Source organism: Poecilia latipinna, unplaced genomic scaffold, assembly GCF_001443285.1.
Source record: "Poecilia latipinna isolate Pla-1442-1.1 unplaced genomic scaffold, P_latipinna-1.0 Scaffold2346, whole genome shotgun sequence".
Classification (NCBI taxonomy): Eukaryota; Metazoa; Chordata; class Actinopteri; order Cyprinodontiformes; family Poeciliidae; genus Poecilia; species Poecilia latipinna.
Genome location: NW_015114962.1, coordinates 30652 through 86293, shown reverse-complemented (window position 1 = coordinate 86293; position 55642 = coordinate 30652). Strand labels below are relative to the sequence as shown.

Genomic DNA, 55642 nt, shown 5'->3' with positions numbered 1-55642 from the left:
AAAAATGGTACATACATGGATATACCAAAAAATTAAGGTTTTTTGTTATTTTAAATTTTTTGAAAAAAAAAAAAAAAAAAAAAAAGCTAACTGTACAACAAGCGTTTGCAAGCCAAAATTGTTGGGTCAAAAGTACTAGCGGGTCGAGAAAAAAAAACTAAATTAAGTGAATAAAGTACAATGTTTTTTATTGGGGCGTATAGGAAATAGGTTTTATTTGTTTAGATCCAAAAATTTAAAGGATTTGGCACATTTGTGTTGAAAGAATGAAACTTTTCAAAAACTTTTGGGCTCAATTGAACAAATTTATTATCAGCATAAGATCAAGATTTGAGTCTCTTTCTTTCAAAGCTTTTTTTTATATCTAGCTAAGGTTAATAAATTAGATAAAAGCTCACTAGAGTGCAGCAAAGTTTGTTTTTCAGTAAAAGTCTACTTATTATAAAAGCATTATTATAAAAAGATGAATACTTTGCATTGTACTTAACATTTTCCATTGTAAGAAAATGATTATTTTTCCCTGATTTAACATAAAAAGTCAACATCTAGTAATAATCAGTATAATCAGAATGGGCAAACTAAACTTAAAGTCCTTCAGATCATGACAGTTTGAGGTTAAACTGAAAACTTGCTTACTTGTTTTTTTTTCTTTCTTGTAAACAATCTGTTTTTATACACAAATATACATGCTTGTTTGTATACTTTTTTAAATTTACCCTACAGTTGCACTTTTCTTTTAATCATAGTATACTATTTTTAATAACTTTCAAAGTCCTTAAAACAGAAGTAAGTTTTAACTTTTGCTAAAAGCCGAAGGTGGTAGAAACTCGATTTAACGACAGATCTAACTTGTTTATCTAGCTTTAAAGAGCTGTCAAAAANGAAACAAANATTCCTGGAGNAGGTCTGATAAGACCGAGCCAAGGAACCAAGAATCTGATCTGGATTTGTAGTCTGAAGTTTTTGACCAAATAGAATTTGAGTTTTGCTTTCATTGAGGTGAAGAAAGTTTTTTCCATCCATAATTTAACTTCAGCTAAACAGTTTATCAACAGCTGAAGATAATCATGTATACCATTTTGCATTTTAAGAGGCAAATAAATCTGGATGTCATCTGCAAAGCAATGAAAGGAAATATTAAATTTTTGGAAGATCTTACCAAGAGGCAGTAAATACATTGCACATTGAAACATTGGTTCAAATAAACAATATTATTGCTTATTTGAAGCAATAACATTGTCAAGAGCTGAAAACAAAATCATACAAACTAATAATGACTTTGATGACCCATTCATCCCAGTTCTTAATATTCAAAATGCATTTTTAAGCTAAGTTTTATTGACGTTTAGTTTGGGAATTCATAGAATTTCAACACATTGATATTTGCTTGGAAAGCAGGTAAGTAACAATTCAGTTAATAACTAAAACATTTAAAGTTCAGCTAACTCCACTGCTTTTTCCTGATGGACTTCACAGTTTGGGGATTTTGGGTCAAAAGTGAGTGAAAGTTGGCTGTGGATGAAGAGGCTGGCGTTCCTCATGAGGGCCGTTTATGATGGATGCTCCTGGCTGCGCGTCCTCTGCCTCCCCACACCCCTCTCCATTGGCACCACACTCACCTCTCCAACCTCTTGCCACCATCCCTCCATCCCCTCTTATCCTCTGACCAGATGTGTTCATTGAACTCTGTCAAAAATAATAAAACGCTAGCTGCAAGGGCCATGTGTGCCGAGCCGACAGCTCAGGGCAGCGAGGCCATAACACAGTTAGTTTATTCCCAGGTCTTTGCTTTTTTGTAAATTCATAAAATAAAAGAACAATTCAAAGATTAGTACACTGTAACTTTAGTGTAAGAACTCAATTAGTTGGAAAGAAAAGTCAATCTATGACCGATAATATGCACGACACTGCAAAAACACAAAATTTTACAAAGTATTTTTGATTTAGTTTCTACTGTAAATATCTTAGTACACCTGAAATAAGATGAAACTGACTTACAAGTGACGTTTTATCAAGATAAAGGAGCAGAGTTCAGGGTTTCCCCCAGTGTATTGTAAGCCTGGCGGGCCACCAGGCTTTACTTGAGCCCCCACCAGGCTAAGAATTGCTTATTTATTTAAGTCTTTTTAAATGTTTGCATATTTTAAGACTTTGTAGTTGGTGTTCAGGTATTAATCTTTTAATAACATATAATTATCAAGTGATAGTTTCAAATTTCCTGTCAACTTTGACCATTTTTAACTCAAAAACACGGCAGTGGGCTGGATGAATGACTGCACTGGCATCCAACCACCAGGCTTAGCAAGTTTTCTGGGGGAAACCTTGGAGTTGAGTAGCAACTAGCTACATGTACCTCAGTAAATTAGGTACATGTAGCTATTTTTACTAATCTGTACTTTGAGTAATTTTATTATGAAGTATTTCTACTCTTACTTGAGTCAAATTTATGGATTTTATCCCCATTGAATGAAAAACAAACACATTTTAACTAAAAACTCACCATAAACAGACACACAGCTGCAGGTTTTGTTAACATTTCTGAAGTTTTTTATTGAAAGAAACTGATTTGGAAAAATTTATTTTGTCTGATTTTGCTTTGTGTTACTTATATGAATCATTATCATTTTGGTTGTTAAAATACCAAAATTCCCACTTACCTCTATATTTTGGTCAGTCTGATGATGTGATTTCTAAATATTAAATGATTGATAATTTGATCAGTTACTCGGTAGTTGAGTAGACTTTTTACCAAATACTTTGTTCCTCTTATCTGAGTAATTTCTTGGACAGCTACTTTTTACTTTTAATACAAGCTTGTTTTCAGTTTATACTTAATATTGATGAGAAAGTTCTAGCTCTACTGTCAGATTATGACTCTCATAAGTGAAATTATCACTGGAATGGAACGTTTTCATCAATATTAAGGAATTATTGACTTAAAACAAGCTCCTGTATCTTGCTGAAATGTTACTTATAAGTTAGTTTTGACTCATTTAAACTATAAACTTGACAAAAATATTTGGGAAGATTTTGTGTTTTTGCAGTGTATTTTTTCAATATCTCCCATAAAAATTACAAATATCCTAGCACACTTGAAGAGAGACAAAGCTAACTTATAAGTAGCTTTTCATAATACATTGAAGCTTGTTTTTAGTTGCACTAGAAACTGTTTAAGGTTTTGTGTTTTTGCAGTGAACTGCAAATCCGAGTTAATCTGCTGTTTGGAAATCAGATTCCCAATCATGTCTGGAAAAGTTTCTAATGGTTTCCACTCCGATTTTTAATCTACAGCTGACAGGCGAGCTCAGGAAATGTCCAACTCTGCTAAAATATGGAGCCCGACGCGGTTCCAGATGATGAAGAGGAGGAGGAAGGAGGCCTTCAAGGAGAAGGTGGGTCTGTGTTTTCTGTGATGCGGCTGCTCACCGAGGCCTCCCGGGACAGAATCAAACCCTGCCTCGCTTCAGTCCCTCTTAGCAGGGTGACCAGTCGGCCTCCGGGGAGCCGCCAGATGAGAGCCGGCACGCCGAGTGATGGCAAAGATGGCGGCATGCCGTCCACGCTGATGGCTGGACTGATGATTTCCTTCACGAACACAGACACGAACGCCTCCCCCCCTATCCTCCCCGTGGCCCCGGCCCTGCAGGCAACACACACTCCCTCCGCCACACACACACACATCGTGGTTAGGCCTCCAATTAAATCAAAAGTGGTTTGTTTTTATTGGTCTTTTGCGCTGACAAGTGGGCTATCATTCTGACGGCTCTACCTGTCAGCGAGCAGCTGAAAATCCTCCGTTGACAATGCCCAATGCTTCCAATTAGAGGAGAATCAGACTCCTGGCGCGCTAGCCATCCTTCCTCCCTCCTCTTCCTCTCCCTCCCTCTTTTCTTCTGCTCTCACTCCACCTCCCCTCCCATCCGCTCCTTCCTCTCTCCAGGAGAAGGGGGTCTGTCTCCGCTGCAAATTACCGACACAAAACGAAGGTGGTGGCGGCGCTGGCGCAGGGAGCTGCCGGTCCAGGGGCCCTGTCAGCATTAATGAGACGATGAAGGTTTATTTTGCCCGCATGCATGTGCTAAATTCTTTCTTGTGTGACAGCTGACTGGGAAATGTGAGTGTTAACCTTATAAAAGATTCAGCGGGTTCTCATTATTTTCTGTCAACTCCAGTACCTGATGGCGTTAAGGTGCATCATTTGCATCCCTGACTGGTCCGAGCTGCGGCACCAGCTCCACTATCCTATCCCGCCATGTTTTTCAATGCTGTTTGTTTGTTGTGAGGAGTCATCTTTTCTTTTTTGTGTTTTTTTTTTCCTTACACGAAAGACACGCTTTTTCTCCATGCAAAAACGATAGAGATGCCAAAGTTTATTCAAAGGCGACACAGATTTTTACAAAACATACCCAGATACGCGTTTAACACGTCTGCTCGGTGACGCAAGTAAATAAAAATGTAGCTTTGTGTGTTTTTTTTCTTTACCCAACCACAAAGAAGGGAAGCTGAGGAGGCCCAGCAGGCATTATTACAGGCCACTCTGATGCGACTGAGAAACGGGGATAAAGCGCAGGAATGTAGACAGATTATTGGCACTGACAGGTCAGTTACAGAGGCGCAACTTTGTACTTTCTGTTATAGATCACATCCTGAAAACACCCGCAAACAGCTGCTAAGTATAGAAAAGGCTGACTAGAAATAATTTTTACCCCACTTCTGGCGCCCCCTGTAGTGCAGCGCCCTTATGCGTAACAGTTCATATTGTTTTTTTGGGGGTTTTTTTTTGCACCACTGGTCAGTAAAATGATGAAACATGCTCCTTGTTCTAGTTTATAAGATTTTCTCACTTTGAAAGGGAATCAAAATCTTAACGATATTTAAAATTATGGAGTTTGTTTCCACATTTTGTAAATTTACAACTACAAACTAACTCAAGCTTATTTTGTTTGACAGCATGGTATTTTTGAATATATATATATATATATAAATATATATATATATATATATATATATATATATATATATATATATATATATATATTTGATCTAGATCTGTACTTTGACTAGGCCATAATGATTCATCTGTAGCTTTGGATGTATGTTTAGGGCTTTTTGCCCCTCTGAAAGGAAAATATTTTGACAGGTTTTCCTTCAAAATCTCTGCTAAAAACAAACCCACAGTATGATTGTGCCACCACCATGTTTCATGGTAAAAATGGTGATTAATGGTGTTTTTTCACAGTTATGTTGGACAAATTGTCAAATTTTGGCCTCCTTTGACCGTCTTGTCATGTCCACCGCTCCATTTTGTTCAATACTTTGTTATTTTTCACAAAACCAAACAAATAAATAAACAATATTTAAATTCCTGTTATGTTTATGGCAGAGACAACTTTAGATTTATTTCACCAATTGCTTTCCATAAACGGCAGATTTGTGGAGTGAAAAACTAAAAGTTTTGATGTTGACAGATTCTTTCTGGCCTCTTTTTCATTTTCTGATCAAAAAATTATTCCTTGTCTACAGTTAGTTTTGTTGGATGCCTCTGTTTTTGCACGTTTACAGCTTGCCATACTCAGATCCTCCCATTTAACATACTGGAGTAAAATGGGCTGAACACAAATTCACAGTGTTCATTTTTTTTTTACATTTTAAAACAATTTTTTAATATAATCCATGTAAAACACGTTGAGGTTTGAGGTTGTAATGTGAGACAATGTGTAAAAACTCCAAGTTGAGTGAATATTTACAGTATGAAACTGAAACTGGGAGCCAATTTGTCCCAAAACGAGTCGAAGGTTCAGTTGATGTGCAGCAGTTTGGAGGGACTGCTGTCCACTCATTCCCTGAAAGTATCCCAGTTTCCTCTCTTTAACGCGGATCAATAACAAAGTGTGTGTGTGTGTGTGTGTGTGTGGTGTTGAGTGTGAACTGGCTCCCACACTCTGAAAACACTTCCTGGAAGAAGAAGAAATAAATAAATAAGTAAAAATTGGGCTTCACTTGACAAGAGGGACACTTGTTTAAAAGCAGCAGCAGTATGAGCCAAATCATTACACACAAACAAAACTCACACACATCCGCCCCCTCACACACTGCTACAGGTTTGGCTGCCTGGCTGCTACTACAAATAAATCCACAATCCAGGGGATTTGTAAAGTTTTCCACAAGCATATAATTTTAAATTGATTTTCAAACAACACATTTTGTTCACACAGGATCTAAAAATATACAAATTACAATGGTTTTATTTTGATTACGGTGTTTAATTTTTTTTATTTTCTGAATTTTTTTTCTTGGTTTTGAGTTTTAAAACCAGAATTACAAACTAAAGCAAAATTTTAAATAAGATCATATTTATGTACTTATCAATAAAAGTGTGAAATTTGCTTTTATCTTTTTCTATTTCTGGAAAAATATGGAAAAAATAAATAAAGTTCATAAACATGTTTGTGTTTGCAAAGTATATTATATTGGATTATCTGATTCATGCATGACAGATAAACCAAATTTGTACTTCCTACAGTTAATTTTTAAGAACATTGGTTGATTATCCCAATATTATTGTAAATAAAATGTTTCCTTAGACGCAAGAGAGACACAAATAATTAATATTTGTTGTTTTCATTGTGTTTAATGATGGGATAACGAGAGGAAAAATATTTTCTCGACATAATCAGATAAAAACAAGACAACAAAACTGTAATCATAACAAATAAACTCATATTATCTCTACATTATGACATATATGAATAATTTGGGGAAAAATTGAACTAAAGATTATATTTCAAGCAAACTAAAGAGTTTAATTGTTACCACAAAACATGAGATTGTGACTGAAATCAATCTAAATTAGACAATAAGCTAAATATGAGATCACACTATGACGAAATATTAATTACCATTACTGCACTGACTATTGTAATCTCAAAATAATGAGATTTTATTACAAAATGAAGAGATAATGGAACTGAAATCAAACAAGAAGAACCTATCAGACATTATCTCAAAATGCTGCTATTAAAAAAATTTCATTTTATCTCAAAATAATGAAATAATAACATTCGTTTTCACAATGAAATGAGTTGCAAATAAGCAAAATCAAGTGTTAGATATCAAAACATTGACACAATGAACTGAAATAATAAACTGTTGTTATGACTGAAATGTTTGTAACAAAGTGTGGTAAGATATCAAATGGTTTATATCACTGCACAGGCTTCAGGTTTCTGTATCCCAACATTATATAGTTAAAAATAACTTTAATATTCATTATCTCAACATAATGATGAACAAAAGCCTTCAGATTTTTATCATTTTGTCAATTATAATATAATGAAACATAGAGCTAGCTTCAGATCCTGTTAAACTAATGAAATAACATAATGAACCTTCATTTTTAACTTCTAACTCACATTATGTTATAATGTAACAGTTTACGTGACAAAATCAGCTTCAAGTAATATTTATGTCGAGATAGTGAGATGAAGAAAATGCTTTTATTATGAAACAAAATGAGATCATTTGAATTTTTTAGCCCAGAAACATGTTTGAAATCTTATTTTCTCAAGATAATGACAAAGTTACAGTTTAATAAAGACAAAACATGACTGTGGTTCTGCTATAAGACAATAAAGCTGCTTTCAGTTATCTCAAATAAAAAACACTAAATAAAAACCATCTAGTGATGCTACTTGAGATTTTATCTCAAGATAAAACTCAACAAAACAGAATTATGAAACGATTAAACCGTGTTTTAACAACCTTGAGAATATTTTTACTCTCAAATCAAAACACAGATGTTGTCTCATATTTCTTTACTGGAAATAACCAAAAAGCCTCTAAAACATATTTTTATGTATTTTGCCTCTCAAAAAATATGTTTGAGGGTTTCTAATACTAAAAAATATATTTTTTTTAAATCTTAATTGTTATATATGTTTAAAACTATTTCTGATACAGAAAACCAGTTAATTTTATTAAATCTGTGTATTGCACTGCCGGCCTGATGCAGGTTTAAAACTAAAATAAAATCCAATTAGGGAGCGTCTCCAGGAAGTTTGATGATCACAAAGAGGAGGAAGAAGAAGAAGAAGTCAGTTGAACCGCCTTATGATTAATTCAGCAGGACTTTAACTGGAGCTTGCGGACGCAGGACAGAGAGGATGAAAAGAGGAAGACAAAAAAAAACAGTGAGAGGAAGCATCAAACCACTGCTCCTTTTTTCTGCCCCAGCAGAGGAGAAAGAAACAGCCACGTCAGGGTGGGTGTGTGCAGCCTCATATCTGCGTTGTCCCCGCCTCGCATGTGACAGCTTGCAGCCGTGATGGGACCCCATGGGAGCGGGGAGCGGATTCACTAACCTGCCGGTGTCTGCGAGGCCGACGCGCGCCTCCAATCTGGTGGTCACATGGGGCGGAGGAGGAGGAAGAGGAGGAGGAGGAAGAGGAGGAGGAGGTGTGTTTGTGTTGGTGATGATGGTGGGGGTGTCGGTCATAATGGGAGGGGGTCGTTAGATTATTAGGGGCTGTCGAGGCCAAGGCGCGGGGCAAACTGTTGTGTTGGATGGAGCGCAAAGTGCGCACAATGGCATTTAACGCATGTTAAGGGGAACAATTGTGCAAAAAAAAAAAAAAAAAAAATGGCGCAGTGGAGTTTTTGAATCCCGCTGCTTGGACTTTTTGTTCGCGATTTCCAAGGACTATTAGAAAGTAATTCTTTTCCAACTATCACCATTCAGTTAAAAATGGAGTTAAATATATTTAACTTTCTCTAAAAGTTAAATATCTGGACATGTGGCGATAAAATCAAACTGACTGGATTAAAATACGAGAACAAAAGAAGGAAAAACACAATAAAGTTACTTTTGGAAGCAAGTTAAAGTGGGGAAAAAATGACTGAAATATAAATAAAATAGCATAGAAATAAATGAATATATCAAATAAAACATGTTTTTTCATGTTTATTTTAATAAAACATAAAAAACGTAATTATTTTAAGATTTAATCCACAATTAAAAGTGTTTGTTTTAATTAATTCTTTATTCTAAAAGCTTCAAATTTCAGCAAGTACAACAGCAATAAATGATTAAATATTTAAATAAATAAACAAATAAATTCAAAGTCGAATCAAAATGTTTTTGTTTTTAGTGACTATTATTATCTGTAAACATTTATTTTTAATTAATAAATGCAACTCTAAAGTTTTACTTTTTTTTCTTTTACAAAATTTTAAGAAAAGAAAAATATATATATATATATATATATATATATATATGATAAAATGTTTAAATTACTTAACTAAAATGATAATAATAAATCTGCACTAACCAAACTGGATTCAACATAAATAAAATGTGGACTTTTCAGTTGATTAACAACACAGAATAAAACTCAGCAGATGGTGAATGTCAAAATGTAAAACACCAAAGAAGAAGAAGATGATGATGATGATGATGATGATGATGATGATGAAGAAGGAAAGAGATCCGGAGAAAGAAGAAGAGAGTCGAGCAGGAACCAGCGAGCCGCTGCTCATAATAACCCCATTATGAGCCTCATCAATGATGTAATGAAAGCAAACAGTGTGAAAATTGCCTGTAAACAGTTGGATCTGAGTCTCCTGATGAATCCACTGTCTCCTATCAAAGCGAGGATGAGCAGAGAGGAGCGGAGGACGGAGGGAGGAAGGAGGGGAGGTCCACTCCGGCTCCCCTCAGCCAATCAAGGCTTGTCACAGGGGACTCACGTGGACGAGGCGCTCTTAAAACCTCGCTCCTGACTTTTCCTCAAGTTCAATTTTTTGGGATTCCCTCCCACCCCAGCCGCATCAAGTCGCTTTTACTTCCCCAGTTGTCACTATTTAACCTACTTTATCTCTCCTTTTTTTCCGCTTCCTCTTCCTCCTCTCTGTCCTTCTTTCTTTCTCTCCACAGCGGCTCCGGACCCTCCTGTCGCTCCGCTTCCAGCTCTTTAAAACCCGTTTTTAAAACCCGCTTTAGCTGCTCACAGGAATGCCGCTGAACAGAGTCCAGCGGGAGGACGGTTCCTGTCCATGGTGCTGAAAACTGGGGAACATTTCCTCTTCCTCAAGCCGAATCGATTGCTGCACCAGCTGCGCTATTGATCGCCGACAACAAGAAAATCGGATAAGCGAACTGTTTTCATTTGAATTTTTATCTGGAACTATTTCCGTCGACCGATCCGGCAGGAGGACTGGAAGTAAAGCGGATGAAAATAAGCAACAGCGGCGCGTTTTGCGGAGAAGTCCGAACATAATCCAGCTTTCTTAGAGTAAAACTTGCACCTGAAACCAAATGGTCATTTAAAAGAGAGATTAAGGAAAAAAAGGCCTCATCGGAACAATGGAGGCGTCCACCAATGGGTCCAGTTTCGGCATCGACTCGCTGCTGTCCCACCGGCCGGGGAGCCCGCTGTCCAAGGCGGACGGCCTGCTGCCGGGGGAGTGCCGCTCGCCGCTGGAGTTTAGCCCCAGATCGGACGTGGAGAGCGGCTGCTCGTCGCCTCCGTCGCCCCGCAGGGAGTGCGTGGAGGAGGCAGCCCAGAGGCAGGTGCACAGCGCGGGGCTGCCGCCGCACCTGCAGCACGCACAGATCTCTGCAGGCGCGCAGCAGCGGACCGTCACCTCCTCCTTCCTCATCAGGGACATCCTGGCGGACTGCAAGCCGCTGGCCGCCTGCGCGCCCTACTCCAGCAACGGCCAGCCGACGCAGGAGGCCGGGCGGCTGGCCGCCAAGATAGCGGACGATTTCATCGAAAAGATCCACAGCAACTCCTCATCGGACAGCGAGTACAAAGGTAGCAACTTCTCCCGTTTCCCCAAATATTTCCTCCCCTCCCCCCCAACTTTTTATTTAGGAAACAGAAAAAACAAACAACAAAAATAACTTTCTATAAGTCATCCAGATATGTGCTGTGTTAATCATGCTCCATCTCTGGCTGGAAAGATACATTAATAGTTTATTTTTGTGATTCACATTTTCTAATTCACAGTTATATATTTTTTGGCAATTAACTGAATTAGTTCTTTTTAAAATTTTAGATTTTTCCATCTAGACTCAATATTCCATTTTAATAATCCACGTGAAATTAAAACGAGACACTGCAATAAAGCGAAAAAAAATCAATTAAATTGAATTTAACAGTTTGAAAAACTGCAAAATTTCCAATTTAATCAATTGAAAAACTATATATTAATCACTTAATTTTAATTCCGTTCATTTATTATTTTTAATTTAATTTGCAGGTATTTATTTATTAAGTTTGTTCGCGTTGCAGCGGCGGCAGAAAACATCCAGTGTCTGTTTATAATCCTGTCAGCTGAGGCAAAACAACTCATTTCATTTCAACCATATTTCATATCATAATTAACATTTTTCACATTTTTGTTTGAAAATTTAAACTCACACTCTCTCTTTTTTTTTTCCCGCGTGTGCGCCCCAGCTCCTGATCGATTCATTGATTTATTTCAATGACCGATTGATAAAAAGCAGCCACGCGCACCTTTACTTTAATGTGGCCGCCCGGATTGTCTCGCGGATTTGATCCAATTTGTCCAATTTCGGCGCTTTAATCAGACGTGTGAGCGCGCGCGGCTCGTGGTTTCTTCCCCGTCCTGTGAAGTTGCGGCGGACGCGCGTGGAAGGCTGCAGCCCCGTCCCCTCGTGGCTCAATTAGGGGGATTATTATCGCGTTGCTTCCTGTGATGCCTCCGCTATTCAAGCTCTCTCTCTGTTCGCGTTTCTCTCCTTCAGAATGGATTATAAGAACTCATGTATGTGATTTCTTTGCACTCCACGCGTGAAAAGAACAAAGACTACGCGGCTCTGCTGACGGGGAAAACATCAGATCTGAAATATGAATATTGAAGGAGCTTCTCATAACAATTTAAGGCCAAAAATCAAACAGCCCCGCAGCGAGGAAAGTCGCTTTGCGCGCTTAAAATCACGTTTTGGAAAAACTTTAAGGTATATTCTTTACTCTAAACACAAGCGCTTTTGTAATTTGCAAGAAAAAGAAGTGAAATTTTGGGCGATATTTGAAGCTGGAATTGCGTTTTAAGCAAAAAAAAAAAGAAAAAAAAAAAAAAAAAATATAAAATCAGTGATATACCATCAATTTTCAACGACTGTCATTTTAAGACACTTTATGGACCCAAATACGCAAATTAAACTAATATTGTTCATTAAATCGCCTTTATTTTTCAGCGCATATTTAAAATGTCAATAAAAAATATTTTGAAGACTTCATAATTTATTCTCTTTGAAAATCAGAAAATGTCAGATTAATCAGTGACATGTTCTTTCGATAAATCCAATTTAAAATATATTTTTATTTGTTTCAGAACTTTAAAAATGAGCTGCACAGACATTTCCACATTTTTACCTCCGTTTCCTTCCTCTCAACATTCTTCCTTGTTTGTTTTTGATCGGCAGTGAAAGAGGAGGGGGACCGGGAGATCTCCAGCAGCAGGGACAGCCCGCAGGTCCGGCTGAAGAAGCCCCGGAAGGCCCGGACGGCCTTCACCGACCACCAGCTGGCGCAGCTGGAGCGCAGCTTTGAGCGCCAGAAGTACCTGAGCGTCCAGGACCGGATGGAGCTGGCGGCCTCCCTCAACCTCACCGACACGCAGGTCAAGACCTGGTACCAGAACCGGAGGTGAGAACCGAGCCGCCGCCGCCGGTTCTGCTGCTGCGCTGCTGGTTTTGCTGGGACGGGTTGGAGGAGAGACTCTGGTTTCCCACTGAGGAGAAAGTTCACTTCCACGGCTGAGTCACGTTTTCCCTCCATCCATTTAAACATAATTACAGCTGCATTTAATTTATTTTATACTTTAAGATGAATCTTTGAAAACCTCAAAACACTTTCTCTGTTTATTCTGTCAGCTCTTATTTAGCTGATAAAATGTGTCAAAGCTGGACTTTTCCATCCAAGAATCTTCTCTAGACCAATGCTTTGGTTAGACTTTATTTATTTATTTTAAGCCTCATTCAGATGAATTTCTATCAACATGAAAGGAAATGTGTTTGTTTTATTTAATTCTAATGAAAGGAGCAAAGAGTTGATTGTTTCTTCAATGTTCAACCGTTTTATATCGGTTCTGTAATGGAGAACCGATAAACTACAAACGTGTCAAAAAGCCTGAAAGTGCTAAAAGTTTGTAATTTTCCCTAAAACATAACCTTGTGTGTTTAGTTTCAATTTAACCTGAAGGGAAACAGTTAGTTTAACTGCTCCACGCATGGGGCCCATGTTCGGAGGATGTGAGTTGGAAACTTGGGTCCAGAACCAAATGGGTTGATGAAAGTCAACTTGGGTCAAAACGTAGAACCCAGATGTTTTCCACAATTTGAAAATATTCTCTTAATATCCATCCCAGACATCCAATCAGTCCAGCTGTGAGGATTAAAGCAGAATCCAACATACATAATGCAATTTTATACTGTTTTATTTTTAGTTGTCTCTTTTAATATTTTTTAATATGGAAAAAGAGAAGAAAACACTTTTTCCACTTTTTTCAGTTTTGAATGTCAGTAACATGGAAAACCGACCAAACAGACCAATCGCACCAATTATATTTGTATTTTTTCAGTTTTTATCAACCATCTATTCACAGCTTAATAACAAACTGCTGGTCAGAAACAATTATTTTACTTATTTAGGCCAGAAAATGCATCAAAAATTAAAAGTAGGTGTTAACGATTTTCACATTGTTTTGATGGAGGCAATGTTTTCTTTTGCGTTTGGGGAATAATTGACTTAAGGAAGAACCAACTTCAGCGCCATGTTTATTATTTAATGTCTTATTTCAGTTTTTGACGAAACTGTTGGTTGGATCTACTGGTGATTCAATAGCCCAGTTTCCAGTTGAGCAAAACCAAAGACTGGATTCATTTTTTAAGGTTTTTGTGGTTTTTGTTGACGTTAGTCAGACAGGAAGTGGGTGGAGGGAAGAAGGGAAGACATGCAGCGAAGGTCACAAGGTCAGGGATCGAACGGGAATAATCGTCCAAGTCCCAGAAAAAACTTTTTTGTAGCTTTTCTTATTCAGATATTAATAGTCAACCAACATTTACAGAACATATTGGACTTCCATGGGTAGCTCCATGCTAACCACTGCTCTGATTTAGATCAAAACGTGGATCCTAGATGTGATGCCCAGGTGAGAGGGGACCCATTTGGTTTTGCTAATGTGTGTTGTATTTAGTCAACCCAATGGGTCTCATATTAGAAGCCTAGCATGATTTCAGGGCAAGTTAATGCTGATATGAACCCACATGACGTCTTTTTAAAATTTTAACCAGGAAGAACAATTTACATGTTAAATGGCCGACTGTCGTAACCCTGAAATTAATTTTGTATATTTAATTTAATCTATTTTTAGTTTTTAAAATAATTTTGTGTTTTTTTGTGTGTGACTTTAAGACAACCTCTGACAATCCTAAACCATAAAAACTTCTGCTTGTCATCAGTTCCCAAATGAGTTAACCCAACTCTCTGAAACGTTGATGTTCATGAATGTCTTACGTTTATTTATGGGACCCATAAGGGACTGGATGAAGAATAAAACTCCAACAGTGATTGCCTTTGTTTTCATAATCGCCCCATATTGACTCCCTATATTAGTTTGATGTTGGCCATCTCTGGGCAATTTGTGGGACCCATCCGTTCCTGGTTGTATTGTCCAATTTGAACAGATTTTCTTAATACCCATTTGAGGCCCACTATAATCCTACATTGGGTCCCCAACCTTTTAGTTAAGCCAAGTGGGTCCCTCCAAGAAGCCAATTGCGAGTGCAGGATCACTTAGAACCCATCCAGCCTGAGCTAACACCCATATGGGGCCTATATCCACTTTGACGTCCATGGACAGGGAGGCAGCTAAGTACTTTCGGAGGGGTGTGCAGACACATTACAGGCCCCCCCTGCGGGGTTTCAATACACAAACAGCTGTCAAATACAGAAAATGACGACTAAAAATAATTAGTCCACCATCGTTTGGCGCCCCTACGAGTCGCACCCACTTTTTGCACCACTGTCAATAGATTTATAATAATGTGTATTTTCGGTCGGTCAGAAACATTTTTTATTTGGGATGTTTGACTTTATTATGGCCCATTTGATCCATCCTGATGAATTTCTAGCCACATTTTGAAATCAACAGACTTCTCTATTTTCACTCACTTTGTCTTTTTTTTTTCCAACGTCCTTCCAATGAAATTGTGCTTGGAGAGATAATTTATAGAAAGAACATCCCCGTGAATTGTTGCTGTAAATTTTTTTATTTTGAATGCTCAGGAAATTATTTCTTATTTATTTTCCACATTTACGGCAGAAGCCATGCTGGTCATCACTGTCTGTGACTGAATTAACCTGAGTGCGTCTGATTATTTATTTATCTTTCATTTTATTTCTAACTCTCATGCAGCTAAATGACATAAATAAATATAAAAAAACACAATTTGAGTCGGAGTTGCTTATGAATAATGCATCGTTGCATGTGTGCATATTAATAATTCAAACAAACTACTATATCTACTCAATTATCTTTATTATGAATTATTCACCTGCGCGGAGTGCACGCTGGCAATCTGAAAGACGTGTTTGGGTGTGAACACAAAGTGGCAGGCTGGAGATTTGGGTGATTTTAAAAACAGAGCGGGGGGTAAGAGAGGCTGGGAAAAAAGAGGAAAACATTCCCTACTTCTAATTGGATCCCAGGTTAACAGATGGGAGATATTTTGGCGTGTCAAACACAATCGCTGCCGGCTGCAGGAAGACTAAAAACAGCCTGTTTTATTTCTCTCCAGGACAAAGTGGAAGCGGCAGACTGCGGTCGGGCTGGAGCTGCTGGCGGAAGCTGGGAACTACTCCGCCCTGCAGAGGATGTTCCCGTCCCCGTATTTCTACCCGCAGAGCCTGGTGTCCAACCTGGACCCCGGGGCGGCCTTGTACCTGTACAGGGGCCCCTCGGCGCCCCCGCCGGCCCTACAGAGACCGCTGGTCCCGCGGATCCTCCTGCACGGGCTGCAGGGGGGCGGAGAGCCGCCGCCGCCCCCGCCGCCTCCACTACCCCCCATGTCCGGAGTGCTTCCCCGGCCTGCGCAGCAGCGGTGAGCCGGGCCCCCCTGCTGAGTTTTTATAGAACAAACTGGACCCGCTTTGAACGAACAGGACAAAATAAAGAGAAAACGATGAACAGTTCGGGCCTTTATGGGACAAAACTGGACGGAACGGAGCGGAAAAGACTCTAAACGGACTTTTTGTTGTTGTTTTTGTTTGTCTTTGTGAGACAGAAGCTTTATTTATAATTTATTTATTTTTCAGAAGGCAGTAAAGCCTTCAAGTTAAGTATTTATTTACACCCAGTTTCAGTATTTGGGCTCCGGTATTCGACCTCCAGCCAATTATTATTATTATTATTATTATTTACAGGTAATATGATCAAACTTTCATGTCTGAATAAAAAGTAGTTGTATCATCCAAATGAACAATATTTTTTAGTTTTTTCATTCATCCGAGTCGTTGACGTGTAAATAAGAAATAAGAGGACATTTTTTTTGTTCGATTGTTTGCTACTCGGTCCAGTTTAAACCGAACTGGTGCGATAATAAATATACGGATGGACTGGATGTTTGGATCCACAAACCTTGGCTCTTACTGACTTAAATATGTCAAATTATTTATATCTAAAACGCGGTTTTAGCCCCCCAACAGATTTTAATGCATCACCTCGGTGAGGCCTCGTTTTTGTATTTTTATCGATAATCGATTAATCAGGCTTGGGCCCCGAGCTCAGGTGGATTTGTTGACGTTGTGCATCATTTCTGTTATTTCATATGAAGCTGTGATAATAACTCCGTACTGTTCCGACTCTCCTTTATATTGGTGAACATGTATATTGCAGATATCAACCTTGTGGAGTGATTTTGGTATAATTACTTTTCCTGGTTTTTATTCGATTTGTTCCCTCTTCTTTCTTTATTTTCTTCTTTTTTTTTTACATTTTAATTTCTTAAAAGACGTTTCCTCCCAAAAAGTGGTGAAGTTTATTTTTATTTTTTAGTGAAGTTCACAGCAAAGGTTGGACTGATTTAAAAAAAAAAGAAAAAGAAAAGGGGGGATTTGATGTAAAAGAGAATTACTTTTATAAATGTGGAAATAAAAAAAGATGTCTTTCATTTAATACCGTGAAACGCTTTTGGAGTTTTGTGGGGAACATGGAGGGGAAGCAACACGTGGATTTAGTAACAATATGTTTATTGTTGATACATGAACATTTGTTTAAATTCTTCCAAGCGCAAAATCTGGACTTATGTGAACCAAGCAACGGAAATCTGTGTGATTTTTAAACAATTTGGTGTCTTTTCTCGAACATGGCGTCCACTCTGCCCGCCTACAAACAGCAGCGACTCCGAGCCGTTGTCCATAAACAAAGCAGGGAGCGGCATGAAATATTAATGCCATTCATCGCAATTGTTTAAGTGCCTTTAAATGATCCCCATTTTGGAAAATTGATTGTTTCCATCCGCGTGTAGTTCCTCCTTGAGAGGGTGCTGGATGCGCGCTGCGGTGCCAAGCGGCTCCAACAGCTGGTGACCGGGCTGGAGCTGCCGGCAGACCGGGGATCAGAGCCGGGACAGCTGGTCAGCGGCGGCCCCACCTCCCCAAAACCCCCGTCCAAGCCTGAGCGCACCCACACGATCCCTCCGCGGCACGTCAGGGGTTAAAGGAGTTCAGGCTGACGGACAAGGCTTGGCGAGCAGGATGTTAACGACGAGACAAAAGACTTTAATAGGTTTTAATTGAAAGTCGATAATGGGTTTGATAGCCAGCTCCCCCTGCTGTCAGCCGCGCATGGCACCTGTTATCTGGGAGCCCCGCTCCTCCTCTCGGCGGCTGATCCGGCCGTGAAACATCAAACTGACGGCTGGAGAACTTGCGCTTTTATCAGGCGGAAAATTGCATTAAAAGCGCAGCGAACTGCGCCAGGTTCTGGCCGGTCTGGGTCATGCATGACGCTTCTTACTTACAGTAAAAAGAAGTTCCCAACAGGACATAAAAATGCTCCAAAGAACACAACGGAGAACCAGCAGACATGTTTATAATGGGCTTATTTTACAAAGGAAGTCCGATAAAATCAATAGTGACCAAAGCGTGGACCAATCAGGATCGACAAACAATCCTCCAAAAGCAAACCCACTGCAGCCAGCGCTTAGAAAACAAGAGAAACACAGAGAAAACTCATTTTTAAAGAATACAAAATAAATAAGACGAAACAAAATAAACAATTAAAGTCCTATAATTTTTAATGCACACTATTTTATAACTTTAGAATTCATATTTTTCTACTTAATTCCTATTAAAGCACTTTGAACTGCCTTTAAATGTGCTACAAATAAAATTACCTTTACCGATTATTACTGATTTTATTTTCCAATTTGATAATTAGAGATAAAAACATTATTGACCAGTCACTTTGTAAAGGTTACAGAATTTTTTATTTACTTTTTATATTATTATTCTTTCGAAATTAACATTTACAAATTATTTTATTTTTTTGAAATTTTATTTTTACATAATTTTCAAAAAATATGTTTTTTTTTCTTTGTTTTGGTGTAAAAGTGAAAACCAGCGAATAAATCGCCTCATATTTTAATCAGGTTGTTACGATAACAAAAATCAGACACTTATCCTGTTACTTACATTTTTTTATTATTATTTTGTTATAATTTATTTCACGCGGTGATGAGAGCCGGACAGCGCCTGGTTTCGGACTCATTTTCTTGTTATTACGTGAGATAAACACCGTTTTGAATCTTTTTCGCCTCCTGCTAAAGTTCAGCTTTGATTATCTTTATGGCCACTTGCTTCCTTTATCATGGCGCCGTCTTTATTTACACCTGCAGCGGCCATGATACCTGAAGCATCCGAGCAGCACCTGCTGGATGTGAGGACATAACAAGGACTCAGCAGCGCTTAAAAATCCCCTCTGTTCAGATTTCACCTGGATAAAGAGGGAAAAAATACCTCCCAACTCGCCAAAAGATCATTATATCCCCATCATGTGGATCCGTGACCGATTCAGATAACGACTGCACATTTTCTTTTAATACTTGCAAAGTGCGCAGGTGATTATCACAGGAATAAGGGCCCAGCGCGTCCTGCCTGATGACTCGGAGATTTCCCTTTTATTTCCATGTGAAAGGGGGAGCTGGTGGTAAATCCCCCGGCTCTCACCGCGGATTGTCCCCGGCTCAGGGTTAATGAAGTGCGGATGGAGTGTGGTTAAGATCCCGACAGACAAAAAGAAGGAGAAGAAGAAGAAAAAGGCTTATTCTCTCAGGATCAGTGGCTCATTCTAATCCAATGGACCTCTAATAATAATAATTCAAAGGAGAAACAAAAACACGATCAACAACCTTCTGATGAAATTAAGAGCGAATCAAAGCCTGATTTGGATTGTTTCTGCTTTTATTTTTAATTTTAGTGGACCAGTGAGGCAGATCTGCATTAGATCTTTATTATTGTAAAAAAAGATCCACAAGGGAAGATGAAAAATACATCAATTAAAATGCTGAACAATCACATGGCCTATTTTTTTCTTCTTCTTCTTTAGCCACAAATGAAAAAGATCTAATTTTACAGTTTGGTGCGCAAAATGTGATTTAATGCTGGTTATTATATCTGCTCTTAGTCGGATAAGAAACAAAAATATTTTATGCACAAACAGCCACAGCTTTGCTGCATGCATTTAGGGCATCTGGAGCAACTTTTGAAGCCATCTCTGCGCACAAAAAAGTTGCAAAACAAACCGATTTATTGCGCACAGAGCTTCAATCTGAACAAAATATTTGAATTTAGCTCGAGAAAATGCGATAAATGCATCCTGCGGTGTTAATTATGTCGTTTAAATATTCCCTTTATCCATTAGCGGGGAAACTAATTACAGCTTTAAATCACACGGATCTTAGTTTCTGACCCTTTCCAGTTCAAAAGGAAAACTAGATTTAGGAAGATGCTTCCGTATTAGTTGGGAAAATAAACAGCAAAAGTTGATCTGATGATGATGTTGTGTGAAAGGATGAATTAGGAAATGTACTGTGGGAATATCTTTGATGGAAAAGGAAAAGGAGAAATACTTCTAGCCTGGAGGTAGGAGTGGAGGAAGCCTGGTGGAGCGGAGGGGAGATAATTTCCCCCAATATGACGGAGGGGAAGAAAACATACAAACTTGGGTCGGGGGCGCCGGGATTGACATCCCAATCTCAGCAAATAATGAAAGCTTTCCTCTCGGATCACAGGGAGGGTTAGGGAGGAAAGGGAGAGCTGGAGATGGAGATGAGGGAGAGGGAAGAGGCGGGCCTGCTGCCTCGCATAGCCACACACACGACCCGCTGCCACCAGACCGTTTCATGTTCCCACAAACAATCAAACTGGTGGCGCTGGTTGACTTTCAGCCGCGCGCTTTACAGTCCGAAACGACTGCTAGCTAGAATGCTAGCTCGATAGCTAGCATGCTAGCTAACCACAGACATGCACTCTGTTCACATTCTAAATATTTATTTATTTAAATGTTACCCGATCGCTAACGTTTGTCCGTGACGTATGCTAAAAGCACCAGTTCGGCTATGAAGCTAACCGGAAGTTACGTGCACTGTAAACAACAATCCTCAAACTTATGAAAGGTTAACAAAAACGTCAGGTGTGTGTTTCTGTCTGCTGATTTATTTTTATTCTTCATTCAGTGAATTTACTCACAGTGGATAGAGTGCCCAGAAATTTAACTCAAGTCAGAGTAGCGATACGACACAATAAAATTACTCAATTAAAAGTTAAAAGTACAGCATTGTACAGTAATTCTTTCCAAAATGTTACTCAAGTAAATGTAACTAGTTTTTAAATTTTAGTAACTTCCAATGTTACAGTCAGATGTGGGTACGGTACCCAAAAATTGTACTCCAGTGAGAGTAGGACTATTAGAGCTTTTGTAGAGCCGAAAAAATTAAGTGCAAATTTTCGATAAAAAAAACAAAACTCTTAAACTTTGATGTTAATTTTGGAAATTAATATCATGAAATTGTTATAGTTTCAAAAACTTAAAAATTTCGACCTTTGAAAACTCAGAAATTTTGAAAGCTTTTCTAGAAAGGTTTTGAGAACAATCTCAACATTTCTGGGGGTTTTTAGCAGATTTTTACTTTTTAAATTTTTTTTTTTACTTTTTCTAGAAACCATCCAAAATTAACCTAAAACTTCAGAGTTTTTCCCTATCATCTTTTTATTTTTGGAGTTCTGAAATGTCCTTGCTTTTTTCTTAGAATATTTCTCAGTTTTTCTTTTGTGAAAATTCGCACCTTTTTTTCTATATAAGATGGCCCATTATGATACCATCATATCTCCTTCTGTTTGTTGATTGGTTGGTAGAAATACTGCTGGAAGGAATCCAAGTCAATGGGAGAAAGCCTAGACTGTAGCCTGGTAAAAGCCATACATTTATTATGCTTTTTGCTAGAGGATCTGGGCCCTCAGCTACCGAGAAGTGATTGTTAGCTAGAGGAATACAAGTCAATGGGAGAAAGTCCAGATTGTGAAGTGAGATTTAAATTGGAATTGGATAAGAAGTGAATCTGCCAGTGGAACTAGTACTTATACTTTAACATTGAGGAATTATTGACTTAAAATAAGCTTATATATCTTGCTGAAAAAGTTACGTGTAACCCAGTTTTGTCTTATTTGCAGTGTACTAAGATATTCCCACCAGAAATATCTGGTAAGAATTTGTATCTTTTGCAGTGCAAATGTAGTTTAGTGTTCAGATGTGACCAAAATGAACCATGATTGACTGATAACAGGTGAAAAAGACAGAGAACCTTGTTTCTATTCAAAGCGATTCATGTAAATAGTGTTGATGAAGTGCCATGAAAACACAGATAATCAATAACAACCAGCAGCCACCATCACCTCTTTGATTTCCTCTCAACATGAATTGCTTCTTCTTTTCCCCGATAGCGCTGAAGGCTGCGTGGCTCCACAGCGGGGAGCCCGTGTTAGACATATTACTATCGGATGACACAGATTACTCAATCAATATCTGGTTGTGTTTGTGAGAGCGTCGGCCCCTCTCCCAGCGCTCTCTCAGGAGCCACTTTGGTCAGACGACATGTTGGAGAAACAGAGAGAAAAACAGCCTGGGGCCCTGACACCCACCGGCCAACTAGCCCTACAAATGCCTCTGGGAGCAGACGGCTAGCTCAGTCTGACACTAAAGCTAACAATGATGTGACATTCAGGAGAAACAAAAAACAAAAATCAAAACACAAATGTTGTTTTGTTGTCACAGCATGAGAGATATTAGATGTAGAAAGTAGATAAATCTAGTGTGAACAGTAGAACCAGAGTTGGGCAGGAAATTACATTTACTTGAGCAACTTTTTTTTGAAAAAAAAACAAAAAAAAAAAAAAAAAAACTTTTAGGAGTATTTTTTTTATGGTGTACGATTTACTTTTACTTGAGTAGTTTTATTATGAAGTATTTCTGCTCTGACTTTAGTGAAATTTCTGAATTTCCTACCCAGAGTAAAAACAAAACATGTTTTGACCAAAACTTCACCAGACAGACACACACCTGGAAGTTTTGTTAAAGTTTCATAAGTTTTTTTATTGTTTTGTAAAAAATTATTTTGCCTGATTTTGTTATGAATTATTGTCATTCTCGTCTTAAAATACCAAACTTTCCACTTAACTTTACATTTTGATCCAGATTATGTAATTTTTAAATATGAGATGATTGATAATTTGATCAGTTACTTTTACCAAATGCTTTTTTACTTTTACTTGAGTAAAAACATGTTGAAGTTGTGCTACTTTTACTTGGGTACAATTTTCTACCCACTTCTGGCTGTAACATTAGAAGGTCCTAAAATAAATAAATAAAAATCATATGGATAAAGTTGGGTAGTAACTAGTTACATTTATTTTAGTAACATTGTTGAAAAAAAAAAGACTTTTAGTTGAATGATTTTATTATGAAGTATCGCTACTGTTACTTGAGTAAAATTTCTGAGTACTCTACCCACTGTGAGTAACTTCACTGAATGAAGAACAAACATGTTTTTAAAATAAAATTTTAAAAAAGTTCCATATTGAAAGAAATTGATTTTGTAAAACGTTTCTTTGGTCTGCTTTTGTTATTCTAGAAGGTAACACCACAAATCAGCAGGAACTGCACCGTTACCTAGCAACCCAAGCAGAGCCCAGCCCGTTACCTAGCAACCTAAGCAGAGTTCCAGCACGTTTGGTGGAAAGAATGAAATGAACATGTTTTGTATCGCTCAGAGATCTTTCCTAACCTGTTCAATAGGTCACCTTTAAGGCTTCTTGTTGTCTATAGGTTTTAAAAACAATGAAAATAGCAACATTCTGATGTCAGATTAAAATGATTCTCCTTCTCTTGTGTTTTGATGTGTCCTAAATCATAAGGTTAGCGCCACCTATCGGCAAAGATAGGGAATTTCAGTCATTCATTTAGATGTTGGGAGAACATGATGTTCATGTAGATTAGGAACCATAGTGAATAGTTAAAATCTGTAAATATGAGACCCTCTCTAAATTTGCTTAACTCTGTATTTTATTAGCTCACACAGTACACATACTTTAATATAAATTAATACATACAATAAAAACCATCTTAGCAGTCGCACAGAAGCTAACATCTACAGTTTCCTTTATTTCCGCTCTTTGGAGTTCAGCCAATCAGCAGCGAGGAAAATGAATGGAATTCCTGGATTGGCTGCTTTGTAAATACCAGACAGCGTCTCAAATTACGCTTACATATTTCAGCTTCCCAATCTGCATTTTCTTTCAAATATTTTAAATATGAGGGGAAAAAAACTTTGTGCAGGTTGATTTTTTTTTGTTGCAAAAATCCAAAGAAAAGTAAATCCACCCGCAGCGTAAATGTTCAAGGAAACGTCCGGGTCACTTAATTTTGTAAACAAAGTCTAATTTTAGTTCTGGACAGGTTATGTTTTCAATCTGTTGGTGTATGTTTTTAAAACTGTGATGTTCTGGGAAAACTCTGCGTTGGAAGCTAATGGGAAGACGTCATTGTTTGTGTCAGAAAAGCTGAGAAAAAAAACGTCAAATTTAATTTCATGAAACATTTAAAAAATGTTTTTCTTGTTTTTACATTTTCTGTATTTTGCTTCTCACACAGAAATGTTTTCACTGCCGAGTTTATTTGATGACTTTCCTCTGTTGGTAACGTGTAATTGTGTTTGTATTGGTGACTTTGATAATGACAATAATTCAGCAAACTCTTTCACATGTAAATCAAACCGAGGCTTATTCCTTTCCACCATCGCCTGAATCGATTGTGGAGTGCCTGCTCGATCCCCTGTAGGCTACAAGAAAACATCAATCATTCCCTTTCCTCCCAGAAACCAGCACCGCTCCCTCTACAACTTTCCCATAATTTATCCCAAGCTGAGACGTGAACACTCGACATAATGAAATGTTAAAAAGGAAAAGTCATTGTTTACTTTTTGTTCCAATGAACAAACGCGTCTGCGTGTCAAACATCGCAAATCCAGCTCAGAAAACGTTTAATATTCCTCTCCTGAATACAATCAATCAAGTCGATCAAGTGTATTTGTACAGCACATTTCAGCAGCAAGGTGCTTTACATAATAAAAACAGAAAATTACAAAGTTATAGAGAACATGATCAGAATCAGAATCCCTTTGTGCACAAATCTAAAAAATAGAAATTCTTGAAATCAAGTCAAATATTTGAATAAAATAAGTATATCTCAATAAATAAAAATATAATATAAACACACAGAAACATATAAAATTAATGAATCTGTTATTCAAGTAGTGGTTTATTTTTATTTGTTTTATTATTTTCCAGCAATCATAATCATAATCAAAGCTGAATTTCTGCCAGAGGATAGAGGAAGGATTGATTCAAACACCAGTGGTCCTGCTCTGCTCTCTGGCCTCCAGTGTGAGCGAGCTGCCAGACATCAGACAGCAGCAGCGTTAAAAATACATGTATACCACTCCTCATCACTTATTGATGACCTCTCCTCCCTTTATGTTTATGAGGTGAGAGGCCTCCAACGGTGACCCCGAGGACCCGCCGAGGTGTCCCACAAGCTGCCTGCTCCTTCTAATTGAGGCTCCATCGCTCACGTACGCGGAATAGCGCAACGCAAGGGTCACCGGTAAATAGCATACAGTCGCCATTATGTTTAAGGGAAAAGTTAGACTCAGTTCAGAATGTTCATTCGTTCTCTGTCGCGTTGTTTATATTCAGTCCTCCAGTGACGTCATGCGTCAGTCCAGTTGCCATGACAACAATAAACGAGCAACGATTAAGACTAGCTCTCGCCTGGTACAAATATTCCTCGATCAGTTTTTGAGTACTCTACCCACCTCTGTGTAATACTAAGATAAATATAAATGATATTTACTGTAGTACTTACGGCCGAGCTAGCAAAATTAGCTTAGCCAATGTAGTTTTGTCTGCTAGCTAACACGGACATGTAGCCTACCTGTGTGTCAGTCAACAGAACCTTCACATGTACGTCCTTTACAAATCCGTTTAAACATTGATGGGATCCGTCCATGGATTTCAGGTGAAGCTCCTCCGTGTTGTACTCACGCTTCATGTTCACTATAGTTAGCTATATCCACAGCTTCTGGCATGTTTTCCATCTTTGTCTCACACGGGTCGATCCCGACAGCGGCCATTTTGTTTATGCATCTTTCTCTCATACATTTGTTAAACGTATCCTCATATTTTGTTTGTGTTGGTGTCCGCGTGCTGCCAATGCCGACCACGATGGTGCGGATCACTTCCGGTTCAGATTTGTTTGGTAGACAAACCAGTGGTGATGTGTGATACCACCGATACTGAGTAATATTGAAGCGGGTACCGGCGATACCGACCTGGTACTTAGTGCAAAAGACACTTAATTTTCCTGTTAAATCTAAAACAAAAAAAGTGCTGTAATTTAAATCTTGGCTTCCTAAAAAGAATTTCACTATGGTCTATACAAAACATGTTACATACATTTTTTGAACAAAATCATTCTTAGATAGTGAGATTTTAATCGGATCATTTCTGCCTATTTTGTTTTAGGGCCTGTTGTCACCAAATAAACGGCTGCTGGCCACGACACCCAACTGTTTTTACTCAGATGTAGTAAATAATGAAGCAAATTAGCATTGTAATAATTTGTTTTCTGTCAGAGAGAACGTTGACTCTCCCCAACAAAAGAGACAAAACACATCGGAGTAGCCCTAAAAAATAAACTGATCAACTATGTTACCATAAATATTCAATAATGTTTGGAATATTTTGTTTGTCTGCCATTTTGTAGTGAATTTGCTTCCTTGTTTGGGATCATTTTCCTGTTTTTACCAAACTTCACCTGAAGGACAGATGATCCCATATTGGAGTCATTGTTGACCCTGAGTGTTTTCACACCTGATGGGGAGCAAAACTGAAACATTTGTTACATTTTCAAATTGCTGCACTTCCCAAGCTGCATTTAAAAAAATATTGAAAACATAATCTGCAAAAAAAATAAAATAAAATCTACAAATAAGTGAATTTGCCACAAATAATTTACAAAAATGTCCAAACACTGAACAGGGAATATGGTTTACTTAAACATACAGACCTTCAATAGAATCATTTAAAGCATACTCATGCTGGAATGGCCTAGTCAAAGTTCAGACATATTCCAATTAAGAATCTATGTTCAATTTCACTCTCACTAGTTACACAAAACTGATGTTTTACTGTGTGTTATCTTAAAATATAAGAGCACATGGAAAAATTTTTTTTATTTTAACAATATACTATTTTTACAGTGTAGAATTTAAATAGTCAAATTCCACTCAAACTTTGGAAGGAAATGTTTTTCCAACATCTTGAATGTCACTAAGAAGAACGTCATTTTGGCGAAGGAATGCTACTTCTGACATTTAAAAAGTTAGCGTGGTTTGATTATATGTTAAAACGCCTTGCCATACTCCAGGGGGCATGTTTAAAACAATCTGAGGGGTTTAAAATCGGTTAAAACGCAGATTTTTTTCTCTTTCTTTGCATTATTTAGAGTTATAAAAACAGCGGCCCAGATGGAGATGCCAGTTATAAATTGTTTGTGGAGAAATATGTGATGTGTTGTGGATTTTTTCATTTGTTTGTTTATCTTCTGTACTTCTGTCAGTGTTTACAAATGCGATGAATTATTCGGCGCGGCGCGTTTGTCCTTTAAGAAGACGCTGATATTCTTGGGGAAAAAGTGTTACGAGAGCAGTCAGGGAAAGTTGATTCCCATAAACAGGCTAAGTTGAGACATCTGTAGTAAGAAACCACTTGAATTGGCGCGGCACATCACAGCCTGTTTACTTTTTTTATTGTGTATTCTCGGGAATTTGTTGCGTTTTCTTTATTATTCTTATTATTAGGGCTGAGTTTGGGTGTCAGTACCCATCAGGCCTGTGTGAGTCTCTGTGAAGGCGACGCCACAGACGGTGCGTCACATCCAGTTAGCAGACACCCAGCGCGCTAAAGAGGTTAAACTGCCGCGCCTGGCACAGCCAATTGTATTGAAAGCCGTTTGAAGCCGGGTTTCTCTCCTTCCTCTTGCATCACGCTTCACACGCTTTATTCGGGTTGCCACTCCAGACAAACTTCAAACCTGTGTGTGTACAGGTGTGGGTGTCTGTGTTCATGAGTGTGTGGGTGAGTGTTTGCGGCTCCAGAGGCCTTTGGTGTTGTTTGTTTGCGCTGCTTTCCTTTCTATAAACCGGGCTTCTGATCTTCCAGCCAACATGCCTCCAAATTCCTCTGCTGTTCCCGGCGCCATGTAAATAAATCGGTGTCAGCTCGGCTGATGATGAAACGAGCTGCGGCACAATCCTGGAAAAAAAACACACAAAAAAACGCGCAGCTTCTTCTTCTTCTGCGGTGTGAAGTGTGAGATCTGCGGCTGCACGGAGTTTTTTGCGTCTTTCTGTTTTCCACTCTTAGCAGGACGTCCAGGTGGGTCGAGTGTCCGCAAATTATACTAAAGTAAAGGAAAGTTACATAATCAGATGGGCTAAGAGATAAAGTTAGGGGGAAATGTCAGAATTATCAAAATTAAAATAATAAATATAAATAACAAAATCAGTCTGGAAAACTTGTGCTTAAAATAATTTTGTTCTTCATTTAGTGAAGTGAAGAGAGTATCCAGATTGGGCTTACATTGTCCAAATTAGCCAGTTTCCTTAGCTGAAATTAGTCAGTTTTTGGTTTAAATTTACCAGTTTCGGGTTTAAATTAACCAGTTTTGGGTTTAAATTCACCAGTTTTGGGTTTAAATTAACCAGTTTTGGGTTTAAATTCACCAGTTTTGGGTTTAAATTCACCAGTGTCGGCTCCTATAGAGGTGAAAAGTTTGGACTCCCAGTCTCCAACAGCGCCTTGTTAGCCTGCGCTGCTCGTGGCCCGGAGTTATGGCTCTGTCGGGCCAGCGGTCGTGGTCCTCCGAGGCAAATGGTGTGTCACGAAGTGGTCAGTGAGGTCGGCTGTCTTCCTCACCGCCACCGGTCTCGCTTGTCCAATTAGGGGCTCTTTGGCCCCCCTTATGTCCCCAACATGTCCGCCTTTGACTGATTCCCTGACACGTCCGGCCCCTGAGATGGAAACACCTGACAGAGCGAATGAGTCCAGGTCCGCTTGAGGAGAGAGAGACGAGGACAAACAGAAATAATCCTCTTTGTTTTCACTCCTGCAAAAGAATTAAACTTTTTAAAAATAACTGAGATTTTAAAAGCAAATGGGATTCTGCATATATGGATGAAGCATAAACAGCCTGCTCATTATGTGACAAATCTGTTTGCCATACCGGTTCCTTATAGTGATTCTTTGGGTTTCTGTCAGATATTCTGAGGGTCATGAAGATGGAAAAGAAAAGAAACGAAGTCAGAAGACGGAGAGCTGAGAGGAAAAGGGCAGAAGGGGGGAAGGATGCCAGGGAAGCGGCGGAGGCTCTGGGGATTGCAGCTGGCGTGCGTCAGGCTGGCTGGGCGCGGCGGCCGCCTCGGCGTCCCTTGATCTCGCGCAGAGGCGGGTTTTCAGCAGGCCTGCGGGTGCCAAGGCGCCGCCATCCAAACCTGGAACCGTCCTCATCCTCCCTGCGGACGCTTGGAAAAGCAAAGAGAAAACACACGGGAAGAGCGCGTGCATCTGCAGGACGGATATTCATGCATGCATACACCGCTGACAGGCCGTACACACATGTTCCCGTGGTAACGATGACAATGTCAACACATGCTGCTGCACATCCTGAGTCATAATGAACTAGAGGAACAGATCCGACTTTTCTTCTTCGAGGGTTTTCTCTGACAATTTGTCGCCTGCCTCATGGCTGCAGGTTGGATTCGGACCCTGGAGGAGAATGAGGAGAGACGGGAAATAAAGGCAAACACAACCAGAGTGTGTTTATATATGGCAACCCGATCCGGATGAAAAGATGTGCCACTCTGCGACCGAGTTGTTCCCTTCAATTAGGCTCGACACGAAAATGAGAGCAGAGAGGCGAAGGCTAGAGGCGAAGCGAGGAGAGACCGAGTCATGAGAAGCAGCTCAGACACAGATGAAGAGCAGAGGGTAAAGACGGACTGTTAGGGATCATTTAGACAGGAAAACAGGAGTACATTCCTGCCAAAAAACTCTGCAGGTCTGAGATTAATCTAGGAAAAATTCTACAAGAAAAGGGAGATTTTGAGTTTCAATTTGTTTTGTTGTTTTACTTTTGAAAGTGAGAAAATCTAAAAAAAACTGAAAAAGTAAAAAAAATTCAAAGTTTTTCTAGAAAATTTTTGAAATATATTTCAGAAGTCTTCTAGAAAGAGTCTCATAAATGTTTTAGAAAATTTTGGAAATTTATGAGTATCAAAAGTTTCAACTTCCGAAACTTAGTTTTCCAAAGGTTAAAAATTTGTGATTTTTAAAACTCAGGAATTTTCTGGGGAAAAAATACAAAGCTCTGAGTTTTTTCTACCAAATTTTAAACTTTTCACAATCAGAAATTTCCCTTGTTTTTTCTACATAATTTTAAAATGTTAGTTTTTAGAGTAAATTTTTGAGTATTCAAACTCAGAAATTTCCATGTTTTTTTTTTCAAGAAAATTTTAGATATTAATTTCAAAATTTCTCTGTTTTTTCTACCACATTTTCAGCTTCTCAAACTCCTAAATTTCCTTTTTTAATTTGGAAAATGTTTGATAATCTCAAAATTTCTGATTTCTTTTTTCTAGCAAATGTTCAACTTTGGAAAGTTTTTTTTTTTGATTAGTCTCAAAATTTAAATAAAGTTTTTCCTGCAAAGTTTTAACTTTTAAAGTCAGAAATTTTAACTTTTCTTTTAGAATATTTTGAGATCACTCTCAAAATTTCAGAGATTTTCTAGCAAATTTTTGACATCTGAAACACTAAGAACCATTCGACTGCATCATGTTGAGCTGAAGCTATAAAATGGATCCTGATTTAAATGCAAAGGTTCACTTTCACGCTGCACTGAGTCAAATGAACCAAACCTTTGAGGAACCTGTTCCCCTTCTTGCCTGTGGGGGCGCTGCATTAAGAACCACTGAAGGAAACAACATGAAAACCTCTGAAGAAGAAACTGAGCGCAATTTTCTTCTTCTTTAGTGGTTGTAGGATTTCTCTTTTGTCTTGGTGAAGAACGACAAGTCATTTCTCATGCTAATGCTAGGCTAGCACCTAGCTAGCGGGTTGTATTTACCCAGAATGTTTTCAGCTGTAGTTCGCTTCCTGCTTTTAGAGCGATCTCCGGTCTGCTTGGCGTTCACATTCGAACTGCACCAGAGTTCACTTCAACCGAACCGAGACCGAGGTTTGCAGGCGAACCAGAGTTTGAATTTTTGAGTTCATTCACGTTTTCACACTTCCCCAAACACACCGGACTTTCTGGGCAAACAAACTAGAGTTTGATTAAAGTGAACTAAACAGGGTGGTGTGAATGACACACCCTGAATTTCCAAATCTTTGTAGGAAAGCTCACATCTGCTTTAGCTGATTACAGTTTTTAATGTGTGGGCGTTTTGCAGCAGGAGGGACTGGTGCACTTCACAAAGTAGTTTTCATCCAGAGGAATTAGGTGTAAATACTCAATGAAGATCTCAAGGAATCAACCAGGAAATCACACATCGAATATTTTTCTATTCCAAAATAGGAAGAAAGAGGCCAGCGTTGGAAATATCCACTTCCTTGCTTCCTTACGCCTGCGTACAACGGAGGGTTTTATTTTGGATGCTTTTATCACCTGCTCACCTGAGATTCCCTGGAAGCTATTAATTTAAAGCCACAAAGTTTACTGCCTCCGTTAAAGGAGGAAAAAGGGTAAAGGAGGAAAGGGGGAGGGAGGGAGAGAAAAGGCAAAGAGTATCTTATTGTTTTTATTAGATCCATTCCCTGGGTGTCCTGGTCAATAATGACTCGATATATTAGCGGGCGCCTTGCTATTTGCGCTGTTTTCCGCGTGTTTTCCCTGCCGGTGATTGAGCGGAGCTATTTTCACGAGCGGAGGCGGCTGAGGGGACCAGGGAGGCTAACGCGTGTTTGATCAAAGTTTATGTGAAATTTCCCGGGGCCTCCTGTGGGAGCTGCTGTTTATGAACTGTAATAAAAAGAGTCATTTTGACGGCGTGACCCTGCCGCGCCGGGTGAAGGATTTGGTTATGTCTCTGTTTGCAAGGAGCAGGAGGTGGAGCGGGAGACGGGAGGAAAAGCTGGATGGGTTTTAGAAGGAAGGCGGATCACGCCGCGGTGAAAGATGGGAGAAAAAAAAAAGAAAAGGGAGTGTTGGAAAGACGAGTGAACAGAGGGGATTACAAGCCTCGGTGTTGTCTCAGCAGCCAGCCAGCACCTCTTAATGAAACACTTTGGTTCAATTCCTGACTCATCCCGCGCCGCCTGATCAGCTTTGTCCCCCACAATCCTCCTCTCCTCTGAATTTAATGCATCGTAAATGAGAAATTAGAATGCAGGAGACTCTCAAACACGGGAACCAAGAAGAGAAGATGAATCTTATCGAGTGTGTTACGAAGAGACCGCGTCGATAAGAAGGTATAAATAGTAACCTTTGAGAAAATCAAATAATGTTGACCTTTTGCTAAGTCGATAAGATAATCCTCCACGCTCCTTTCTGCCTGCGGAGATGCTTGAACAGTATTATGCTTTTAATGAAGTGATGAACAGTCTCCGGGCTGCGAAGATTACCGCCGGACTTGGACAGATGCTTTCCAAAAGCTACTAAATGATAGGTTAATATTAACATTAGCTCGCCTGAAATCATCCTTTCCAGCATTTTGCCTCTGTATGCATTGCTTCAGAAAATCACTCTGAATTTCTTTAAACTTCTCCAGACTTCCTTGTAACCTTTTAAAGCGATCTTAAAATAGTTCCTGTAGGTCTTCTAAAGTGTTTTTTTAGACTCTGGTGGCTTTTTCACTGGTTTTCTATCCAGTACTTGTGTGTATTTATGTAAATATATGAAAAATGTAACTAGAAACACGGATTAATCTCTACAAAAGTGTCCTCAGCAGATTAAACATGTCTGTAAGAAATTCATCAACTGGTGAGGTCTTGTTCATCACCTCGACAGTTTCCTGGTTATCACCTAGTTGGAGAAAAAAATGTTATTTGTTGTCTGTCAAACTCTGTCATGTTTGGTGTTTTTCAGTTACAGAAATTGGTCAGGTCCAATAAGGTCTTTGCATGACATGCGTAAAGTATCAGTAAGGTCTTGGTAAGTCATTGGTACGGTCTTGTCAACATACGGTCATGGTAAGGTCTTCATAATCTAGTCAAGACTTGAGTAAATCATCAGTAAAGTGTTGATAAGATATGGGTAAATTATTTGTAAGGTTTAGGCAAGATTTTGTCAACATATTGGTACATATTGGTAAGGTCTTACCAAAAGGTCATGTCTTACCAAAACATGAGTAAAGTATTGGTAAGGTCTCAATATTTTACCAAATACAGGTCACTTATCGGTGACGTCTTGGTGAGATATGGGTCTTGTCAACATATTGGTAACGTCTTGATAAGTTGTGGGTAAAGTATCTGTATAGTCTTGGTAAGATATCGGTAAGGTCTTAGGTCTTATCACGATGGTGTAAAGTATCAGTACATTCTTAGGAAGACATTGGTAAGGTCTAGTAAAGACATTGGTAAGGTCTAGTAAAGACGTTGTAAGGTCTAGTAAAGTCTTGACAAAATATAGGTAAGGTACCTCTTGTCAACATATTGGTAAGGTCTTGACATTTTGTGGGTAAAATATCAGTACGATCTTGATAACATATTGTTAAGGTCATGTTAAGGTCTTATAGTAAAGTCTGGAAAGGTGTTTGTAACATGTTGACAAGTTGTGAGTAAACTAAGATATTGTAAGGTCTTCATAAAGTCTTGACAAAATGTCGGTAAAATACTGGGAAGGTCCTGACATATCTGTCTTTACCCACAACAATTTCTTATCGATATGTAGGTAAAATCATAAATAAATGTTGTCATTACATGTCCTTTGGTAAATAATGACACTTTTAAAGCAAAGTTGCATTAAAACTTGCATTCAAAATTCACTAAAAGTGTCAACTTTGCTTTAAAATGTCATTATTTAAGGAATAATGCAAATTTGACACTTTTAATGTAACTTTGCTTAAAAAGTGTCATTATTTACTGAATGACGCTTCATGACAGCAGTCATAAACATTTATAAAGACTCCTTTATCTTCATGATTCTCATGTCAGGCTTATGCACAACTTTACAAAGGCTAACTGCTTGCTGGGAAAGTGTAAGGAAGTAATAGATGATCCAAGACTTTTGCACAATGCTATGAAAGGAAAGACGTCGGCTTTAAGTTAAGGAAATCAGAACAGCCTCCCAGTTCAAGCTGCGCTCCGCTTCTCTAAATAAACCCAGCAGGTCAATGAAATCTGCAGGAGAATCAGTGAAGCTGCGCTGCGACGACGCTCCCGTCTGAGATTTATCACGAAAGAAAAATCAATGCGGCAGAGAAGGATCACAGCGAACACCAGAGACCCATCAGCTGTAATAGCCATCACGACACGCACCACTTAAAGAAAAAACACACATCTGTCAGGCGAGGCGGTTTGCAGGAAAACACACGAGAGCCTCTCCTAATTTCCTTTCTTATATCGAAGGTCTTTAATGTGGAAATAAAAAGAAACTGAGGAAGATTATTTGTGCATCTGTTCAATAACATGTCCTGGACTTCCTGCAGGCCAAACATGAGCATGCACATCCATCACAGAGCTCACCTATGGGTCCGTGGCTGCATGCCACACACACACACACACACACACACACACACACACACACACACACACACACACACACACACACACATAGAGGCAGGCAGGCAGGCAGAGGATTATTGAGGTGGTATCAAACAGGAATAATAAAGCAGGTTCTTAAGATTTTAATAAGAATAAAATGAAACAGTAACCACCAAGGGGCCAGCAGGGTTAATCCCTTCTATATTACTGAAAATAAAAAGAGGATAAAAACAGACAGGAGGGCAGAGCTGCTGCTGCAGGAGGAGGGAGAGCGAGGAAGAGGAGGAGGGGGCTGCAGGGATGAGAGCGAAGAATATGCCATCAAAAGTGGATCCAGTTAAAAGGGATTGAAATTAACAAGCAGGTTTTAAAATAGAACCTATAATTTCCTTCCACATGCAGAAAAACGGCTGAGTTTAGGCCTGGGTGTCACTTCTTCTTCTTCTTCTTCTCCTCCAATGTCAGCGCGCGAGCAGATGGCATGAAACAGTTGGCAGGAGCGCGCGAGCGTGAATATCTGTTTACTAATAACCCTTTAATTACTTCAGATGGGCAACGGGATCAAACACGCGGACCCACTCAGGAATTAGCCTTAAATGAGACCGGACTGGAAACCCGGCCGAACCCCCCGGCGCTGCAGCGGGCCAGAACTTTTGCTGTGAAAAGTGGCGCTTTGAAAACCCGTTACAGACGGGATATTCTGTCTTTATTTTTACCGTCAAACACGGCAGATGCTGCGATGCAAATTTAAGAGCGGAAAGTGATTCATGTTTGAAACGTCAGAAAGTGGAGGGAATTTTTTCTTGTTGAATTTTTTAAACACAAAATAAAAGCAGAAAAAAAATCTATCATTGAAACATTTTACACATGCACCGATCCACTTTTTTCACTTCCGATACCGATATCTGACACTTCGTATCGACCGATACCGATCCGATACAGAAAAGCAGCTGAATTTATTTCAAATGATTTTTTTAAAATGAACTGAATTACAAATTTATTTGCTAAATCTACACACTTAAATACACCAACAAGTTTGATCAAATCATGTAAAAACAACTTTAATTTGTTCAGTCTGTCAAATAAATAAAGTGAAATTAACCGAATCAGTTTCAAACTTGTACAAATAAACTTGCAACAAACTTTTCAAATGGTTCAGAAAATGCAGTTAGAAATTATAAATATAATGTAAAAAAATAAAGAGGACATCTTCCGTTATGGATCATCGATATCCGAGCTAGAATGTTGTCAAATATCGGACCGATACAGAGATTAATATCGGATCGGTGCATCTCTACTCATGAGTTTAACTCCTCCTCTTTTATTAATTAGTTATGTTTTAATTTTTAGTTCACACTAATACGTCTTTCAGTATCAGCAGGTAATGCAGCTGATATTTAGATTGAGCATTGGGTAATTTCACTGCAAAATCTTACCAAATATTTTTTAATTTTTAGTGCAAACATCTTAGATCACGTAAAATAAGATAAAACTAACTTATAAGTAACTTTTCAACAAGATATAGAAGCCTGTTTTAGGTCACCAATTCCTTGATATTGATGGGAAAGTTCCAGTTATATTAGCAGATTATTTCACTTATAAAACGGGAAAAATGTCTCGTTATAAATGAAATAATCTTCTAGTTGAAGTAAAACTTTTTAATCAATATCAAGGAACCGTTGGCTTAGACTACTAAACCATGCAGGACGGTGAACGTCCAGCCCCTTCCTGTCATTCATCATAAGATAAAAACTCAAATCTTTTTAGTGCACTAATCAGTTGCAGTTTTTAAATATTTTAACAATATAATCCACAGAGATAATCCATGATGTCCACTTTAGTGAACAGATTATTTGTTCCAGGTTTCCTTCTAGAAACGACTTGCCGTTTGGCCTCAAAATGGACCCGACTGACCAAAAGCGTCTCATGTTTTCCTCAGACAGATTTGATCAGTCAGAACCGGTCTGCTGATAAACCGGATCTGAGGGCAGTGAGAACCGGTCTGCTGATAAACCGGATCTGAGGGCAGTGAGAACCGGTCTGCTGATAAACCGGATCCGAGGGCAGTGAGAACCGGTCTGCTGATAAACCGGATCCGAGGGCAGTGAGAACCGGTCTGCTGATAAACCGGATCCGAGGGCAGTGAGAACCGGTCTGCTGATAAACCGGATCCGAGGGCTTACTGCTGATCCTCGACTGTCACTTCCTGCCGCCCGCTGGGCTCACTATGTGGAGCTACGACATTCACCAGCAGGCTTTAGAAATGATCACAGCTCTACTATTTGACTCAACTGTTTCCAGTAGCTATGGAAGAAAGAAAGAATACGATTTTATCAAAATTCTGATTTTTTTCTCAACATTTTTCTCAGAATTCTGACTTTCATTTTGATCTGAGAAAATCACAGTCAGTTTAAGGGCCAATGAAAGAAAAATAATTTTGATTGTTTTTCTCAGAAATCACTTTTTCCTCAAAATTCTGACTTTAATCTGTATTTCACTTTAATACAGCCTATAAGCTACTTACCTCATCTAAATCCTATCGTTTCTGACTAAAATGAGGCTATTTTCTAAGTTGTTTAAATTAACTGATCTACAGAACCAATGGAGTCGATGTGAAGCACAAAAGCTTTTCATATTTCTTATTTGTTCAAATTAGTAGTGAATGACTGCATTTAAAATTATGTTTTGCTACTTTTTGTTTTGTCTACAACAGTAAAATAATTTCAGTTATTCATCCTGCTTTTCTCCCTTCCTGCTGCTTGCTGCATTCTTGTTGGTTGCGCAGAAGGCTCAACTTCTGCTTTTCAAAGATGTACGGTTGTTTAAATGTGCAGATTATTTCACATATTCACTTAAAACAATCTCCTGCATCTTGCTGAAAAGTTACTTTTGTCTTATTTCAAGAAGAAGCTAGACTAAAAATCCTTTAGTGTCTTTGCTGTGTGTGCAATTATTATTACAAAACAAACCAGCCAGATTTGGTTATTTTTTGCTGATAGACTAATTTAATCCCAGTTATTTCTACTCCAGACTCTCATCCTCACTGTGACCGACACAAACGTCCCGCGTTTCGCCATTAGAATCATTTATAGCTCCATCCACCTGAGCGTTTCCTCCACATCTCGCAGACACTTTTATTATTTTGTACTCTTAATGCATATGCCTCTGTTCATATACAGTGAGCGCTATGAGGGTGCTCTCAGGGAGAAAATCCCCGCTGTGTGTAAATGTCATGGTGGGAAAAACATTCCCTCGTGTGCCAGAATAGAGTTAACCTTCACCATTTTGTTCCGCTGAGCCCACCTCTCAGCGAAGCGCCTTACAAAGATACGCTCTCCGTCTTCCTTTCTACGCCTTTCATTACGCGAACGCGGAGCGCACGCCGCTCGCCAGATGCCCTTTTCTTTTTGCAAGTGTGTTGAGAAAGCATACATTTTAATGACGGGACCTTTACTTTTAAATAACTGCGAATAGAGAGAGAGAGAAAGAGGTGGGGGGGAAATAAATTGCTGTTCAAAAGGAGATAACACTCCTGGCATTGTGGGATTGCTGGGGATTGGCCAGCTGTGTGGCAGCAACCCCTGTGTTGAGACCAACCTGTATAAATTAGGATAAAAATAGCCTCATCTGGTGTAGTATTACCAGGGGTGTGCTTGAGAGCTCCGGCACATGCTTAATATACGGCTAGGTGTAGAAAGGAGAGCATCATATGTCCAGCCTGCAGCCTGGCGGTTGTATGTGTGACTGGGCGCGAATGCTTTATCCTAAGTCCTGCTCAAGTGTAATGCAAACAGTGGTGGCAGTGTGTGTGGTTATTGTTTTCTCTGAGCTTGGATCCCAGTAAAGACCCCCAGGCCTGCGCCGCCCGCCCGCCCGCCTGTGTCTGTGGCCATTCGGCCGGCTTCGGTGCCGCGCTGCAGCCAGAGCCCTGGCGCCGGCCCCGCAAGGAAATTAAAAGGGGATTAAGGCTGCCTGACACTTTGTGGCCGATTACTCATTTCTTTCTCTGAGTGAGAAGCCGGGGTGGCAGGTTGGAGTGGCATCTTGACTTGGCTGGGAAGAGCAGGGCGAAGGGGCGTGGCCACAGGGGCGGCGCCGGACACCCTGAAGACCTGATTGGTCTCCCCACCAGAGCTGTCAGTCAGTTTGTTCACATCATGACGTTCATAGATTAGCATTTTGTCCACACTTCATGTCAACAGATGACAGAAATGCTCCTTTTTGTTGTTTCACGGCTGCAAAATTCACATTTTGCACAATTTTATACTTTGATTTGGATTTCTGCGGCTTCTAAAAACAACCCAAGCACTTAAACATCCAGCTGTTTTTTAGTGTCTGGAAAATTAGCAGCTTCAAATCCTCCCTGAATGCCATAAGCTAAGGCCTTTCACCGTTGTCGAGCAACCGCAGCCAATCTCCAGGACGTTTGTTCAGCTGGTTTTACCACTTTATGCCCTGTACAATGGCTGCTGGAAAAGACAAGTGTTTTGTTGCTGACTTACCATCCAGAAACCACTTGCTACATTCTTGCTGGTTGTGCAGGAGGCTCCATTTCTGCTTTTCAAAGATGCACGGTTGTATAATTGAACATTTGATGCAGGCGTTCTCTCGTGTGAGTGTAAACGTTGATTTGGGGGTGTGGCCAGCAGCTTATGTTGATTTAAAGTGACAAGAGGCCCTAAAACAGATCCAAAAGGCAGAAATGATCAGACAGAAACAATAAGAATAATATTCCACTAAATGTAATGAACATGTTTGTGTAACCTATAGATCTATCCTAGCTTGTTCAAGGTCACCTTTAATATTTTTCTTTATTCTTTCAAGTTTAAATTTTATAAATGGGACATTACATATCATATATTTACATGTAAATACATGAAATTATATCCAAGAGGCTAATTTCCATCTCTAGTTCTACTGGCAGGTTGATGATGTTTAATAATAAGAAAGAAAGAAAAAGCAGGTAATTAAACTTTTTTGTAATGTGTAGTCTGTATTGGTTAAATATTTTTTAACTTTAAATTGATAAGTTGAATAGAGCTAGCATAACAACACTAAAAATAGAATTGTATGCAGTTAATCTATGTTAAACTAAACAAGCTAATCATGTGAGTAAAATTAGCCTGTATCCTGTAACAACAAATCTACTGCATAGTTTTAATGCTAAACAGATCCATGTGTGGATTTAACACAACATACAAGGTTCATTTTAAGATATTTGGGCTACATTTGGTCATAAATGCCAAGTAAAACTTCTGAATAGGATGCTAGCATAAATGTTAGCATGTTAGCATAAATCTTAGCATACTAACACTGAAATTAGGAGCTATTTTTCTTTTGTTGTTGTTGAATCATGACGCTAAAGTGACTCTCTGCCTGTATGAGTTTCTGAAAATATTACCAACATTTGTCCTCAAACTACATTTTAAACTACATTGCGAGTAAATCTTGTGTAGCTCACTTCAACTAGCTACGCAAATACAGGAATGATGAAAACTGCTTACGATTCGGTAGGTTATGAGTATTACGGGCAATTGTGTGTATTATAAGCAGATACTATAACTTTTAAAAATCAAATTTTTTGTCATAAAATTTGTATTCTGCTGGTTTTCATACTTTAAAATCAAACTAAAGCAGTATAATTACTGAAAATGAAAGATTATAGTTCCCTTTTAACATGCAGTATAAAATGAAATCCCAGCAGCAGCTAGTAAACATTTGAAAGCAGCCGTCACTTCTGAACTCTGCTGCTCTAATAGCAGGCTGTGTAACCTCTCATTGTTAGCAACATTTCCTTCCATTTGACCAGCTTGCTCTTGATCCCACATTAAATATGCTAAGCAGCCAGCAGTTCCCTTTCTGATTGTGATGCACAACAGGCAGCTCAGGTTTACGGTGTCTTTGTGTTAGAGCTCAATATCATCGCTGCAGGGGAAAACAAACTGTACAGATGCCAGTGTTTGGTCTGCTAATTAGCAGTTTGTATTAGTAATTAATAGGCATTACCAGTCGACTGGGCCCCTTGCTCGGCTGCCTGTGAAGGGGATCCAGGCAGCGCTGTCCCCCTGCAGCGCCGCAGCTCAAGGAGAACATTTCAGCACTGCGGTTGCTCCCGAGGCCAACTGCAGTCACTGTTTACCGAAGGGAGCGTTCAGCAGAAAGCATGAAAGGCCTGAAGCCGGAGACAGAGCTCAGAACATTTTCCAGGGATGCTTTTCTCCAGCACAAATTATGGATCGGCTCCTTTGATCAGCAAGTCAAAGTCAAAATTTATGTTATCAAAATTTAAATTTGTCTTTTAGCCTGGTGTTAATATGTTATCTGGTTAAGGAGAAAAGATGGGAGAGATGCTTCAGTACAAACTTCTGTTTGACAATACCAACTCTTAAAAAGGGCAAAAAAAAAAGAAGAAATTTTGCGGATTAAAGCCTCACGATTGATTTTATGCCTTTATAAAGTGCCTTTGATAATAAAAATGATTTTTTTTACATTAGTTTTCAAAGCATTTTAATATATATTTGATGTGCTAGACCAAGATAAAAGCGGGTAAAATCCAATAAAACCGCTTGCCTTCAAAATTCTATGGAGGATGGACCCTGCCAAAATTATCAGTAGAAAAAGAAAGAAATAAATGGTCAAAAAATTAGAGATGAATAATGAAATGAAAAACACAAGGTAAAAAACCCCAACAATACTGGAAATAAATTGGAAATTGAAATAATAGTGATAATGTTTAAATCATATTGTTGTAAATGATAAACAGATATTAACTTAATTCACACTACATAATCAAATAAGTTGGAAAAGTTCTTATTGTTTACTTCTTTGGATCCATTATGCATTTGTTTATTTCTATTTTTACTGCCAATTTTGGCAGTACTGGTCCTCTGTAAAATTCCACCGTTTTTTTAGTGGAATTTTTGAGTTGGGATTCAAACCCAGAACCTTTTTTTTACTGTTAGATAACAGTGATACCAACCAGTCCAACACATAAAACCCTAATAAATGTATTTAAGTGAACATTTGTACGTCAAGTCAGATTCATTTGTACAGCACATTTCAACAACAGGACAGTTCAAAGTGATTTATACCATAAAACACTTTGGTCACCAATTGACTGTATGGTCAGTTTGTGACCATACAGACACAAATTGAGAAACCAGTGACAAACATTACATTTTGATAACCACAATCATCAAAATCATCAATACATGTCAAGTGTGTTAATTATTAATCAAAAGCGACTCAACAGGTGGGTTTTTGATTTACAGGAACTCAATGTTTCAGCTGTTTATCAGCTTTCTGGAAGTTTGTTCCAGATTTATGGTGCATAGAAACTGAATGCTGCTTCTCCATATTTGGTTCTGGGGATGCAGAGCAGAACCAGGACCAGAACCAGAACCAGAAGACCTGAAAGGTCTGGAAGGTTGATACAACAACAGCAGATCTTTAATGTGGCGTTCAGCAGTTCAGTGATTTATAAACTAACAGCGGTATTTTAAAGTCTATTTTCTCAATGTAAGGACTTTAGATCTGGGTGATGTGCTCTGTCTTCCTGGTTTTAGTCAGAATGTGGCTAAATTTAAATCCATGGATGAGTTTCTCTGCTGAATCATTAGTCCTTCAATCCTGGAGATGTTCTTCAGGTGATAGAAGGCCAACTTTGTAACCGTCTTTCTGTGACTCTGAAGGTTCCAGTTTGTCACTGCACACAGATCTGATCACTAGTTTCAAGTGTAATCGCAGGTTGACTCCAGAAAGTTCATCAGATCATAACTTCCAGTCCTGGAAATGTTCTTCAGGTGATAGAAGGCCGACTTTGTAACCGTCTTTATGTGACTCTGAATGTTCAAATTCATCACCACACCCAGATTCGATCACTAGTTTCTAGCTGCAGAAACACAAGCTGTGTGCTGGCTCCAGATTGTTCCTTCAGTCTTGTAAAGCACATCTGGAAGGGATTGGAGGTCAAAACTGTTGTCGAAGTTTGAAGAATTGTGCATGAAGAAGCTTTAAAGCTGCTAAACGTTTTTGTCCGACTGCTGGTTTGGGTCGATGACGATGTGCGGAGCGGCAGGTCGAGCGAGGTGTGGCGAGGTGGCGGCGGGTTATCAATTATCCAGAGCGCAGTGGCACTCTGGCTTCCTCCAGATCTGGTGTTAAATTGAGTTGTCAGCGCTGTCTCTCTGATTCCCCTCATCACGCGAGCAGGCGGTGATGGCGCGTGACGGCCGCTTGCCGGAGCGCCTCGCCGGCTGCCTCCACGCATCTCGCCTGCAATTCATCAGCTTCCGAGCAAAGCCATCCAGCCGCAGCCTCCACGCCAGCGCATGCGGCGTTGCACTGGAGCCAGCCAGCCTACCAAGCAAAAAGAGGAAAAAAAATCCTCGGATCACCTTCCAAAAATCCGACGTAGAGGACGGGCTGAGGTGGACTCTTGCCCCCGCGTCTGGTTTAGGGGGCGGTGAGTGTTTTGAACTTGAGGGTGTGTTTGTTTGTGCAGCGAGGAGAAAAAGCCTGGGAGTGTGTGAACTTGGGAAGTCGTGTTGGGATGAGGTCTCAGGTGAGGGCAAAGGATGTGAGACACGGAGCAGGGAGTCTTGGCACAAGACGGCGGTGAAGGGCACCGCAGCACTCAGCCGCAAGGAGAGGAAGAGGCGGCAGAGGACAATCAGGTGACAGGAAGGAAAAAAGGGATAAGTGTAAAGCAGCAGGGCGCTAAGCTCTTGCACTTAAGTATTTATTTGTGATGAATAGTTATGGCGGCACAATTACAAAGCAGTTGTTTAATATGGAGACCAAGAAGCGACCAAGGGGCCGTGCCAAAGTCTGCCCGGCCCGCCACCGAAAACACTTGCCGTCCCTTTACACTGTCTCTGCCTCTGAATTAAACATTAAACACCATTCTGAGATATTAACCTACTTATTGAAAAAAAGAAGCAGTGATTTATGTCGATTTGGTTGGCGCTCAATGCTGCCCAGCTGTCACTGCCGAGCCTGTAACCTAAATTATCGAGCGATGCTCTTTCACTGCGGTTTAGGGAATAAGCAGAGCTTTAACACTTCAAAAAGGCTCCTCTCTGCTAACTTGGAGCTCCAGCTTTATTTTTAAGTTCTGTAATTATTCAATCTTGGTGATAATGAGCGGCTTGTTGACCTTGTGGATGAAGAATATCTTCTTTTATCTCCACGCTTCATGTTTTCCAGGCTAATTTGAGAAAACAGTGCTTAATCTTTCATCAAACAAGCAGCAAAACATTGAGCCTTTGGATCCCCAGCACCGCAGCGGGAGAACCTCCCCGGTTAATGCGCAGCTTCCAGGGCCCCGGTGCAGAACTGGCAGCGGGTCCGGCTGCCATGGATCAAACAGCCATAACCTCCTGTTCCAAAGATAAGCTGCAATCAGATCTGCGGGGGATCTTTAACCGGAGAGGGAGGGTGTTTGTGTGGAAAAGAGGCCGAACAGACGGGGGAAGTAAGCATGAAAAAGAACAACGGGGAGGGAGGGGTGAGGATTCAGGCGAGTGTGTGCGTGACGCTCCGCCGTGGGGCCCCGCGGGGGGCCGCGGACCGAGCCCCTGCGCTTAATTGGGCACTCAAATGTTACCAGGTCCCCTTCCCAAGCGACTTGGAGGGACACATGGCCAAAGTGAGGGAGTGTTGAGGAGAGAGGAAATGGAGCAGAGGGTTTAGCACCTCCTGTGGTCGAGTGTTTTTCAGCTCCCTCCGCTCGGCGAGGCGGGCCGGCGAGGCGGGCCGACCCGGACTGGTGCATCGCGCCGCGCCAGAGGATGACGGGGCAAAAGGTGGAGGTTTCACTTGCATTTCTGCATCCGTTGAATTATTAAAGGCCGTGCAACAAGCTGAGAGACAAACATTAAAGATTAAATCAGGGGTGTCTAAAAGTGAGGAGCGGGGGCCATTTGTGGCCCTTGGGCTGAGTTTATGCGGCCCCCAACTACACTGCAAAAACACAAAATCTTACCAAGTATTTTTTGGTCTAGTTTCTAGTGAAAATACCGTAGTACACTTGAAATAAGACAAAACTAACTAACTTTTTAGTTTAAGTCAATAAATTCCTTAATACTGATGAAAAAGTTCTTCTTTTTCACTTATAATAAGACATTTTTTCCATAGTTAAATAAGCCTAATTTATATATTTAACATGTAAAATTACAGATTTATTTGAAAAACTAACGCTAAAAGCCACCAACATGATAAAATTTGTTTTTAAAAGAGTAAAAATGAATTCAATTAGCCTAATTTAAATATTTAGTATGTAAAATTACAGATTTGTTTGAAAAAATAAACACTAAAATCCTGCAGCAGTTGAGAAGAAATTCAGATTTTTCCAGTGCATCAAAGCCTCCATAACGCTAAAAGTAGTTTTTAAAAGCGTAAAAACGAATTCAATGAGCCTAACTGTGTTACTTAACATGTAAAATTACAGGCTTGTTTGGAAAAATAAGCGGTAAAATCCTGCACCAGTGCAAGATGGGTAGAAAATCGCATTTTTCCAGTGCATCAAAGCCTCTGCCATGCTAATCCCCTTTCTTATATAAATAGCTCTTTTGGTGGGGAAGGTATCTGCCGCATGGAGCTCTAACCCTTCTGTCCCTGAAGCTACAGCCAGAATAAGCTGCGTGTTGGATTGGCACATCGGGCTGCCTGGGGCCTGCTGCTGCGCTGGCCGACCAGTACAGATGGAGGGCAGGGCTGGGCAATGCCAGCTTGTCAGTCGGATTAAAACGACTCATTTATTCACTGAAGTACCGTGCAAAGCGACCGGGCCAAAGCGGGGTGAGGCGAAAAGGAGGGCGGGGGCGATGCGGTCCTCTGCTCTCCGGTCATCCGTCCGCGCATCACTCTCCTGCCTTATTCCATCGCCTGCTTATCCTTCTAGGGCTGCCAGAAGCTATTACGGCGGTGTGCGGAAGGCGGACGGCGGGGTGGCAGCTCCCGGTGCCCTGGTGACAGATTGCCGCTCGGCATTGGCGGCAAAGATGGCGAGGGGTGGGAAGTGATTGGCTCTGGCGCTCAGGAAGTGGGCACCGAGGGCTGGAGGAGGAAGAGGAGGAGGAGGATGACAAGACCTGGCTGCGTGACCTTTCCTAACGGCCGGGTTACGGCGAGGGGCAGAGGCCTTCAGGAGCATGCTCGGCAGCGGCGGTCGCCGTGGCGATCCTGAGCCGAACACGGACGCGAGGGCAAGAAGAGGTGGCGGCGATGCTGACATGTCTGGAAAAGCCTGCTGTCCCCGCAGAAACCTCGGCGAGGATAAGTAGAGGACGAACGGCAAGATTAGTCCAAGACTCACCTCTGGAGTTTCTGGCCGCTGCCAACATCAGTCCTCAAAGTCAAGCGGTGGCGGGGGAAGCAAGATGGCCGATGTGTGTGCATAAATAAAGCTACAGGATGTAACTTTTCTTAAAAAATGTTTTTTGCATATTTTGTTAAAACTCTCCAATTTGTTACAGATGATCTAAGATAAGACTGATCTCCTTCACTTCCTCCAGGAGCTGCTACTGCTGTCTGAATTAATGCCTAAAATCAGCCAATCAGAGCCAGGAGGCGGGGCTTAGTGCTGCCAATCATTCTCATGTACACCCTGCTAAATGTGCTACTATCTACTGTCATAAATTCTATGCTAACTAGCCTAGCATTCATGACAGGCTATGCTAACTGTAGCGTAGAAGAGAGAAAGTGGATGAGCAGCGCTACATGGAAGGTGATATTAAATACTCTTTAAATATCGTATTGTAGCACGTTAGCATTAGCAGAACTATTATTTATCATTTTTAATTAGTGGTGCCAACCACTGATTTTCAACCACATCCTTTTTAGACTAACTAATTCTGTGCTTTTCAAAGCTTTCTCAATTCTTAATGACCAACCATTAAAAACATTAATGTATATTTTCATTATCTTCAGGAATAAAATGCTTAACTAAGACATTTTGGGAAGCTGAAGAAAAACAGTTGAGAACTAAAGGTAAACTCTGACATATTCATATTCACTCAGTGCAATAAGATAAATACTTGGTAAAAAAAATGTTACCAGGTATTTGTCTAGTTTCAAGTGCAAATAAGTTAGTACACTTGAAATATGAAAAACTAACTTACAAAAAAACCTATCAGTAAAATATAGGAGCTTATTGGCTTAAAAAGTACAAGCTCCTTTGGCAAATGTTTTCACTTATAACACATGTCAAACTGAAGGTCTGTGGGCCAAATCCGGCCCGCCACAGCTTCTTATGTGGCCCTCTTGATTCGAGACTAAACACTAAGTGAGCTTAAATGTTATGTTTTCAATCAAATTAATGCAGATTTTATCTGTTTACTGCCAAATTATATCAATCAGTCCCTCCAGTTTCTCGAGAATTATGGTGGAAATTCACACAAAATCAACAAACTCCTGCATATAACTGGGAGTTTATTGTAGATTTTCCTCAAAATTTGTTAAAAACTTTCTAACTTGTACTAAACAGCTGCCTGAATCTCAACTGATGTCAGATTATAGTTCATAAATAAGCACAAATATTTCCAAATTAGAACTATAAACACTTTTCAAATCACAAAATCCTGGAGGGACTGAAAAGATGTTCATTATTATTCAACTTTAATAATTCATTGATGTTTTAACAGGTTTTATCGATGCATTCTGGTGCAACCGGCCCTTTAAGAGCATCCATGATCTTGATTTGACCCAAAAGGAAATTGACTTTGACACCTCTGACTTATATACTTTCCAAAAGTATTTCTTCTTAATTAGTATTACTCAAAACAAGCTACTTGTGAGCTAGTTTTGTCTCATTTCCAGTCAGATATTTTCAGCTGAAACTCGTTAAGATTTGGTGCTTCAGCTGCACAAAATGCATCCTGAAGGTAAGAAGCACGAAGCTCTGACCAGGTCTGGATCGCTGTGCTTCCAAGTGGCACGCGCCCAGGTCAGCGACAGGCCAAGTCTGTACGTGTGCGCATGAAGGAGGGGGAGCTTGGAAGGGTTTTATCGGGTCTAATTACTCCAGATAGCTGTAATTTACAGGTTGACAGCAGGGAGAAATCGGCAAGATTCACACTTCTGCGGGTCAGCATCTGTCGCCATTACAACGCCGCCGGTTGGCTGGTTGGTCGGGAAGGAACCGTAAACAACAAACGGCGTGTGACAGATTAGCATGGCGGGCTAAAGGACCTTCCACTGACACATCATTTCTCTCGCTCCGCGGCTCAGTTTGGCGGCAGCTGTCAGCGATAAAATGGAAAAGGCAGGAGCCGGGGAGGGTGGAGGTGGCTTTTGTTCCAGATCCAGAGAGGTGGGTGGTGAAGGAGGAGAAACCGGAGGAAGAAAATGAAAATGGAGATGGGAGGGAGGGTTAGCTGAGAGTGACCTGTTTTAAAAGTCTGGCCTCACTTTTTAATGGAGTATTATCTGGAAATCCAGGGCAGGGCAACGTCAAACACTAGTTTTCCGCTGACTCTAATTACCCCGGCTGTTTCTTTTTTAGGTCTGCAGTACAAATTGCCGGTGTCATCCTGAAGAGGTAAATTTAGCTCCATTTGCATCAGCCTGTGTGGTACAGTCAGCGCCGAGCTGCTCTAAGCATTATCCGTGGACACATTTGTTAAAAAGCTGCAGCCCTGAACTTTCTGCTTCCTCCGGGTCGGTCCGGAGCCAGACCGGGCCGGTGGGTTCCCACCTCGTTTCCAGCAAACGGCCTCCATAATGGAAATATCCTGGCAGAAACATTTCTCCCTGACCTTCACCTGGAGGACGCCTCCAAAGCAGGCGATCGAGAGTTTCGTCAACTTCCTGGAAGGAAAACTGAGACTTTGACGGAGAAAAAGAAACTGTCAATCAATTAAAAATTAGATTAATCACAAATAATCACCATTAATAAGCTAAGTTGGAATATAAATATACATGCAGCTGTGCAAGCCCCGCCCTCTGACGCAAACCAACCAATCAGAATTTAACAGCAACTTTACGTTTATACAAATAGAAGCAAACCAGTTCAGGGGACATCTGACAGATAAGATGTATTTAATATTCTAGTTTTTGGGTGGCCCGCCCCTTAATGATGGCGCCCTGGGTAACTGCCATATCATATCAAAAACCACCACTGTACACTGCAAAAACAAAGTCTTACCAACTATTTTTGGTCTAGTTCCTAGCGGAAATATTGTAGTACACTTAAAATAAGAAACTTTTCAGAAAGATACAGGAGCTTGGTTTAAGTAAATAATTACTTAATATTGATGAAAGTTTCATTAGTTTATTTCACTTATAATATGGGATTAAACATCTCGTTAAAAGTGAAATAATCTGCCAATGGAACAAAGCCATTTTTAACAACATTTTCAAATTTAGATTTAAAAATGTTGTTAGATCTTTAGATCAGGATATTTGACTGAATAAATAGTTTATTGGTGGTATCTTCTCCAGCATCTATTCTCCAATATCTCTACACAATAAGTCCAGAGTTGGTAACTAGTTCCATTTGAGTAAAACATTTATTTTTACAGCGCTGTATCTTTTACTTTAGTATTACTCTTAATTGAGGAACATTTCTGGGTATCTGCCCAATGTGAGTAACTTCACTGAAAGAAGAACAAGCTTGTTTTAACCAAAAACTAACACAGTTGCCGATTTTGTTAAAGTTTTCTAAGTTTTATCTTTCAAAAAATTATTTTACCTTATTTATACAAATTATTTTGATTTTTAAAATACCAACATTTTCACATAACTTTATATTTTGGTCCATCGTATGATGTAATTTTAAAATATTATATTAAAGATGTTTTGATCAGTTACTCAGTACTTCAGTCGCTTTTTTACCAAATACTTTTTTTACTCTTGAATTACTTCTTGGAAAGTTACTTTTTAGAGGGTTAAACGCGACTATTAAGCTTCCTTGAACAGGTGAGAATAGGCCTGGGGGTGAAACAAAACATGTTGACTACATTTTTTGAACAAAACCTAGCCAGTTCATGCTATTGTGAATTCCTTTCAGATTGGGTTGCTAGGTAACGGGCAGAGTTCCACTGGGGTTGCTAGGTAACGGGCAGAGTTCCATTGAGGTTGCTAGGTAACGGACACTACCTCCTGATTTTCCAGAACTTTTTCAAAAGGCAAATTTTCTAAACACTAAAAAACTTTAACTTACTGCGTAAAACTGGCTGATTGTTTTTTTTTAATGCTTTGGTTGTTTTTAGAAGCAGCAGAAATCCAAATGGAAGTAAAAAAACATTTAATTTTGTACAGTACGTCTCCTTTAAGAGACAATAAGTAGCACAAACGTTTTTTTTGCCTGAAGTGAGCGAGGAGCAGCTGTGTCTCCGTCCCCATCAGCGCTCACATCCATAATGGTCGCTGGTCGCAGGGTGAGCGTATGGGTCTGGCCTTGTCCTGTTCAATATCTAACGGCAGGCTGCCTGGTGGCCACCAGTGCCAACCTCCAGAGCCCCTCGGTGCCAGATGGGCACCCCAGGTCTGGTCCATTAGCGGGGCCCGAGCAGCGGTTAGAGCGGGCCTGGACCCCAGCCCTTCTGGCCGTCCCCTGGCACTGCCACAGGGCATGTCGTCCCGCCGCCAGCTGCCCAACGCCGGGTCAGACCATGCAACAGCCGCTGCCTACCTGAATGCTGCAGGCAACCAGCTGCTGGTTCCAGCAAGACATCAGGGAATGAGACAGGTCCGTTTTCTATGGAAAAGATCTGCTTTTAATAAGTTTGTTCTTATATTTGAAATTAAAATGTAATGTTATTAAAGTCTTAAATGACACTGTTCTGTACGTAGCAGCAACACTTTATTTTTATAATGGAGACAACAGGAATGGGATAAAAACCCAAACTGATTAAATAACTGTCAGGAAATTCAGCTCAAATCACTCAAATTATCTTCAGGTTGTTATAAAGGGTAGACTCGGTTTGATTGGAGACCAAAATAGCAAAATTTGTTACATTTTCCGTTGGTTGGTTCGCTTTCACACTGCACTGTGAAAAGAGCCAAAACCTGTGAAAAATCTTTTAATTTCTAGTTATTCTTCATGAAGTATTTCTCATAAAGTTACGTTATTCTCCTATTATTACAGCTGTATCCTTGTAATATTTTGACTTTATTCCCATAATTTAAAGAAAGGAAAATCATAGCCTGACTCTTGTGATCTGTCATAAAGTTGGCCTGAATTCAAAGTCCAGATAAGTTATAAAACACGTTTTTGAAACAAGATGGCCGCCCTGGCGTGCTGGCATCACTCTGATCAATGGAAACCCAAGGAAAATATTGGTGAAAAAACAAAACAAACAAATTATAAAAAAATTAATCTTTCAAAACCAAGAATTATCACCCAAACTTTATTTGTTTAAAAAATAATTACACAAATAGATTTAATAATAGTTTTGAGTTTCTTGTTATAGTTTAGTTTCCTTTTGTTGTGACTTTTTGTCAAATTTTTAAGAGTGTTGACTAGTTTTATTAGTCAAATATTGTTTAGTTTAAGCTTAATTTTTATTAGGTTTAGTAGTAGGTTCAGTTTTTTCATACTCTGGTTTAATTTTTTGTGATTATGTATACATAGTCAATAGAAGATACCATTTCAAAACATTTATTCAATATATCGTTGAACGACCAGCTGAGTGGTGTTTTCTCCCAACTCTTGCTGTTTCCATTTTGTGGACTAGCATTAGCCAGGAGGATTACGGAGAGACTTAATTCCCTACAGGTGACAAAAACCGCTGGTAATGGAGAAAAAAAACAAAGAAAGGCTAGTAGACCGTTTCACAAAAAAACGACGGCTCTTTCACTATGTTGTAGTTGGTTTTATAAATACAAAGTTATGGTTTTACCCCTTTAATTATTGTTTTTATTTCCTTCAGTTACCAAAACTGTTTTCTCAGTTTCAGTTTCCGTGACTTTGTCAGATTTAGTTAACTGTAATAACCTTGGGGACGATGAGAATCCACTCAGAGATGGGTTCTCTGACCCAGAGTGCTTTTTACATGCTAACCAAGCTCTGGTCTTCCACCTTGTGTATTTATGAGTCGGGTTAAGATGTGGGGTGTTAAGGCATGTAACACGTGTGTGGGTACCCTCCCTGAAGAAACAGAAAGCAGGAGGAAGGAGGGAGAGACATCCAGCACATCACAGGGGAACGTCAGTGTATGTCTGAGCTGCCTGTACCTGCCACAGGACCTCAGGCCTCTTTTAATTAATCATCACACAGGATGAATAATTCAGCCATTATCCCTCAGAATAAATAGAAGCACTGGATTTTTTCTGGAGTCATTCGGTTATTATGTTTCCTTCACAGATTGGGGACCATAGAAGAAGAAAACTCTGCACTGCAAAAACATCAAAATATACCTTAAATATCAAATAAAATTAGATGTATAAATTCAGACTTGGGTAGTAACTGGTTAGATTTACTCAGTAACATTACTTTTTACTTTTACTTGAATTCTTTCATTATGATGTATTTCTCCTCTTATTTGAGTAAAATGTCTGGATTTTCTTCCCACTGAATGAAAAACAAAAGACACACCTGGGGTTTCTGCTAAAGTTTCATAAGTTTTTTTTAACTAAATAATAAGAACAGAAACAAAAGTGTCATGTACTTCAGTAATAAGTGTCAAATAGATGGTGATAATTCAATAAATCCTGCAGCCACCAGTTTGTGGCGAATGTTAGTTTTTAAAAGCTGTGATGTACGTTTTGATTCATTCCAGTAGTGATTGCTGGTTTTCTGTTAAACATTGTGTAAACTGCTGCTCTGAATGCTTGTTCTGATGTTGGCACTCTGTCGCCTTAACCTTTTACACCGAGCGTCTCTGAGGGGAGCAGAGTGAAAGGCCAGCTCCGCGTTTCCACACTCAGGCGAAATCAATGTGAGCAGGGAGGGGAAAAGACAGAACCCCTTTTTTTGTCCCATATTAAGGAGAGAGAGGAAGAGGAGAAGTTATTAAGAGCTACTGTACATAACCTGAACAGAGCATCCCATAGTGATACATGGTGGTGGAACCATCATGCTGTGGGAAAGATTTCCTTTAAATGTTGATGGAAAATCTAGAAAAAAATCTGACTGAGCAAAAAAGAATTTACAAAAATGGCTGTTTAAAGTCAAGGTTAAGGTTAGGTACCCTGCCTCTCGCCCGGAACGTTAGCTGGAGATAGGCACCAGCACCCCTCCCGACCCCACTGAGGGACAAGGGCGAAAGAAAATGGATGGATGGTTAAGGTTAGGTTTAGGGCTGAAACGATTAATCACAATCTATTGATTATCATCAACTAATTTGGTAATCAATTAATCGTTAACTGGTGTACAGACTCAAAAGAGATTCATTTGCGTGAAAACGTCATATTGAGATCAGCTCCACCTTCAAATCAGACAAAATTGGTGTCAATCAGCTCGACTATGTTTGTGCTGCAACAATTTTCGTTTGTGCTGCTTTTCTCTGAAGGTATTAATGAAAGTTCAAAGGTCAAAAGGTCAACCAGTCTCCCCACGTTACTTAAATCAAGTGAAATTGCAGTCAAACATTTGTGCTGCGTTTGTGCAGCAAAAGTTTTAATTTGTGCTACTTTTGCTTTGAAAAGATAAATGAAAGCTTAAAGGTCAAAAGGTCAACCGACTCACACTCCCCCAACGTTACTCAAATCTAACAAAATTTGTGTCAAAAATTGGTGCAGCAAAATTGTTTAATTTGTGCCGCTGTCATTTGAAAGATGTTGATAAAAACAAAATTGGTGTCAATGAACTCGACTACATTTGTTTGTGCTGCTTTTGCCCTGAAGATATTAATGATGACCTCTGGAAACCTTTTGACTTTTAAACTTTTATTAATACCTTCAAAGCAAAAGTCAGGTGAGGCCTCAGCAGTCGGTGGTGCAGAAGGAGCGCCGAGTCGACAGCCACTCTCTGCCGCCGCCGCGGCGACCCGTCGGGTGCCGCCGGCCTCCAGAGGAAACCCGAACTCTGACGCTCCTCCACGTCCTGTTAACGTCTCCCCAAACGGAGCGAACCGCGCTCTAAATACATTTCATTATCATCACCGTGATTATATCAGTAATTGTGTGTACTCTGTAACGCGGTGCAGCAGCAGCCGCCGCCTCCTGGGAAGGCTGAATGATTAAAACATGCATGGTGAGCCATGCATCAAAACGTCCCTGCAGGCCTCCTCACCACATCCATGCAAGCGGCTGCCCTGACGCCCGGCGCTGGCAGGCTGCAGGATGCGGTCTGCTGAGGGTTGAAAGGCTGAGGAGGATCCTGCAGGCAATAACAAGACAGCAGCTGGACTTCAGAGGTGCAGAGGATTGACCCGAGCTGACCCCATCCATATCCATAAACCCACACTACATAACCTATATGCCTTCAGACACGAGTCCAGCCTAAATAATTCCTCCAGCACACAATCCTGGGGTTCAAATCCGGCTTCTTCCATCTTCATGTGCGGCTGGCAGCAGAGGATAAAGTTTTTGTGACAGCATTTGATGAATGTTTAATCCGACATTCATACTTTTCCCCGGGCTGGGACCGGGTCCCAAGTCAAAACCCACTGCAGACACACAGCAGCAGGTGTGTGAAATATTCATCCACGACACGCTTCATTAAGAATGAAACACGCCGTTCATTTATTTACTCCGATTATTGAAACAAAAGACAGAAAATGGAGGGATTAAAACATGGTGGGTGTGCGATTCCGTGTTTGTCTCGCAGATTTGTAGCGATTTGTTTTGTGACAAATAACTCTGCCTGTCGTCTTGCTGAGAGTTTACAGCGAACAGGGGGCTTAAACAAATCACCGTCTGCGTCAGATACTCCGGTTCTGCAGCGGCGTCACCTTTGACCGGCCCAGAGGCGTCGGCTGACTGGTCCCACAAAGCGAGCTGATGTATGGACTCAGCCAGCAACAGAGAACTGGATAGTTTTTTACTAATTAATGACATTTAATGATCTCTCCTGACGAGAAAGGGCTGCGCTCGGACAAATGAAGTGACTGATGTCGCGGCTGTCAGAGTGACAGCGCCGCTTCGGCGTTTGTCTCCGCGAACGCTGAATGGATGTGACACGCTGATGACATAATTTCCCAATGGAGATCATTAAAGTTTCATCTGTTCTAATCTAATTACAGTAAAAGATATTCTCATCTTAACGCAGAGTCTTGGTGAGAGCTTCAAGAAAACAACTGAACCACATGAATAAGATTGAAATAACCAAACATAGAGTATATCCCACCAAGGCTACCGGAAATGTCATTTAAATTATAAATTTAGCTTTAACTCGACTTGAAAGGCTTTCGGTTACTGTTTTTACCATTCTTACAGAAGAGCATTTATGAGGTCAGACGCTGATGTTGGACGAGAAGGCCTGGCTTACAGCCCAAGTACTGAAATTATCTCTCGTTAGCTGCGTTTCCGTCGATTATATAATTGAACAATTTGACATTTTGAAAGTAAATTTGCTTAATGGAAAAAAAAATCTAGTTGTTTCAATAAAATGTTTTTGCACTAGCATGAGGTGGTTTCTTGGCCGAATCCAAATTAATGTATTTCGCAAAACTACAATGGAAACACTTTGTTTTCTGCAGTTATCAGATTAATTTGTCAGAATAATCTGATACTTTTTCTAGATTAAAAACAAGGAAATTTCTGAGTTTGAAAAGAGTCAAAGTCATGTGATCAAAAATTGGATGTTACTACTGGCACAAACTACAAAGAAGAAGACTAGAGGAAGTAGATTGAAGGTGTTTCTTAATGTCTGATCACATGAACAAACTTATTAATGTGTGATTTTAATTACATTTCTTATTTAATGGAAACATCGCAATTGCCAAATTGTATTTTTTCGACATTATTGGAAAGTTTTATTCTCATTTATATTTTATAGCCAGATACAACTGCTGTCGAACAATTAAAGCTGCTCTCCTGCAAATACACACATTGTTGACCACAAAGGTCGCACTACATCTGTTAACCTTTAATGAATCCAATAAGTTTAATAGAAATGCGGCCTAAGCATATTGCTTTTCCTCCATAATTTTGTACATTGTAACACACAGAGGTCAAAGGATGGATAAAAATTTATATAAAAGAGGTTTTACATACTAACCAAGCGTAATGTTGTTACATCAAAATGTAAATTTTGATTGGATTTGTTATTTACACACAAAAGCTAACAAAGGAAGCAAAATGATTATTAAATTATATTAAATTTATTGTCATATAATTTAAAATAAGGAAAC

The 55642-nt window shown here is 39.7% G+C and overlaps 1 protein-coding gene across 1 annotated transcript; it reads left to right on the top strand.

The window, feature by feature from the left end:
- Positions 1-9504: 9504 nt before the first annotated feature.
- Positions 9505-17133, top strand: barhl1b (BarH-like homeobox 1b). The gene is made up of 3 exons (XM_015018952.1): positions 9505-10814; positions 12452-12674; positions 15827-17133. The coding sequence occupies exons 1-3, from the start codon at positions 10361-10363 to the stop codon at positions 16131-16133; spliced, it is 984 nt and encodes a 327-aa protein (XP_014874438.1). The 5' UTR covers positions 9505-10360; the 3' UTR covers positions 16134-17133.
- The last annotated feature ends 38509 nt before the right edge of the window (positions 17134-55642 follow it).

Coding starts and splice junctions, on each gene's coding strand:
- barhl1b (XM_015018952.1), top strand. CDS start 10,361: ATGGAGGCGTCCACCAATGGGTCCAGTTTCGGCATCGACTCGCTGCTG. Junction 10,815..12,451: donor ATCGGACAGCGAGTACAAAG/GTAGCAACTTCT, acceptor TTTGATCGGCAG/TGAAAGAGGAGGGGGACCGG. Junction 12,675..15,826: donor ACCTGGTACCAGAACCGGAG/GTGAGAACCGAG, acceptor ATTTCTCTCCAG/GACAAAGTGGAAGCGGCAGA.